Source organism: Miniopterus natalensis, chromosome 16, assembly GCF_054644295.1.
Source record: "Miniopterus natalensis isolate mMinNat1 chromosome 16, mMinNat1.hap1, whole genome shotgun sequence".
In the NCBI taxonomy this organism is placed as follows: Eukaryota; Metazoa; Chordata; class Mammalia; order Chiroptera; family Miniopteridae; genus Miniopterus; species Miniopterus natalensis.
This window is the reverse complement of record NC_142096.1, coordinates 1035836-1105842: the sequence shown is the minus strand read 5'-3', so window position 1 is coordinate 1105842 and position 70007 is coordinate 1035836. Positions and strand designations below refer to the sequence as shown.

At 53.8% G+C, this 70007-nt stretch overlaps 2 protein-coding genes across 2 annotated transcripts; both read left to right on the top strand.

Annotated features, from left to right (window-relative positions):
- Nucleotides 1-10916: 10916 nt before the first annotated feature.
- On the top strand, nt 10917-18141 carry CA3 (carbonic anhydrase 3). The gene is made up of 7 exons (XM_016198969.2): nt 10917-10994; nt 11593-11790; nt 13686-13804; nt 15339-15431; nt 16636-16698; nt 17709-17864; nt 17980-18141. The coding sequence occupies exons 1-7, from the start codon at nt 10961-10963 to the stop codon at nt 18097-18099; spliced, it is 783 nt and encodes a 260-aa protein (XP_016054455.1). The 5' UTR covers nt 10917-10960; the 3' UTR covers nt 18100-18141.
- Nucleotides 18142-26769: 8628 nt separating this feature from the next.
- On the top strand, nt 26770-41495 carry CA2 (carbonic anhydrase 2). Its single transcript, XM_087825248.1, has 7 exons — nt 26770-26834; nt 27843-28040; nt 36336-36454; nt 36905-36997; nt 38646-38708; nt 39431-39586; nt 40819-41495. The coding sequence occupies exons 1-7, from the start codon at nt 26801-26803 to the stop codon at nt 40936-40938; spliced, it is 783 nt and encodes a 260-aa protein (XP_087681374.1). The 5' UTR covers nt 26770-26800; the 3' UTR covers nt 40939-41495.
- Nucleotides 41496-70007: the final 28512 nt, after the last annotated feature.

Below are 70007 nucleotides of genomic sequence, written 5' to 3'. Positions count from 1 at the left end.
TCTCTCAGGGCAGCGCTGGTGGCTCTGCTGGAGATCAGGCCCCGGGGGACCCATTGCTGGGCACAGACCAGGAGGGACTGGGCCCCGGGGGCTGCTGGGTGTGGTGGCATTGCTCAGGGGGGGAGAGGCACTCCCTCCGCTCGCTCCCTCCCCTCATACCCTGTGCACCCCAACGGAGATCCACACGTCCGTCTCGAATGCTCCCGACAGTGTTATTCCACACTGCGTATTTGTTAAATATTTTTCATACCTCCTAAAAGACACTGAACATAAAAGTTTTGTGTGTTTTTTATGTTTTTATTGATTCCAGAGAGAGGAAGAGAGAGGGAGAGGGAGAGATAGAAACATCGATGATGAGAGTCATTGATCGGCTGCCTCCTGCGCGCCCCCGACTGGGGATGGAGCCTGTGACCCGGGCCTGTGCCCTGACCCGGAATCGAACCCGCATCTCCTGGATCCTAGGTCGACGCTCAACCGCTGAGCCACGCCAGCCGGGCTGAACATAAAAGTTGTAAAGAGAACTGTATAAGGTACTAGGATAAAAAACCTTTTGTTTTGTGTATGTGGGGCAGGGGCAGGGGTTTGGGGCTCTGTTCTCTTTTCCTATCACAAACCAAACATAGATTTTTCATATAAGGAACTTGTATTTAGAATACAAAATACTTCTTGCAACTCAGCAATAAAAAGACAAAAATATTGCAATTGAAAAAAATGGGCAAATACTTTGGACAGACATTTCTTTAAAGAACATCCCCAAATGGCCAATAAGCACATCCCCACGTGCTCAATAGCGTTAGTCACTATGGAAATACAAACCCAAACCACCGTGAGGCGCCCTGGCCAGTGGCTCATTTGGTTGGAGTGTCACCCTGTGCACCAAAAGGCTGTGGGTTCAATACCCGGTTGGGGCGCATACAGGAGGCAACCAATCGATGTTTCTCTCTCACATCAATGCCTCTCTCGCTCTCTCTCTCCCCCCACTTCTCTCTCTCTAAAAAATCAATTAAAAAAACAAGTTATCCTCAAGTGGGGATTAAAAAAAGAAACCATAGTGAGACACCACCACCCACCCACTAGGGTGGCTGTTGTCAAAAAGTCCAACAATGGTAATTGTTGGTGACCCTCCTGCACGGCTGGTGGGAATGTGAAATGGTGAGACGCCTCGTGAATGCAGCTCCTGAAAGGGTTAAACATAGAGAAACTGCGGCTGACCGGTTCCTCTCACAGGCGCGTCTCCAAGAGAAATGGAAGCACCGGTCGGTGCTCGCGGCCCAGGGCCGCGTCTCTGGGCGATGAGATGTCCTGACATAGATCCTGGTGAAGTCTGCACAGCTCTGCGCATAGAGCAAGAGCCGCTGGCTCGCACGCTTCATAAGGGCGACTTTTATGATACATGAATCCTATCTCAATAAAAAATGGAGAGATATAGTGACAGTTAGTAGCTGGCAATGGATCGTTTAATAAATGACACTTTATTAATCTCACTCACTACCATTTTTTCCTAAGCAGACTAGAAAAATGGATCAGAGAAATGATATGGACATAGACAATGTCTCTTGATTTAAACAAGGAATTTGGCCCGGTCATTGTTCATTCATTTATTAAGTAATTCTTTTTTTTTTTTTTTTTTTTTTTATTAAATCTGCTAAGTCTTAGGCTGGCTATTGGAGATACATAGATCAACAGGACACATTTCATGGAACTGGCCTACTAATCAAAAGCTATCTTGTAAATTAAGATAGAGGCGCTCAGAGGGGTTGAGTAACTGGTCTGATGTCACACAGGCAGTAAGTGACAAAGCACGGATTTGAACCCAGTTATGTTTGGCTCAAAGACCCGCGATGCTCCATCGCCCCCCACTTCCAGCAGCAGGATGTGTGCAGCTGGGTGTGGGAAGGAGGGGGCCGTGTCATTAGGGAGACTCACAGGTTGTTGAATAACTGCGGGCAGAGAATCTTAATTCAGGGACTCGGCTCAGCCCCGAGGGACAGCCCGGGAGCGGTCACAGGCCTCTGCCCAGGCCGGATCCTGTCTGACAGCTTCATCAACACCTTCGATGAAGACACAAAGGCAGCTGGCCACATCTGTTGTTGACACAAAGCTGGCCGTGATCTTCATACACTCAAAGAAAGAGTCGGGATTCAAAAGGATTTCATCAGCCTGGGGCTCGGGGCTGACAGTGCTGCGGGACGCGGGGAGCTGGCTTAACAGGCGTCCACATGAAAAGGACTCGGGTGTTTTAATTGAGGGCAAGCTCAGGGCGATCCGAAGGTGCGAGCCAGGGAGCCCAGGCCTCTTATCCCCTGTTAAAGAAACGCAGAGTCCGGGAAAGGGGGGTCATGCCCTCTGGTCTCTGCTCGGCACACGCTCTGAAGTCTCTCGCTCAGCTGTCGTCCAGAGGAGAGTGACCCGGAGAGGGAACCGAGTCAGGCCAAGACCTGGGGGCATTTAGCTCAATCTGAAGACAGAGACAGAGCTGGGAGAAGGGGAGGAACATGATCATTTGCAAAGATTTGGTGGGATAACTGATGGTTTACTCCAATTCGGGACCCCCATGAGACAGGAAGACAGGTTTGTGCTCACAAAATTATTTCCCAAAAATTGGAGCTGTGGAAAATGGAATCTTCTCCTTTGTGATCTGGGGGGCAGCTGTCCGTGGGGGTCGCTCAGGAATGGGAGTCTGGATGAGCCTTCATATGCGATGTAAAGGAGGCCTCTGGAACTTCGTGGGAGGTTCGATTCAGGGGCCTGTGAGATCCTTTGGAACTGAAAGAGCCAATAAAAGCTCCAGTGACGACCGTTGTGACTGTGTCAGCTACGAGGTATCGAGGAAGCGATGGTGGTAAATATTCTACCTGCAGCAGCATCTTCAGCTCTCACGGGAACCTGATGAAGTGTCTCATTCCCCCATCGTATAGACCAAGGACACGTGGTGCGTGAGTGCAGGACCAGCTCTCAACTCAGGGCCCTGTGGTTTAGGATCCTCAGCTCTTTTTTTTAGGTTATTTTATTTTTTTAAATATATCTTTATTGATTTCAGAGAGAGGAAAGGAGAGGGAGAGAGAGAGATAGAAACATCAATGATGAGAGAGTCATTGATCGGCTGCAGCCTGCAACCCGGGCATGTGCCCTGACCGGGAATCGAACCCTGATCGCCTGGATCCTAGGTGGATGCTTTAACCACTGAGCCACGCCCGGCTGGGCTGTTTTTTTTATTGATTTTAGAATTTTAGAGGGTGAAGGGGGGAGAGAGAGAAACATCGATGTGTTGCTCCACGTATTTATACATTCCTTGGTTGTGTCTTGCGTGTGCCCTGACCGGGGATCAAACCCACAGCCGTGGGGTATTGGGACTGTGCTCTAACCACTGAGCTCCCCGGCTGGGGCTCGGAGCCTCAGCTCTTAAACACTCTCCCTAAACGCTCTTCCAGCCTCGGGGTTATGTAATGAGTTATCACAGGCTGATGGGGCCGTGTGATACTTTGGCTCAAATTCCATCTGTTCAGAGCGAACATGTGTATTGGAGGCTGTTGTGTCTTAGCTACCTGGACGGGTCAAGGTCAACAGGAACTCTTATCTTTGCGGGGAGCCCAGGCCCGTGCCGTGGAATTTCAGGACTGACACGCTCGGTGTTTAAAAAAGCAAAGGGCTCAGCTCGCACCTTCATTCCTGGATTATTTTGAATGAGGCGTTGCCAGAGGACACAAAAGCAGAGAGGCCTGGTCTCGGGTTTTCATTCCTGAGCCGGGATCTGGGCAGCCAGGCCGGGGGAGCGGATGCCTCCCGGAGAGTCGTAGGACAGAGGGATGGAAACTGCCGTACGGACTCTTGTGCTGGGCGGATGACTTTCTGGCAACGTGTACGATGATTTTATTTCCCTATAAATAGGGGACTGGTGACTGACAGGCGCTCCGTGTGTGGGGCCCACCGCTCATCGGTGGAATCTAATGAACAAAATAAACTGATGAACAAAATAGATCCAGAGACACAGAAGCAGGGAACAGACGAGGGATCTCAGGGGGAGGCGGGGGTGGGTGGGTGTGTGGGGAGAGATTAACCTCAGAACTATATGCACATGTGCATAACCCTGGACACAGGCAATCGTGTGGCGAAGGCCAGGGGTGGGGGTACCGGGTGGAGGGGTCAATGGGGGGAAAACGGGGCATTTGTAATACTTTCAACGATAAAGATAAATTAAAACAAAAACAAAACAAAAGTTCTTGTCTAGTTCGGGGTGGCTCTGGGGCATCGAGCCACCTGCAGGGAGAGAGGCTGTGCCCTCCCTTTGCAGCCCCGGCAGCTTCTGTTCCTTTTCTTGACACCTGTGCTGGCGGAGTCTCCAGTACGGGGCTGAGCTGGGCACTGAAGGCTGCAGCGGGCACCGCAGACGCCCTCGCCCCGTTCCTGATGCCAGCACGTGCCCTGACCTGGGATGGCGCCTGCAACCTTCGGGCATCGGGATGACGCTCTGACCAACTGAGGTCCCCGCCAGGGCTCAGGCCACGCGCTTCACCGTGACCTACGGTGACCCTCCCTGGCCTGGCCTCCACCGTCCTTTCCAACAGCCCCCTCCCTGGGCTCCCGCCTCCAGCCCTGGTGTCCTTGGAGCTCCGTCCACCTCAAACGCTCGTCCTCGAACTCTGCCAGGGACGGACGCCTCCCCACGCCTCAGTTTCCTGAAGGACCGTCTATAAGACCCCTCTTTTCCAGCCTGCCCCGGGGACTCCCCCCTATCGGCCACGATGGACATTTTGTTGGATTCCCTTTAGTCAGTGCCGCCTGCCTGCAGCGTAAGCTCAGCGAGGGTCACTCTCTCCCTGGGTCCCAGACATCTCCCCGGGGCCCGGAACAGAGCCCGGACACAGGGGCATTAAGTCAAACACCAGCACCAAATGCATCACTCGGTGCGATTCTCTCACTTACAGTACATTAGGCAGATAGGTTTCTAAAACTATTGGGTTTTGCTAAAACAGAATCCCATTTAGAGTCCACTGAATTTGGACGTCGCACGTAGTGAAAGGAGCCTCAGGAGGAACAGTGACCAGGTCAGGGGTCCCCTGTGTCGCCGTCCGGGGAGCAGCGTCGGACAGTCGCTGAACTAAACCAGTTGTGCTTTCCCATGGTAACGGCTTAAAGATGTGGACCGGCCGGAACACCAGCCGCGGGAGTGTCGGTCTGTCCGTGCAAAGAAACCGCGTCTGAGAGAGGACACAGGTGCTAAAATCTGTGGCATGTCGTTTACTGACCTGTAGTGAAACCTAAATTGAAACATTCAGGGTGTCCCCCGAAGATGTATGTCCGCGCTCTGAGTGATTAGAAAGGCAGCTTTTATCAAAATACATTCCCCCTTCAAAACTGAGCTCTCAGCCGTTAAGGTGCGCTTGCATTTTGACACCCTGTCTGTGCTCAAGTCGAAATATGAAATACTTTAATGTCTGAAATAAATTATTAGTATTTATATTTTCCATGCAGTCAATTCTTTTATTTCTGAGTTTTTAAAGTTACTCTATCCTTACTAAAGGGACCATAACATTCTTTACAGGGTGAGGTAACAGTGAGCAGCTCTCTCGAGATGGTCACAGCCAAAGAGGGGTTCTCTTTTGTTTCCTTAAATAATGCCCCTTAAGAAATCAGGGTGGATTTACGTAGTGACGCAACTTGTCAGGGACTGAAGTGTGAAGAAACGGAATCATTCTGTTAATTCAGTGTGGGCCTCGGGCCACTTAGTCGCGGCCCGGGGACAGCTGGGCACTGGAGCCGAGGTGGCTGCCGCCCCGTCTCTCATCGGCCGCCCGGGCGAGGCAGGCCTGCTGGCCGCAGCCGGAGTGCTGAGCCCCAGCAATGCCCACGGCCCATCCTGTCGATCAAGGGCCGGCCTGGGGGTCTGACTCAGGCCAAAGGCGAGAGGATCGGACGCTCCCACCCCTGGGGAGGAAGGAACCCCGCGGAGAAGAAGCTGTGGGCCCAACACAGCGCTGCCCGGCGCCGCCCGGGGCGTTTGTCCTGGGAGGGCCGCGCCTCGGCCTGGCCGTGAGCAGGGTACTCGTGTGTCCTCTGTCCGGGGCACACGGCGAGGCTCAGCGTCCCCTCTGAGCGGGCGTTTCCCCGGGTGAACCGTCTGTCTGCTCTAAGCCTCCTTGACACCTTCGGAAATGAAGTACGTCTTTCAAGTCCCCCGTAAATGATCCCGACTGCGTGTGAGACTGAAAACCAAACACCGGGTCCTCCAGGACACCCCCGGGGACTCCGGCCCTGACAGGACAGGGGGATTGAATGTGGGCAGAACCGGCCATCTAAGGAGGGATTAGCCGGGGAGGCAGCCGGGCGGCTCTTGCCCTGGCCCCTGCCCTGCCGTTCCCCGTGGGACAGGAGGCCGCCCCCTCTCACCTGCCCTGTGTGTCCATCTCGACTGAAGCTTTGTTGGCCCCGGAATGCGATGTGCTTTCCAATGTTTCCCTGTTGTTGACATTCGTCAGTATTGGCTGACAATGCCTGCGCTCTCCGGTCTAGAGAGGGAGACGCGGGAGCTTTCATCGCCCCAGAGAGCGGCCCCGCGTCTCCCACAGGCCACAGTTCACTTTCCACGTCGTGAAGTGCGTCGCATCCACCTGCGCCCCACGGTCAGCGGGGCGTCTTAAAACTCAACCGAGAAACCTCAGGCGATGGAGACTCGCTCTGGCCTCTCTCCCGTAATGTTTTGTTTCAGGTTCAAATAGATTCGATCTTGTGACAGAATCTGCTTTCGTGCTGAATATAAATTCCTTAAAGCCTTTTTTTTTTTTTTTAATCCTCACTGAAGGATATTTTTTCCCCCATTGCTTTTCAGAGAGAGCAGAAGAGAGAGAGAGAAACATCGATGTGAGAGAGACACATCCATTGGTTGCCTCCCGCACGGACCCCGACCGGGCCCAGGGATCGAGGTACGTGCCCGTGGCTGGAATCGAACCCGGGACCCTTCGGTCCATGGGCTGACACTCTAACCGCTGAGCAGAACTGGCCAGGGCTAAATTTCACTTTTAATATCTCATTTATCAAATAACACACCAAAGAAGTGTTGAGCTCTGCTGGAACCATGGCCTTTTCAGTCCCTATCACAGCTTATTTTCTTAGGTCGGACGAATGTGTTTTTCTCAGAATCGGTCACACGGGATGGAAAGGTTTCCTCGGGCGTCCACGGTGGGAGGGGTCACCCGGCGGTTGCGGGGAGCAGCCCGGCGGTGGCAGGAAGGGGTGCGGGCTGTGCCGACTCCCGCGGCAGGAGGTGCCGTCTGCAGGTCAGCACCCTGCTCTGCCCCGTCACAGCTGAGGGGCGAGGATCCCTGAGGTAGGCGGCTTCCCGGGAGACACCGGGGAATATAAGCAAGGCCAGAGGAGGTGCCGAGTGTGCCCAAGGACGGACACACCTCCTGTGCCGTGCCCGGGCCCCTCCTCTTCCCGGTGTTGTCTCAGGTAAGCGCACAGACCCCTGGAGGGCAGGCGCCGGTCCCCCCACTTCTCAGAGGACGCGTCTGAGGCCCAAGCAAAATACAGGCAAATGGCCGTCTGTGGGCTATGAAACGTCGAAACGAGACACAACCCCCTCGTTCACTGCACAAGCGAGAACTTAAGTTACCGACAACGAGGCTGCCGTCAAATTTGGTCCTGAGCAAAGGTGTCCTAGTGTTTAATCCATGAGCCTTCCTCCGAGTGACGGGAGTCACCGCGTCTAAGAGACGAGTTCGTATTCGGAAGGAAGGAGTTTGAACTTACGAACCCTGAGGATCAAGTCCCTGCCGAGGTTGGGGTCTCGCCGTTACCCCCGGGCCCTGCCTCACCGCGGGGAGGTGGCTGACTCGGGTGGCGCATCTGTGAGGGACGGCCGCTGGGACAAGGCCTCGGGCGGCTCCCGAGGAGTCTGCCAGGAACAGGAGCCAAAGAAGAAGATCCCAGCTAAGCGGTCAGCTGTCCCGGCCAGACTCAGGCCCTGGGCCCGGCATGTTCAGGTAGATGGAGCCGAGCCCAGCTTCCCGACGATGCCTTTGGGGGGGAAAGAAAAGATAGGACATTTTCAAGGAAGAAGGTAAAAATGTGTTTTGTATGACAGTTCAATAGATTAACGTAAAATTTTGATTTTCATTAGATTTGATGTTTTGGATATAGGATTATTTGATTTTTAATCAATTTATTTCATTTTTATTATGTTTCTTGGATTTTAATTTTTTTACTTTATTATTAACTTTATTTTTTTTACTTTATTATGATTGAGTTTTGTTTTTATATTTGTTATTTTTATATTTCTATCACAGAACTTGTTCTGTAAAAAGTAAAATGTGGTAGAAAATATAGGCCCCTGTAGCACATAAAATATTTGAGCACAATTATGCAATTACTTCAAATCCTAATTTAGCTCTGATCAAGGGGAAAATAAAGGGGCCACTTCTCCCCTTTTTTTCCCGATGCACTAGAAGCACCAAATGCTATCAACTTGCAGAAGACTTCATTGAGTTTTATTGCCGGGAATCTTGCAAAATAAAATATGCATACTTACATTCTATCTCTTTACATCTTTCAAGTTCATAATTTTTACATACAACCTAGTTGAAACTTGCGCAATCTGACCCTCACCCCAAACTTCCGTTAACCCTCGTTACCCCCCGAGTTGCTCTTTCACATGCATATCCCTCCCTCCCTCTCCCTGGGTGAACATAGTCATTTTGGGGATGAAATCCTACAGAGAGCCCAACGCATCGGCTTTTCGGTCGCAGGGCCGGGAGAAGCACTGTCGGGATGCGAGGCGGCCCCTCGTGGTTAATCATTCCTGGCCCCTCGGCCGCTTTATTCAGCTCAGTGTGTACCTTTCTTTTATAAGCCATTCCAGAAATCTGAAGTCTTGGATATGATTTAGGGTGATCTCTTTGCTCTGTTGACAGAGGATTTTGAAATTCACAGACAAACATGCTGGAGTAAATCGATCACGATGCAGATGATTAATGTGTGGTCTCCGAAAAGTATACGGTGGCCTAAAATGACACGATTTGATCTAAACCATCGTGAAATCTCTAATTTTATTCCCTTTCTTATAAGAAAGTTCGGCGGAAACACCAATCATTGTTTGTCACCGAAAACTATTAAATATTTCACTTTGCAAATTTTGCCTAGTGCTTATTTGAAATTATGTGCAGCTGCGCAAGTCATGTGTTTGTTTGTTCATTGTGCAGTCTGTTTATTTTAATTAATGAAAACCTATTTTTAAAACTCCTTCTGACCCTAAATGGTAACACTATGAAAAATTCCTAGACTGTTGGCTTTGCCCAGTATAAAGAAGTTTATTCAACACTTTATCTGTATTGCAACTGTATCAAATACCATGAAATTCAGTTTCCCATCTTCTAACCTCGAATAGCAGAAAAAGAGAGGTTGCAACAATTTAATGAATTGGAACAAGGTCACCGTTTGCTAATAGAAATAATGCTGCCCCAATAAGAAATATAAAGCACCTTCACCCCCCACAGACGACACGCCACATGGCCCCGGCGAAAGCAGAAAACGGCCTGGTCAGCCCAGCACCCTAGACTCTCTCGTCCAACCTGACATTTGAGCTTGGAGCCTGAGGGCACTTGCTTTGCTGTGTTTGCTTGAATTTTCCGAACTATCTCAGTTCTTGATTCCACGGGGCCATTGTGTGGATCAAGTAATCCCCGGTCACAAAAATACCCCCGGAGTGACTCCCCTGGCGTCCAGGTTATTCGCAGCAGCTCAGTCTTTCCACATGCCTGGGGGATGAGCTAGCTCTGCCCCTGAGAGTTCCCTTCCAGCCCCGTAATCCCCGCACACAGAGCACCCGCCTCGGGCCCCGAGCGAACAGGACCCCTGGGCTGCGGCCCTGGGCAGGGGGGGCCGAAAGCGGGGCTGTCTCTCCTCGCTGTCTTTTTACAATCATCACCGGCCTGGAACTAAGAAGAAATTTAGAATATTAATATAGACCACACTGACTTCTCCAGCCTGCTAGCCAGCAGGCATTTGAAAATATTGTCTGGCACGTGGCCCTTCCTGGGCCGCTCTCCTCGCCTTTCGCCTGGTTCTTCCTCTTAAAAAACAGCCCGGGAGAGGGAGGAAAAATCAGAGCAATTCTGGAAACCTTCCTCTCTGCCTTTTCTCCCAGTTTTTCAGCCTGTCCCGGGGCGCGGGGTCGTGGTTTTCAACAACAGGCTCACTGTGGTCCATGCTTTCAGCATGCACGGCATTCTCGCTTCCCGGGAGGAGAGGCGCCGCAGCTCAGGGACCCGGGTCCCGGTCGCTGCTCCTGCTCTGCGCACCCGAGTCCCAGCCCAGCCCGCGTCCTGGCCCAGGGGACCCGGGTCTGCGCAGGGACGCCGCCTGCTGCTGCGCCAGGGCGGCCGCTGTCCTCAGGCTCCAAGGATAATGGAGCTGGGGACCTGCCCTCCCTCCTGGCCCTTCCTCCCATCCTGTGCTCCTAAAACTTTCCAAGTCGCCTGCAAGGCAGTCCAGGCAAACAGGCGCGCTCCCCGCCCGCGTCCCGGGGTCTCTGGGGCGCACTTTCAGCGAGGCTGCCAGGGCCACGGAGGGAAGGGGGGCGTCTTAGGTGACGGCTGAGCACGCCTGCAACACTCTGCTCCCCCCCAAAAAATAATGCATGGTGTAGGGGAAGGGGGCACCAGGCGAAAGGCGCCACATCTGTGCCCGGCGCGCGGGTGGGGCAGCCCTGCAGCTCCAGGGGACCGGACGAGAGAGGGGGTGGCGTGGGGGGCCTCCGCCCACCCCACCCGACAGCTGTCAGCGCTTGGCATTCATTGGTTCCCCCCACCCCGCCTCCCGAATACCACCCCAGCCCGCCGAGCCCCCCGCCCCCCTCCGCGCTGACCTAATAAGGCCGCGCAGGGTGTGGGGACCTGGATAAAAGGCGCGCTCGCGGGGACCCTGCGCAGAGAGCGAGCAGCAGACACCCTGGAAGAGCAGGACCATGGCCAAGGAGTGGGGCTACGCGAGCCACAACGGTGAGGCCCCGACCGACCGCCCGGGCGCCCTGCCGCGCTCACCGCCGGCGGCTCCGGAAAGCGGGCGGAGGGGCGGGCGATGGGGGCACTGCCGGTGCCAAAGCCTCTGGCCTCTTCCTGCACCTCGGTGGCTCTCCTCGGTGTCACTGCCTCCACGGGGAAGGCTCAGAGAGGCTGGGTGACGGGCCCAAGGCCACACTGCGTCTGAGTAGCCGGACCGCGGGAGTCCAGTTCTGAGTGCCCCTAACTCCCTGACGCTGGCAGCACTCACCTCCCCAGCCTGGCGCAGGGCCGGGCGGGCTCTGGGACCTCCTGGGGCCGGCGTTCCTCTTCCAGCTGGACGGCAGGAGATGGCTCCGTTTAGGGGCGATGGGGACACTGAGGAAAGCAGCCGCCGAGGCTGCATCCTGAGCAGGCGCAGGGAAGGCGCGAGTTACATAGTCAGCAGGTGCCCCAGGAGCGCGCGGGTCTCGCCTGCGCCCTGGATCACCCCGTGGGACGCCCAGGCCCTCCCACAGCCCCTGCTGGCTTAGTCTCCCAGAGAGGGGGTTTGCTTTGTGCCGCCAAGTTAATAAATCCCCTCGCCTTGCTTTCCCAGGTCCCGACCACTGGCATGAGCTCTACCCTATCGCCAAGGGAGACAACCAGTCGCCCATCGAGCTGCACACCAAGGACATCAAGTACGACTCGTCCCTGCAGCCCTGGTCCGCCTCCTACGACCCGGGCTCTTGCAAGAGCATCCTGAACAACGGGAAGACCTGCAGGGTCGTGTTTGATGACACCTACGATCGCTCGAGTAAGTGGGACCCTCGGGTAGGGCACCCGTGGGGGTTTCCACGCAGTGTTGGCAAAATGCAACTTAGGACTCAGGCGCAGACTTAGTGGGGAGGGGACACTGCAGCTCTGAGGGTGGGGCTGACATCCGGCCTCGCCCCGGCTGCGAGGACTGCAGGGCTGCCCGAGAGGAGCCTGCAGCTGGCCCCACCTGTGCCAGGGGCAGAAGCCGCAGCAGCCGGGAGAGGGGCAGGGAGGGAGGGGGGGAGGGAGGGAGGGGGGGCGCGGGCGCAGGTGAGAGGTGCGTGTTCTCGGGGCTCCCCCGGCCTTCACCCGAGAGCTCCCGCTTCTCCCCAAGTTTGGCAGAGATTCCATCTACAAGGAACAGAAGAGAGAACAAAGTGGGCGGCCCCTCCTGGGGGGGGGGGCCGGTCCTGGGGGGCCAGGGCCGCGGGATGAATCAAGAGCACGGGTCCTTCATGTCCCTCGGGGGCTCTCTGACGAGCCCTTTGGGTGAGTGGGTTTGAAGCACCTGACAGTTTCCTCTTGGGCGTTTGCGTAAAAATGAAAAATCACATGTTTCTTAAAAGCCTCTATTTTACCTACACTATGGGGCAAATCCGTGAAATAAAAAAGGCCCCTAAGAAATGCTCTGTTTCCCTGCACGTGAGGTAAGACTCTTCCCGTGAGTGTGTTGGTGCTGGATGTACATAATACATCTTCTCGTGACTGTTTGTAAAAAAGAAAAAGAGTTACCATTATTCTTACTGATGCACATGAGCGAATATCCCCCATGACGCTGTCGCAAGGGGGAACAGACCCAAAATCCCTACCTCCCAGCAGGTGCAAGTCGGGGGCATCACAGAAATTTATATTTCCTTTAGCAATAACCTCGCGTTGCGTGTCTGCTTCTTTCCTCTCTCTTCTCCGTTTTGGTCACGTTCCGTTTTGAAGGCTAAACAACAAAATTAAACAGTATCCGTGAGGTTGGACCCCATGAGCCCGCCGCCTTGGGGGGTGAGCGAGGGGTGAATCCCGTGACGGGCCGTCGGTCCGCCCCGATTACCTGGGTGTGGGTCCCGCCAGCAGCGGCTCCGGGGCCCAGCAGGATCACGCGGTCAGCGAGCCCCTCGTTTCCACGTGACGAAGCTCATCGGAGCCTCGCTCCGTTGCTTCAGGCGGCCGCTGTGGTTTTCGGGGCCGCTCAGCGCCCGCAGGTGGGCAGCTCTTTCCGGAGCTGAGTTCTGTTCTGACCTGGCTTCTGTGGCTCAGTCTTGGTTTTAGGGTTTCTGGAGAGTTTCCAATATTCTTTAGGAACCATGTCAACCTCTAAATCACTCCCCGGGCTGAGCAACGTGAAACCAGACTAAGTGACAGGGCTGAGGCATTTGGACATCGGGCTCAAAGTCCTGCTCCCGAGAACTATCGAGTTTCGCTGTCCACGTGGGTCGATTCCCTGGGGACTTCTGCCTTCGTTTCCTCCCGTTGGAACAGACAGGGTCTCAGTCAGATGTGGTGACAGCTCTTGTGTGGAGCCTTAAAGAAAGTGCAGTGGGGGCGAGATGCAGAGAAATCATCCCCTTTGCTCAGTGGCAGCCCCGCGGGGCCCGGAGACAGGCAGCTCCAGGCCTTCATCTCCTTCAGTCCTCACAGCAGCTCCGAAGGTTGGCGTTATGGTCACCTTCACAGAGGTGCAAAAACGGGGTCAGAGCAGTTTAGCAACCTGCCCGAGGACACACAGCAGGCGAGGGCAGGGACCAGGGGTCTGCGCAGCTCTTGGCTGCCAGTCACCTCTTCCCTGGGCACCACACGTGGACCCAGCGTGTGGCCCACCCGTGTTTGCCCACCGGGCCGTGGGCATCAGGGTGCCTGTTGGGGGGCGTGAGTCCACCGCTGACCCTCTTCTCTGAATCGCAGTGCTGAGGGGAGGCCCTCTCAGTGGACCCTACCGGCTGCGCCAGTTCCATCTGCACTGGGGCTCCGCCGACGACCATGGCTCCGAGCACACCGTGGACGGGGTCAAGTACTCAGCCGAGGTAGGAGGCCCCGCTGTCAGCCGCGCCCACCCCTTCTGCACCGAGCCTGTAGCTGCGCCAAGAGCTGTGGTCACCCCGGCTAGTGTGGCTCAGTGGTTAGAGCATCGGCCCGAGTACCAAAGGGTCTCAGGTTCGATTCCCAGTCAAGAGCAAGTACCTGGGTTGCGAGCTCGACCGCAGGCCCCATTGGGGCTCGTACAGGAGGCAACCCCAGTGCGTCTCTCACATCAATGCTTCTCTTTCTCTCTCTCCCTCCCTCCCTCCCTCCCTCCCTCCCCCCTCCTTCCCTCCCTCCCTCCCTCTTTCTTGAAAAAGCAATGGAAAAATATCCTTGAGTGGGGATTTAAACAAACAGACAAACAAAAACAACGAAAAAGCTGCCCGAGGAGCAGGGCCTGGGGCCCTGCCTTGTGCAGACTGGCATCCAAGTCCATCAGTTTGTCCAGTGCCCTGAGCTGCCTCCGTTTTTAAAGAAAATAGTACTTTAAGAATAGGCTGACACGCATGGTCCTGACTGTTAATGGAGGGTGTGCATACGTGTGTGTGACTACACATTTTCTACACACACGGATAGAGACACGCACGACATTTGACACAAGCCAGTGCTGCTTTCTCTCAGTGAGCCTATGAAAAGCACAACTTGTAGCTCTGACCCAGGCACCGAATTACAAGGAACTAAGACAAACCCCCTGCACGTTCCCTCCATAAAGCCGAGTCCGCGAGAGGTGACAGGTGCCCGGGGGGGCTCCGGTCAGCATGGGAACCGCGGGGCACCGTGAACGCCGTCTCAGGCAGCTGGCCTGTTGGTTAAGCTCACTCTGGAGGACCCGCAATACTTCCTGTGGCCAGTCCATCTCCCTGCAGCCCACCTGCAGGGCCAGGAGCCACAGAGAGTCACTGTCGTGACTGCCTCTGGCTGTCTACCCCCAAAGTCTAGCGTGTTCCTTACAAACACGGGTGAGCTTTGTAGCCCGACCTCCGTGCATGGGGTTATCGCACACGTTTGATTCTGAAAAAATTAGTTTTAACTGCTAGGAACGCATGTATTATCTGGCCCATCGATGTAGCTCAATATGGGCCTTGGACTAATTTAACTGGTGCCCATGTTCTAACTAGGATGAGATTACCACTGGCCACGAAAAGGAGATGGATTTGAAGGCGGTTGGGTCTCCCCCTTCTCTCCCCCGCCCCCCAGCTTGTTGTTGCCTTTGGGATGCGAGCAGATCCCTGCCTGTAGCTCCGTGTCTCCCGCGGTCAGAGAAAGTGAGATTATGCAAAACTGAAGCAAGTCTTTGAGTCCGTAGTTCAGTTTTTATTCATTGTTTATTGCAAAGTCCTAAATCTTTTCACCCTCATTTTATGTGCACTGGAGCCACTGGAAATGCCACCCAGACACTGCCCGTTGGTATTTAGAATCCCACCAGCGCCCGGGAGAGTGGCCGCAGGCAGGAGAGCGGCCGGGTTTCCCGCGAGCCGTTTGACACTGGCTTCCTCGCGCCAGGAATGTCGCTCACAACCTGTGTTCTGTTTCCAGCTGCATTTGGTTCACTGGAATCCGAAGTACAACACGTTCGGGGAGGCTCTGAAGCAGCCCGATGGCATAGCCGTGGTCGGCATTTTTCTGAAGGTGAGTCACAAACCGACCACGTGTTTTGTTTCCAAATTGACTTCCTTACCCAGGCTCAGGATGGCACGAGCGCCACTCCCTCCTTTTGTTTAAGCAGGGCCTCCGGGAGCCTTTCTTCTGCCAAGGGCCATGTGGATATTTATAATATCATCTGTGGGCCATCAAAAATTATCAACTTAAAAATTAGCTATGAAAAATGCTCCTAGGCTTATTAAATTTCGACTCCCACCTGCGGTTGCCTTGGCAGGGCCAGACCGAATAATTCCGGGGGCCATATACGGCCCGTGGGCCAGACGTTCCCCAGCCCTGGCTTAAAGGGGAGAGAGTGCATTTCAGTATCCATTCAACTAATGTAGATATTTCTGCTCAGATAGCTCAAAATGTTTGCTGTCCCCAAAAAGTGGACCTTTGGCCCTATTTCTCAAGAAGTGGATCTACGGATGAGTGTGCATGTGGAGGGTGGGCCGGGGGCAAGTCACGGGCGGTGGGGCCGCACAGCACGGCCCATTACCCTTTCCCGGCAATCATCCCGTCACCCTGGAAACCAGCAAAGCCGATGTCGGGGACGCTGTGATGCCCGGGGCCTGGCCACACATCCCCGAGGCTTAGGGCGGCCACCGCGCCCATGGCCCCGGCTAAGACAGCACCGGGAATGTGTGTGTTGTTGAGCCAGACTCGGTTTAAATTGGACTTAGCGTCATTAACACAAGAATTTCGTGGTAACACAATCTCAGTTCCAAGTCGGGTGAAAATCTCTCTCCCTTCTTTTCGAATGACCTGGTTCGTCTTAGGTTCTCCGTTCACCGGCTCGTGTCCCCACTTGGGCACAAAGCGGCAGGACGTGGGTGGGTCTGAGCGGAAAGGCTGAGTTTCGTTTTAGATGCATTGAGTCCATTCTGGCTCTGATTCTATTTTTAGAAAGAAAACCATGGAACGACCTTGCAAGGAAGGCCAAGGTCGCAGAAGCAGATCAACATGCAATTTTGTGGTTCTGTCCTACAGGGGCCTGGAGTCCAAGTTTAGCTCAGAAAATACACCCTCTAAAATTTGGGGGGAGAAGTAAACTCACTTTTTGCTTAGTACACAATTTCCTGGCAGATTTATAAGCTCTGGTTGCAGATGGATCGACCAAATGGGTTTTGAAGACAATCCTAAATTACGGAGAAGAGAAAACTGTAATGATTGGTTTTCTGTTTTCTTGCAGATAGGACGGGAGAAAGCCGAGTTCCAGCTGGTTCTTGACGCTCTGGACAAAGTGAAGACAAAGGTAAAAAATGCTCATTTTCCCTCCGAGAACAGCAAGTGAGGTTGGTCAGGTTTTCTTTTTACATCTCGAGTGTGTTTCTTTCACCTGTTACTAAGTTTGATGAACATGCTAAACACATGTATGCAGATAAATGCCATTACACTTGTATGTTTATAGCTTTTAAAGTGATTTCATGTGCATCAGCCTACTTAATGCTCACTGTTGGTCATAGTTACTTTCTCAACGAGGTGGACGAGAGTGGCCACCCCCTGACACATGTACACACGACATGCAACACATACCACATGCACACAACCACATGCACACACCATACACACACCACATGTACACACCATATGCACACACCACACGCACACAGCACATGCACACACCACACATACACCACATGCACAGGCCATATGCACACAGCACATGCACACAGCACATGCACACACCCCACATGCACACAGCACATGCACACACAGCATGTGCACTCACATGTGCAGAGGTCGCATGTTTGGCTCCTGGTGTTGCCCTTTCTCTCTTGGCGGCACTTACAAAGTCCCTAATTTTCAAGTTAACAATATGGACCCGTCTAACGAGCAGCCTCGTCTTAATTGTTTGGACTGTTCTAATCAAGTGCTAGTACCTTTCGCCTCCACGGAAAGTAAGTTTTCATTTTCAATAAAAACCGAGCCTGTTTCTCATCACTTAGGCCCGAGCATCATTGATACGAATGATTTCGGCTGCAGTTTAGATGTTTCTCTTTCTGGCTGAGAAGCGACAGAACTGCAGCTCTGCGGCAGCTGGCGGGGATAAAGCGGCCCAGCGACTGCCCCAGGGGCAGGCTGCCGGGCAGGCCCCGCTTCCCCCCCCCCGCCCCCTATTTCTCAAAGGGGCCACTTTGTCCAAAAGTTCCGTTTTCTCTGCTGCCTTTGAACTTATTCGGACCAACACAGCGGGGAGGGCCTTGGGGAGGCCGGGGCGTACTCAGCGCACCTGCCCCCCTCCTGCCCCCCCCCGCTCTGCAGGGCAAGGAGGTGCCCTTCACCCACTTCGACCCGTCCTGCCTGTTCCCCGCCTGCCGGGACTACTGGACCTACCACGGCTCCTTCACCACACCGCCCTGCGAGGAGTGCATCGTCTGGCTGCTGCTCAAGGAGCCCATGACCGTGAGCTCCGAGCAGGTGAGCCGCGCCGGTCCCCGCGTCTCGCGGGAAAGCCACCGGTTTCTAACCGTCACCCGCGCCTTGCGACCGCTCGGCCGGCGTGGAGCTGACCGCCCGCCCTTGCCCCCCGCAGATGGCCAAGCTGCGCAGCCTCCTGTCCAGCGCCGAGAACGAGCCCCCGGTGCCCCTGGTGGGAAACTGGCGCCCGCCGCAGCCCATCAAGGGCCGGGTGGTGAGAGCCTCCTTCAAATGAGCCCTCGCGGGAGGGGCCGCCGGGGGGCCTGTCCCGCCCCCGGCACCGCCTGGCCCCGCGTGTCTTTCAGTTTCCGCCCCGAGCAGCGAGGGAGAGGGATGCCGTCGCGAGAAACCAAAGCTACCGGGGGCAGGGCCGAACGGGGCACCTGGCCTTTGTAATAATCACCTTCCCTACACCAGTAGCGTTTGTAGTGTTTCAGAAAGAAGCAAGGTAGGCGAGTAAAGGGACAGAAACAAGGCAGCCGGCACCATTGCTCTGCCGTGACCCTCACAGAGCTTCGGCTTCACTGCTTTCACGTTACGTGTCCCTCCCAACGCCTCGCGAGCGACTCCGCGTAGGTGCACAGGGGTGCGGGTCTTGCAGCAAATGCACACGAGCAGGGGTGACACCAGGCACCGTGGGCACCAAGAACCGAGACCCTCATGTGTTTTCACCCTCAAATAAAACGACAAGAGGCCCACGAGGTGTTAAAATTCCAGCTCCTGTAAAGATGACCTGTTCTGATTATCGGTGAAAGGAAGACACGTTTGACAGGGAGGTTTTTTTTAAAGAAAAGCACGACCCAGTATTTTAATTTCTTCTTCCTAAAGGGGGTTGGCTGTAGCCTAATAATTTCCTTTGCCTGAAGGAGGCCCGTTTCTTTTTAATTTTGCTACTTTGGTTGTTTGCATGCTTGTTAAAATCAAACCGCCTCGGCTGCTTTCCCAGTTAAGAGCGGGGTTAACAGTCCCCGGCCCGCGCAGGGGTGGGCACCTGGGCGCTCGGCGAGGAGGGGGGCTGATCAGCAGACTAATAAAGACACGAACGCAAGGCGCTCGGTGTGGCCGCCGTGGTGTTTTTTAATGGAAAGGGTTGCACGGGGCAAAATGGATGAAAACCGAGAACAAAGAACGGGAAACTTCACAGGCCTGTGTGACGACTGAGGGGTGGCGACAACGCACCCAAGTCCTGAGGGCGATCGGACGCTGCATCCCGTCGAGGGGCGAAGGCAGTCGGGGGAGCCGCCCGAGGGGGCTGCAGACAAAGGGGACCGGTCGGCGTGCATTTGAGCGTGCGGGGTGGTCTCCAGGGGTCTGAGGCTGGTTTAGGATTTGGGGTTCATAGCGTAGGTGCTCCTGCGGGACATGGGTTGACCCGGGCCCAACACGTCAGGTCCATCCGCTTGGGCCTTCAGACCATTTACTGTCTTTCGACACAACCTTGGATGTGTTTCACCACCTCACTGGCGGCAGCAATCGGCCGCCTGCAGAGCGAAAGTGGTTATGGGGCCCCCCCGAGAGAGCCCCGGGAGGCGGGAAGTCAGGTGGCAGGGGCCTGGGAGGGGAAGGTAATTTAATAGATCGCCGCCTGGGTGAAGTGGAACCAGGCTGGTCAGCGCGAGCGGCATCTATTAATTAGATCCCTTGAAACTAGGAGGCGTGGGGCCTTCGTCAATTAGCGGCGATGCGCAGCCCAGTCTCTCGGGCGGTCACGCCGTGGTCACACGGGAGGGCTGGGAGATGCGTCCAGAGCACGCTGTGCGGGACCCACACGTAACAGTGCCGGCCGCGGGGGGTACGTGCCGTCCTAAGGGAAGGCGTCTGCTCAGGGGAGCTATCGCCCTGGGCCCCGGAGCCTGGAGCCTGGACCGTGAGCTCCATCGGGCACGGATAGGAGCCTGGACACTGACATTCATCCCCCTTGCCGCCTAGTACTGTGCCTGGTACTTAACAGGCATTCAGTGAATATTCAGTGACGAAGTGAAGAGCCCAGGACCAATACCTTCTTAAACGATACCTTGATCAGCGTGATTAAGGCTGGTGCTGGTGTTTGCTCGTCTTATTTAGTTTAGATCTCCTTGGAAAAGAATTTCTTTAGCTTCAGGTGGTAGCTCTGCAATAAAACAATCTCCCAGCCCCAGTCTGGGCCATTACCGGTGCCCACAATGATCATCCAACTCAAAGCTTCCTCCCAACCTCTCCCTGGGCTCAAAGTGCTGGGTTATTATAAACGTCCATTCGAGCGTTGAAACCACACCGTGTCCCTGCTCCGTGTGTGTGTGACGGGGGGTCATTCTAGTCGTGCACAGGCTTCCAGACAAATGCACTTCAGGCCCACACAGCCCGCGGCGGGGACAGGGCCAGAGCTGCCAGGATCACGATGTGTCGGCACCGGCCTCCTGCTCTGCGGAGTGGAATGGTTGCAGGTATTTTAAATTTCAACACAGGGCAGAAACTAACTTGAACTGTGTCGTAATATTCAGAGGATTATATCCTGAGCGGTCTGTGAATGGACGTCAGGACCAAGAATTTGCTGAATTTGAGCACTGGTGGGCCTCCAGGTGCAACTATATTATGGTCCCTTTTGATGGGGAGATGATACATTTCTGAAGCGATAAATGACTGCCCGGGACCACTGACCCGAAATCCCTGGCGTCGGTCAGCACAGGCGGGTGCAGGTGAGCGGACAAGTGTTGTGCACAGAACAGGTGAGGCTGCAGGTCCCAGAGTCTACCTGTGATCACTCATCTAACTAAATAAACAAGCTGAGATACATGTGAAAAATCGGTGCGTCTGTCATTCAAGTAAGAATTGGCAAAAATAAAATTTGTCCGGAAGAAATTTACAGGGATCAAAACCACACTGAACACCACACGTAAGTAAAATAAGAAGATGTCCGTGTCTCTTCTAACGTCTTCTTATTTGATATTAAAGAGGAATTCTGGGCATGAGCATGATCTATTATTGTAGCAGACGGAGCAGTGAGAAAGGTGAGAGAAAAAGGAATGACAACCGTGAATGTCAGGGTTAAATATTTTTTTTAAAGTTTAATATTTTTTAAAAACTACCCTTAAGGCAGCTCTCAGACTTAAAATGTGAGCCCGTAAAGCCTTGTTCCCATGTTATTTCCCACTCGGGCCACTAGATGGAAGCACAACAATTACAAAAATGACCAATAAAAAGCTCTGCTGTGTTTCATCCCCTTCGTTTCACTCCTGACGCCCTCTCTCCTCTTCGCAAATGTTGAATGAACCATTAATACCCGTCTGCAGAGAAAAGGCGGTGAGGCGTTGTTACATATTTTTGAGAATTCTAATAGCCGAAAGCGAGGCCTGGGAGATTGAAGGACAGGAGTTCCTGAGCTGAAGCGTAAATGCATCAGAAAGAAGCCTTTTGCAGCCCCGCCCAGAGGCCTGGGTTCCGGTGGCACAACAGTCGCTGGATGTGTGGCCTCGGGCACGTTTCATTTCTCCGTGCCTCGGTTTCCCCACCGGTGAAAAAGAGGGTTTTTTAAGTATTGGGTGGGTTTGGTGAGTTAATACAAACCTCTTGGATTAGTTACTCTGGCACGTAATAAACTAGTAGGGGTTAACAGCGGTCTTCTGTCCACGGATTGTACTTCAACCAAGAAAAGCCGTAACGGTTTATTCAGTATCGAGATTATGTTTCTCTCTCTATGTATCTATTAGTAACATCATGAACCCACATGTTATCAATTCAGACAATGCTGCAGGAGTTACTGTAACAAGCTCCCGTAACGAGCTCCCTCTGTGCTGGGCACTGGGGGAAATGGGATTTGAAGACAAGCAGTGACTCCTGTCCCACATGCTGTGGCCACACCACAGAGCAGCACAATGCTAGAGGGGTGACCGAGGGGTGACCAGGGGGAGACTGGAGGATTTTCCTGGGGGGCTGTCCTGCTCCAGAGCTCGGCACCTCACCTGAGGACACAGTGGACAAAACACCAGAAAGTAGCCCGAGGGTGAGAAGCGGGATGGCTGGACAGAGTTTAGGGCACTGCATGCAGTCGACAGCCATCTCCATCTGAGGACAGAAGGTCTCCTGCCGTGAGATTAATTGGGGGCTTGCCCGGGCACGTCGAGAGTCAGAGTCCTGGGTGAGTTGCCCGCATCAGCCTGGAGACGCGTTTATACATTTGGGGGTGACTTGATCCCATCGCACCAAAGGAAATAAAAGAGGCGAAGCATGAAATCAGGACTAAGGGGATGGTGGCTCCGCTGCTAACGAACTGCGGCCCATTAGAAGGTGCCCAGTGGCAGCCACCTGACAGCCTGACCAGGTGATAATCGCAGGTAATCAGCGCGGTGAGAGCGTCTGACAGTGTGGTCACAGGGGACCCGGTGCCCTGCCGCGGCTCGAAACCCAGCGATTCGAGAGCTCATTTTAGCCAGTGAGACTCACTCTGCGCGGTCAACAGTCAGATTGGCCCGCGTATTTGAATCACCCCCAGGTAGAGGAGCGGCCTGGGAGTTCAAGGGAAATAGTTTGGCCATTAAAATGTCCATTTCTTTGTTTCGACGTGTCCGTAAATTTGTCATACTCACTCCACTCATTTAAAATTCGAATGGTTCCTAACACACGCGTTCAAGGGACTTCTCCCCCCCCAAGGACACGTGACTCCCGTGAACGTGGATTAGAAATGTTTGAAAGTATCACACAGCCTGGCTCGTAGAATTCACACTTCTGCTCCCGGGTGTGATGGGCCAAACGGAGACCTGAGGCAGGCTCGAGGGCATCCGGGCGGGTGGGGACCCAGGGAGAGGGCTCGGCGAGGGAGGGAGACTGCGAGCCCAGAGGAGCAGGCGGAGAGCAGGGCCCGTCCTCGGGCGACGCGAGAACAAAGCAGGACAGGTGCAGGTAGACAGGCGGCCACGCAGAGGCTGCTGGTCAGGGCAGAGGCGGGGTCTGGTTCTTGTGCTGAAAACCACTTTTAGGAGTAACAAGAATACTTGTAAATCCCATCTGTGATGCAAGGGGTGTGTGTGTGTGTGGCAGGGAGGCTTTAGGAAGGTAAGGACTCTACCTGTCTTGTTATATTACCGAGGCCTCAGTACCTAACACAGCATCTGGAACCTAGTCAGTGCTCAAAAAGTACTTGTTGAGTGGAGAGAGGAATACGCAGATGGAAGGAAGGAAGGAAGGAAGGAAGGAAGGAAGGAAGGAAGGAAGGAAGGGAGGGAGGGAGGGAGGGAGGAAGGGAGGGAGGATGGGAGGATGGGAGGATGGGAGGTGAGGGGAGGTTAGATGGATGGGGCAATGAGACCCTGAAATACTGAATGACCCTGTTTGACTGCGCTGGTGTGAGCTCTGTCCCCACCCAAGAGATCCTAGCGGGCAGGAGCCCCTACTGATGCCGCCCAGGCTTCTCTGTAAAGAGCCTGCAGATGGCAGAACAGAAGCAAGTTTACATAGATCCAAACCTTATCATAGGCAAATTCAAATTTAAAAAACGCGTTTCCCTTCGTACAGAAGACACACGTTTTAGGAGCTATAACGGACGTCCTTTCCGCAGAAACTAATCTCCTTTAGCACCTGGGCGTCTAAGTGCAGACTGGAGAGGCTGGTTGGCAACGAGCCGGTGGTGGTAGCTGGCAGACTGATACCAGGGCTTGGACTTCTGCGTGTTTGCCTCCGTCTTCTCGTGCGTGACTTTCCCTCTCCGTGCGCTCGGTCTCATGTGACGATGCCCACGGTACCTGCTCACGGGTCGTAAGGACAAGTCTTCCTAATTCAGTCTCGTCATGGCCACAGGTGAGGGGAGGAGGGCGATTCTGAAAACTCAGTAAACGTTTTCCACGGACACGTTCCGCCCCACCCCCCCAACCACCCAGGGGTCTGTTCAGGTGAATTCCTGCCGTCCACAGACAGACAGACTACATGGCACATACACACTCGTGCACTTGCGGTTGCTACCTGGAGTTTGCTTATCAGCTGAGACTTCCTTAGGAAAAATCCCTTTAGTCAGTGAACTCAACAGACGTCAAACTCGGGTCTATTTTGGTGGTGGTGGTGGTGGGAATGGTACTTTGTGGCTCAGCTCATAACTTGATGATGTAAACTGCCCACCTATTATAATTTTCTTTAATTTAAACAAGTATTTTAATAATATTTCAGTAGAGAAGGTCTAACTCCTTCCTTTTAACTTGTTTTCTCTAACACAGGGCCCGTTGTCACAAGGTGAGATGCTTGCTGAGCCTCTGCCCTGAGCAGCGTAATTGGTGTGAAACATCGAGTGAGCCCCAAGGGGGCAGTGAGTCCTGGGGGACTTACGAAATGACCACAGGTGTCAAGAAGTACGCCTGCCACTCGCTAAAAGGGTAGAGCTCTCGGCTGGGCAAAGCATTCCGTGTTTGATATATAATTTTAGAGGTATACACAAATGAAAAACACTCTTTTTGAAAGGATTTCTTGTTTTTCTAAAGCATTTACGTCTAGAGTATGAAAGAAATAAAACGAAGTCAAGGAACTACCCAGAAATATCAATGAGAAGGAAAGAATGGCAAAAGGTGACCTCTAAACACTGCCCCAGAGAAGTCGTGGGAGGCAAGGCAGGAATAACTGAGGGAGGGCTTATCAGGCATGCCACGGTGCCCGGCACGCTGGGCATGAAGTACGTGGCAAACGGTGATACCAGTGCCACGGGAGCCAGGAACAGATAGCAGAGCCAAGGGCACAGGTGACCAGCGAGACATGGCTGGGGTCTCCCGCGCCCCGCGGGCAGCAAAGCATCCAGACCGCGGTGGTGCTGGCCGCTAGGCTCAGTGTCAGAGCGCGAACCAGGGTTTAGAAGGAAATGACAGACCCACAGCGTTATACAAGCATATATGCAGACATACTTTAACAGCTGAGAGCTCAATTTTGAAAATACAATGTATTTTAATAAACACTGCCTTTATAATTATTCAAATTGTGTGTATATATTTTTCGGGACACCCTATATCATAAAATATAAGCAAGTGGACATGTGTAGAGGGTAAAAAAAACTAAAAATAGAAGTGTGCCCACCCCACCTCCTCCCTGCCGGGGAGTGGCCACCACCTTCACCCCAAGGTGGGAGCCTTCCGCTAACGGGACCAGGCTACAGGCTTCCCTGGACTTGGTTCTGCTTTATGGTTCCTCACTCTCGGGGCCACTGTCTCGTTCACTGACCCACCACGCGGGGGTTCGCCGACAGTGGACTCAGAAGAGGGTCATTTGGGGAGAGCATGGCTGCTTTGCCTCTAGTGTGTGACGCCGGCGAACCCTGACTTGAGCCTGTGAGTGGAAGGAAGCACTCACTTGTAATGCCCACACTTCCCCTGCATGGAAAAAACAAGATCAGCTGACCTTGTTTCTAAAAGGAAGTAAAAATTCCCCGTGTCAGGTGGTGCTTTATAAGGGAAGTCTGACCACGTGAGGAGCTACTCCTAACCCAAGGAAGGGCCACGACTCGGGTGGGAAGCCACATGGGAGGCGTTGCTCGAGCAAAGTGCATGGACAGTAACCCTCAGTGTTAGAGAGCGAACCAGGGTTTAGAAAGAAATGCAGAGGTCCGGCTTCATTCCTCCCTACCCAATCCCGCCCACACCAGACGAGAGAGGGACCGTTCTGGGCAAAGCTCGTCCCAGGGCTCACGTGTGGGCCTCCCCCGCCGGCTTTCTCAGACCTTGCACAGAGCGTCTTATAGGTGCTTCCTGCAAGCCGGGTTCTGATCTTGGTGTCAGGATTTGGGGTTGAATACTTTCCGTTTGAGGGGCTGCCCTGTGCATTGTAGGGTGTGTAGCAGCATCTCTGGACGCCAGGAACACACACACACACCCAGTCGTCGCAACCAAAGTGTCTCCAGACATTGTCGACACCCTCTGTGGGGCAAAACTGCCCCCCGCCCCCAGTTGAGGACCAATGCTGTAAGACCAGGTGACCCATTCTTATTAAATGGTGTATTTCTTGGTGCCATGTGGCAGCTTCATGGAGCATAGAATATTGAAAATGCACAACTTGCATTTTATTAGTGTCATTGACCCCGCTGATCTTTTCATTCCTGTTCTGGTTGAACTTGAAACAGGGTAACAATGTTTCAATTCCTCGACTACTCTTGAAACCTCGGTGGATTTAATTGCTTACGGGAAAGTGTTACTAGTTAACGTGAAAACACAAAGATACCTTTAGGAACTACATTGTTAAAAGTCTAAGAAGCGGTTTCCTAAGGGCAGGGGGTCTCATCGGCTCGCGCGCTGTCTCCAGCGGCGTCAGCGGTCCGGGGGTTTGGGAGGAGACCCTGACACCGCGCAGAGCGTTGGGGGGCCCCCTCCGCAGCCCTGACGCCGGCTGGTCCGTCACCCCCGCGCCTTCCCGGGCTCCGTTCCGCAGCCGGCCAGCGGGGGGCGCGGGGCTCTCCGCATCCCGCCTCCCCGACCGCATCCGCGGTTTGCCCCAAGGTCACAGCTCCGGAACGAGCTCGCCGGCCGGGGCGGGACTCCGGGTGGCCCTCGGGCTGAGACCCCGGCGCGGGCGGAGCCCGGGCTCGCGGCCAGGGATGCGGTCACAATGGGCAGGGGAGGGAAGGCGCGGGGGCCCCGCGGCGGACTCCGCGCCCCGAGGGGAGGCTGCACGCAGCCGCCCCGCAGCCCCGCGCGCCCCGGAGCGCGGAGCCGGTGCCGCCCAGGGACCCGGGCGCGGCCGCGGGAGAGGCGCTGCGGGCACGGCGGGCGCAGCGGAGAGGGCACGGTCCCCGCCCGGCCCGCCCTGCGCGCGGGGACACCTCCGCCCTCACCTCCCCGCCGCCAGGTCCGCCGGGCCCCCTCCGCGGCCGCCCCCAGCACCAAGTTGGCGGGAGCCTATAAAAGCCCGTGACGGCGAGACCGCGGACACACCGTGCCCGCCCCGAGCCGCGCCGCTGGACCCGCGCCAACTCCTGCCCAGCCCGACCCGCCGCCACCATGTCCCACCACTGGGGATACGGCCCGAGCAACGGTGAGTGCCCGGGCCGCCGGCCCTCACCTGCCCTGGCCGCGGGAGCCCAGGTGCCCCGGCCCGGTGCCCATCGCCCCAGCGCCGCCCCGCGCGCGGGGTGCCCCCGTCCCAGCCCAGCCCCCATGCGCGGGGGGCCCAGCTCCCCGGCCCTGTCCCCCGCCCGGAACCCCCACGCCCGGCGCGCACAGGGCCCGAGTGGGGCGCAGCCTTAGCTCCAGACGGGAGGGCGGCTCCTCGGGGTCCCCCAGCTGAAAGCAGACCCTCCTACCTGGACCTGGGAGAGCCGAGAAAAGGTGGTAAAGGGAATTGTTAGGTGTCGGTGACAGAGAAATTAGGAGCCCTGGCGCCCCCGCACCCCATCCTCAGCGCCACCTGTAGCTAAGGCTCGGGCACCACCTGTCCCGGGGCATTTCTCAGGCCGGTTAGAGCCCTTTGCCTGACCTGAGTTCACCCTTCATCTCTGGACCCTCATGTCAGGAGGCGACCAGGCGCCCGGCTTTACTGCCCAGATCTGGGTTCCCAGAGCCTGCAGTCCAAACAGCAGGATGTGTCTTTGGGGGTTGGGGCTTCCTGGGCTGTGGGGACCCGGGCCATGGGGGGGGGGGGGGCCTGGCCTGAGCAGCGACTGCCCTCCCTCCAGCATCAGGACCCCGGGGTTCAGCCCCCACCTGCCAGGATGTCTGAGTGAGCTCGCAGGTCCCAGATCCCTGCCTCCAGCCTGCCCAGTGTCTGCCCACTGCCAGGCTGCCCGTCAGCAAGACCACATGGAAACGCGGAGTAGCTGTGTGGCGCTCACCACGTGCGGGTGCCAAGCCTCGCAAGTCTCTGCGGGTAGATGCCATTATTAGCCCATAATAGAAATGGGGAAACTCAGGCAGGAGTGCCCCCTCCCCCGTTATTCTGCTCAGTGGTGCCACCAAAATGGGAACCGAGCAAAACTGCCCTTCCCTGGGGATGTGGGGGCGCCCATCCCCACACTGGGGGCTCACACGTCCTTTCTCATCCTAGGACCTGAGCACTGGCACAAGGACTTTCCCATCGCCAAGGGCAACCGCCAGTCCCCCGTGGACATTGACACCAAAGCAGCGGCTTACGACCCCGCGCTGAAGCCCCTGAGCATCTCCTACGAGCAGGCGACGTCCAGGAGGATCCTCAACAACGGCCACGCTTTCAACGTGGAGTTCGACGACTCCCAGGACAAAGCAGGTCAGTGTCTGAAGCATGACCAGCTCCTTCTACCCAAAAGCTGTTCTCCCAGCCGAGTGGGGGGGACCCCTTCTCAGCCCTGAAGAGCCACCCTGGGGCAGGTGCCAGGCCCGGAGGGGCAGGCCGATGACCTTGAAGTGACCTAGGGCTGTTTCTCCCTGGACCAGTCCTGGTTTCCTTGCAGGGCACCGAGAAACTGGGGTATGGCTCTGAACAGTCACAAAAAGCAAGGCCCCCGGTAGGAAGGACCAGCAGTGATGAGTTTTGCAAAATTAGAACTTTAAGTTCTGCGCGTCCCTCTCACATCAGTGTTTCTCTCTCCCTTCCTCTCTCTCTAAAAATTAATGGAAACGTGCCCTTGGCTGAGGATTTAGAAAACCTCAAAACACACCAAAATTCTTGGAAACCGTGTTTCCTAGTATTTCCTGGGCATCGAGCTGGTGTGATAAAGGTGGCTTTGTACCTTGGTATGTGCCCAGAAATTCACCCCACAGACCACAATGGTTTAGAGCTGGTGGACGTACTTGGCCTGCTCCTGCCAAAACCAGTTACCATCAGTCGTGGGCAGGCCGCTGTTCACAGGACACCCGTGGACGTGGCGTTTTTCCTTGTTTAGAAGCAGAGTGAGCCATTCGGACGCGGTAGCCGCTTTCTCTGCCCTCTGATGCACGTTAGAGCCAGCGCCCTATTGTCCTGAGCGTCGTCCCCTGCAGATCATTGGAGGCTGCTGGACACGGGGGGGGGGGGGGGGCCGCTGGGGGAGGGGGGGCCGCTGGGACCAAGTGAGGAAGACCATTTGGTGGTGCCGTCGAAACTGCAGCAGCGACGTGAAATACTAGCAGAGCCTGTCAGTGTCCTCACGGCCGTTGGCATCAGGCTGGCTGCTCCTGTTCAGGACCTACCCCGAGGCACTTGCACGGTTTTGAAAAAAATCTTCTTTCCTGTCCCTTCTCCCTTTGAAAAGTTTTTGACACTTGGCTTTCTAAAATAGTGATTTTGGAAGACAATTATATGGACAATACAGAGAGGATATGAGAAGTGTTTTCAGCCTGTGTCCTGGATCACCTCACCCAGGACACACACACACGCACATGCACACGTGCACACCCAGGCACACACGCACACGTGCACACCCAGGCACACACGCACACGTGCACACCCAGGCACACACGCACGCACATGCACTCCGGCATAGCGCGTGATTTACTGGATGTTGAGTATTAGAATCAGCGGAGGTGCCCACTGGAGTCTCTCCTTCGGGGTTTCCTCTGTTTCTCCTTCCCAAGCACACCTCCAACCCCAAAGAAACAACGCACGGCTAAGTTAAATGTAAAGGAAATAATTCCTTTCCTTCATATGAAGAACACGGTCCGTTTAGATTATAACAGGACAAGGCCAAAGGTCTGGGTGGTATTGTACATATAGAAAGGATGCTATAAAACTTTATGTTTAGTTATTTAAAAACCAAAAGAAGTCAGCTACTTTAGTCTGTAGGTGTCAGCTTTTTTTTTTTTGCTTTTTTTTTTTTAAAGAGACACAATGTGCATTCAGTGTTGCCAGTGAGTCATTGTTCTCAGCGGGTGTACCAGTTACAGACCTCCCTGGATGCTACAAAGAATCCAGTGCAAAGTTAGAGGCCAACCCAATGCTTAAAGTCTTTTTTGGAGCAATGAGAAAACAAATGGAGCCGAGATAAACATTTAGTAATACGTATTTTGGGGGAAAGTGGATTTCGGCACTTAGTCTGGCGGCTGTGGGCCTAGACCGGGGTCAGACACAGCTCTACCACGGACTGGCCCAGCGGCCCCGGAATGGCAGTAACCTGACCTCGGGGTTTTCGTTTTCTCTCTTACCTGTGAAACTGGAGTCAGGGTAGCGTCCACCAGGCAGGAAAGAAGGTTTTTACTGAGCTCTAAGGTGACCTCCCCTCCCTGGGTGGTGGTGTAACGTTTTATTTTTCTATGTTTCTGAGCATCCCATGCATTATATTAACTTTAGCATGCGCTGGCTTCATCCCTGACGCTGTTATGTGGCCATACGTCCTACCGGCACCTGTCGCGTCCTGGTGGGTTCTGCCCGAGCGGGACCTGAGAGCCGGCCTGGTTCTCCTCTCTCCTGGGAGGGACATGCATTATTAAAGGGCACCGTGCTTAGACTGCGAAACGTGAAAACCAAGTGGTTTCGTCTAGGTTGGGGCTCAAACCACATCTCCAAAGACGCGTGTGCGCTTCACTTGGTTCTTACTTTAAAAATTCTCGCTAACACAGTGAAATGCAAGGTCAGCCAGGCGCCCCGAGGGCAGGCGGGGGGCCGGTCCCTGTCCTGCATCCAGCGCCCTCGCCAGGCGTGCCTCCCGTAGGACGAAGCCGTGGGAGTCACTTGCAACAAGGACGTCTTTCAGGGCTGTGGGAACGTGAGGAGGCCGGGAGCTGGCCTGGGGCAGCAGGGAAGCCTCCCGGGGCAGGTGGGCGGGGGGGGGGGGGGGTAGGTAGGACCCGGGACTTCGGGGAGAACAGCACCTGCTCGGCACAGGCAGGCAGGCGGCTGAAACAGGACACGCGGACGTGGAAGGACCTGCTCCCCTCACACGTGAAAGAGTCCTTTGTAACTCTGTCCAAACACTGCAACATCTTCGGTTGTTTCAGTTAAACAAAGAAGCTTTTTTTTTCTAGGATGCAGAATGTATTAAATATTGATGTTAAGGGAAAACACACCCACAGACTTACAAAAACAAAACCCAAGCGATCGTACCAGGCAGAGAAACATTCTTTAGACTTTTTTTTTTTTAAAGATCCTAGACTCTCAGGTTAGAGGAAATGGCAGAGATCCTCTTAAATAAACATGAAAAAACAGACACCAGATGTAAGGAACCTGCTGGGCGTCTCCTTCCCCGTTTGTGGCAGTGAGACTAAAGGGAGATCACTTAGACATAGAAATGGAATAAAAATATGCGAAAAATAATCATAGTTAACATTTCAGAACACTGATACGCTTTTCTGTACATTTAAGTCTCAAAATAATGTATTCTTTCGGTCACTCGTATTTTTTTTAAGTCAACAGTTTAACATTTCTTTTTGTCAGGAGTTATTGTTACGGTGTTAACATTTTTTTTTAATATTCTTTGCCACTTATTTTGTACTTTTAAATCCTTAAGTTCATTTCCTTCCCCCCCCCCAGTGAGATTTCAATCTTCTAAAACGTCTCATAGATTCATATTTTCAAAAATATCCTAAATGTTATACTCAAAGCTAAATACTTGGGAACCAGGAGCTGAGCCGGCAGAATTTACTGCTGTGTTTTAGCTCCAGGGAATTCTTTTTATTCAATAGGCTATAACAAGAAGCTTGGGTTAAAGCCCTCATTCATCTTCTAAATTCCTTTAAAAACAAACCACCTTAAATTAATGAAAAATCGTTAATCCTGTTAGGGCTGTTTTTTCATCATTAAAAAATAACTCTCCCTGCTTGAGATCCTTTATTACTAGTTTTATCTGAGAGGAAAGAACAACAGCCACAATTCCTAATTCCTGCTCATTTATTAACTTCTATTAATGAGCTTAAAACCCTCCAGCCTTATTGCAAAGTTAGAGCAACTCTCACTGAAATATCCACGCCTGGAATATTGGGCGAACCCATAGGACACGCTCAGCAGTTGTGTTGGTTTGTTTTTAGAAACTGGAACATTTTTATCTGTTGATATTAACTCAAGAAAGAAGCGGGAAGGCGCCGAGTCCTTCTGGGCTCGGGCGAGCAGCCGCGGTCTGGGGTGAACTGGGCCCTGCCTGCTTCTCAGGAACTTGCTGTGGGAGGTTTTAGACTTTCCTTCCGTGGACGGCCGCGGGCGGAAAGGAAACAGAACCACACGAAAGGGGCTGGTCGTGCACACTGGGCGCTGTGGGCAGGACCTTACCCCCGGGCCTGCAAAACAGAACCACGCCATTGAATTAGGTTCATGACTAGAGTTTCTGTGTGTATGTGACTCTGTGTGTGTGAGACTCTGTGTGCATGTGTGACTGTGTGTGCGTGTGTGTGTGTGACTGTGTGTGCATGTATGAGACTGTGTGTGCGTGTGTGTGACTGTGTGTGCGTGAGACTGTGTGTGTATGACTGTGTGTGTGTGTGACTGTGTGCATGTGTGACTGTGTGTGCGTGTGTGTGCGTGTGTGTGACTGTGTGTGTGTAGCTACTTTCGAGTTTACAGCACATATCTTTTTTCCCCCTTTTTTATTACTCCTCAGCTGAGGATATTTTTTCCATTGAATTTTCAGAGAGAGTGGACGTGGGAGAGACAGAGGAGAGAGAGAGACATCGATGTGAGAGACCATTGATTGGTTGCCTCCCGCATGTGCCCCGACCGGGGCCTGGGATCGAACCTGCAACCCAGGTAGGTGCCCTTGCCCGGGACTCGGTCCGAGGGCTGGTGCTCTAACCACTGAACATCCGGCCAGGGCTACAGTACATCGCTTTAGGTGGCCACAGTCTGCCTTCAGGCAACATACCTTTTCACGTCTCGAGTGTGTGTTGTAAACGTGTATTTCTATCCCTCCCCCACCTTAGCTCCTGTCCAGTGTCTGCCATGTACCTTATTTGTACGTGTTTCTTAAGAGTTTCTTTTTTTTCCTTCCTGTATAATTGCCATCTACCTGACTAAAAACTTCTGTTCTCTTGCATTTACATTGAATTTACTGTAGTCAGGGTGACAGGTTAACATTTCACTCCGTTAAAGGGAATGGAGCGTGGGCGTCTTTTCTCGGGTTGGTCTGCGCTGACCTTGGTTTCTTGACTTCGGTGGGCGGGCCGGCGGCCGGCGGCGAAGCCGAGAAAGCAGCAGGGGATGCGGGGCTTAGCAGTTTTCCAGGTATTCACGGGAAGCGTGACCGGAAATACTGTTTTTAGTGAATTTATTTCTCTACTTCATTCGTAGAAACCCCTTAAATTTTAATTTTAAGCCAAAGATGGTTAGGTTAGCTTATTTGTATTTTGGATCTGAGATTATTGACACCCACTGAGGCCTCTGTTACTCGGATGCATTTTATATTCAGTCAAAATAAAGTGATTTGGAAGAAAAAAATTAAAAAGTTAAATTTTCACTTGGCCTGATTTATCTCCGTGTGACTGTCATGAATGTCTTAATTTTCACAAATAACCTATACTTGACATGATTTTTCCACATCATCTGTATAGGAAGACAGATTAGTCTAGAAGATAATTGGTGCTGATTTTGTGTTTCATGTATTTAGTTGGTACAACTGATGGCAGGTCATGGAAAGTAAAACCAGCTGCAGCTCCTGGTGCTGAGATTTGGGTTTAAGTTTAAGGGAAAACCCTTGTCTGTTTGTCCATCCCTCGTGGAGCATGTTTTTCTTATGCAATAAATCGTGGCCTTGTCCGAGCCCCACTAGCATGGCCGCCTTTTACAGGAAAAAAAAAAAAATGTAGTCAGCAATTCTATTTTTAAAACCTATTTTTGCATCAGAGAAACAGGTTTCACTTTAAAGGGGTAGTTTCGACAGTGACCTGTGTCAATCAAAATAAGTGGACTCGGAGCACGGCCTCCGCTTCCTGTCTGTCAGCCAGGCGTCGTCTTTTCTGTTTCTCAAATAAAAAAACAAATGCTGCCTTTATTATAATTTATGGCAACTTGTTATTCTAACAGCGCTTCTGAGGGACTTCAATGACTAGACTTCATGCTAAGAATTTTTTAGAAATACTAGTTGAAAAAGACCAGAAATGCTGCTTTTGATAGCAATTAACTTTAAGAATATAATAATCTCTTCTAATGGCAACAGGCTTCCAATGTCCATAGCAACATAGTTTTATTTTAATAGGAGCCAAAACAGGTCTCTCTGGTAATAACAGATTAGCCCAGAATGTGTTTAATCATTGAACCCAGAGCATTTCCCTTTTTTTTTTTTTTTTTTTTTTTTTAGTTTTAGTAAGTCTTGTTTAATAAAAGCTCATATATACTCTTGCCTAATTCTAAATATTATTTGAAATAAGTAAATGAAAATGGAGTCTTAAGATCTACAAGGGAGTGAATAAGAAACGGCAGTAAGATTTATTATCTTTAAATTTTAAGATTCTGATACAATTCTTTGCAGGGAAGGAAGACACATTTAGAAAGACCAGTCATCTCACATTTTATTTAACTTATTTTGCCACGTGGAAGAATTAGTGATGCTACAGATGCTTTTTATGATCAGCCAGCCAGTTAGTTTGTAGCTTTAAAAAGTTGTAAAGGAATTGATTTCAACATCAGTTTATTTCATAAACAAGTATTTTGCCTTAAGGGTATGTTCTTATGAAAACTAGGAATTCTCTCATTTTTGAAAAAGCCTATTTGGGGTGGTAAAGCTAAATTCTTCCCTTATAGGATTATGAGGTTAAAAAAAAACTTTTGCAATTAATTGTTATTCAGTTTCAAGAGATATGATTTTATCAGAATACATGCAAATTCGTGTTTCTTAGCAGATCTGTCATTTAACACTGTTCATAATATTTCCATTCTCTTTCCTCCTGCCCATGGAAGGCAGAGCTGCAGCCAGAGGCCCTATCAGGAGCCGCAGGGGGCCCTTGGCCCAAGCGCCTCCGGCAGCCTTATCTTTCCTTTGAGTAGATGAGTGTGTGTTGCTACCTCATAAGCCCATTTAGGTAAAGAGAGGCCAGCAAACTTAGTTGTACATCCAGAGTAAGTTTGGGCTCATTGTTTTATGAATTATAAACCAAAGCTAATAAAATACCCTTATGGGAACAGATGTTTTTACCCCCACTTTTGGAAAAAATAAAATTGAAGTAGTAGAACTAAACTAATTTTAAAAGCTTTAAGGCATACTGGTTACATCCCATTAATACAGGGTGTCCCAAAAAATGTATACACACGCTTTGAATAATTATAAAAGCAGTGTTTATTAAAAGACATTTCATTTTCAAAACTGAGCTATCAGCTGTTAAAGTGTGTATACATTTTGGGGGGACACCTTGTACTTGTAAGTCAGATAAAAAGGTTTTGGAGGGGGTGGGGAAGCCACCGCCTCTTCTTACTATTTAATCTTCTCTTGAGACACTAGCTAATTATCTACAGATGGATTGTGGTCTGACAACGTGATTCCTAGGACTGATTTTACTGTAACAAAGTTCTCTTAATACCAGAATAGTGGGATCACGAGACAGCTGCTACGTTAGAATTTGAAATTCTCGGAGGTAATAGAGCACCTCGCCCCGCACACAGAAGGTGATCAGTACTTAGTAATCAACAATTGGATGCACCCATTTTACACATGAGGAAGGTGACGTCAGAGAGGTTAAATAAAAAATTTTAAGGGGACAAAGCTAGTCAGTAGCCTTTGAGTTTGGATGGTCCCAGCTACCAAAAGATTTGGAAAGCCTGTGTGAGGAAAACTGGATCTTACGGCGTTGAGATCAAGAATGCTGATATTTCAGAAATTCCAGCAGGCGCGTCTGGGCCGCCGTGAGGCAGACCTCGGGCGGCAGTGGGGAGAGGTTCCCAGGTTTGCGCAAGGGTGCGGCAGCCGGCTCCGGCCAGCGACCCTGGGAACTCACTTCCTCCATGACTCACAGGAGGAATTAATAGCTTCCTTAAAGTTTCCTCTCTCTGCCCTGGACCTGTGACCCCAAAGCAAACCCAGGAGAAAAGTGTCACTGTGCCTAGAAAACAGATGGAAAAGCATCCGCCTTTTAGGCAACACACGAGGAAAAGAACCGGTTGCAAAGACTTTTTAAACATTTATCTTTATTATGGGAAGTATTACAGATGCCCCTCTTTCCCCCCCATCGACCCCCGCAGGCCTTCCCCACCCTGTTGTCCGTGTCCATCGGTTATGCATTTACACCTATAAGTTCTCTGGTTAATCTCTTCCGCCCCCACCCCTTCCCTCTGAGGTCCCTCAGCCTGGTCCGTGCTTCCACGTCTCTGGATCTGTTTTGTTCATCAGTGTATCTTGTTCGTTACATCATCAGTGTATCTTGTTCGTTACATTCCAGTTATGAGCAGAGCTCAAGCGATACAGTTGCAAGGAGAGTGAGCTCAAGCAATACAGTTGCAAGGAGAGTGAGCTCAAACGATACAGTTGCAAGGACTGCGTTCCGCACTGTGGACCAGGCCTGAGCCCAGGCTTCATTTTCAGAGTGAAAACGTTGCTACGGCATAAAAGCCGCATTGCATATAAAACAGGATTCAGATGCAATGTGTACAGTGCGTGTTTCATGAGCCCAGCATGAGTGTCATGTGTACACACGTGTGTACATACACATGCGTGTGTATATTTTTACATTTCAGTGCTGAAGGGAGGGCCCCTGGAGGGCACCTACCGCCTGGTCCAGTTCCACTTTCACTGGGGTTCGGACGACGGGCATGGCTCTGAGCACACTGTGGATAAAAAGAAATACGCCGCAGAGGTAACGTATGCTCCAGTCCTTCCTGGGGAAAAACGCACGGTGATATTGAGCGTTCATTTCGAAAGCTTAACTTTGTAAATTGGACTCAACCCGGGGGCACCGCCTCTTTCACAAAGGACCTGCAGGCTCGCCCGTGGATGCTCCACGGCCTCAGGGACAGCCTAGGCCCAGAGTGAATGAGTTCAGGTGGGAGGGCCCTGTTTTCATAGAAATCTAGACGCGGAATGTGCGTCTTCCCGCAGAATAGGCAGCTCCTGTTGATGAGGTCGCTTGCTAGTGGGCCAGAAGTTCATCAGGCTTAACGTGAGGGAAAGGTTGATGTTTAAACGTGCCCCTGTTCTGGAACCCTCTGGCTGTGCAGAGCCGGGGGAGGTCGGGGGGGGCGCGGAGTCTGGGTCGTCCGTCCTGGTTCTGTCCGTCCTCACTGTGTGAAGTCTGTCTCCGCCGCAGCTGCACCTGGTTCACTGGAACACCAAGTACAAGAGTTTCGGGGACGCCGTGAAGCAACCCGACGGGCTGGCTGTGCTGGGAGTTTTTCTGGAGGTCAGTGGACGGCCCCGTTCTTCTCCGTTTTCAGGAAAGATGAACCAGACAGGACGTTTCTAGCCAACTGGACAGTCTGCAGAGAGCCTGGGAAATGCCTCTGGCTCTGGAATATTCTCAGGCTCTTTCCCCTCCAGTGGGGGTGGAGATGGGACCAAAGACGACCCGGGAGGCGTCGATTAGGTGACTGTGGGGACGCACACCTGTGGGAGGGGAAATGGGCGCTAAACTGCCCACGGCGACTTGTTTTCTTTTTAACCCCACCTTAAGCTGGACGGGGCCGTTTCATGCTGGACGACGGTGGGGGAGGAACAGAATTTCCTCTATTCCCCCCCCAAGGGTCCTTCTGGCTGGTCTGATAATCAGATAGACACAAGACAGAGAAAGTAACCAAATTGAATACATACGTATGTGTGGGAACCCCAAAAACATGAGAGTAGGAGATGCCGTGCAGGAGAGGCTCTGAGGCGGGAAGGGAACATGGGCCGATAAGACACCTGGGCTGGGGATGGGGCGCGAGGCCCTGGGGGCTGCAGGAGGTCGTCCAGGCCCAGAGCAGCCCTTCGGTAGCCAGAAGTTTGTCCTGCCCGGTAGCTGTGTCAGAGGAAGTTTTCTCAGATACTCTCTCGGGGAAAGGCCTCTTCTGGGTAGAATTCAAATTCTTCTAGGTACTTAAAGTGGGGGTGGGGGGGTCAGAAGTTTCTCTTGAGCCTGTGGCTAAAGTTGCCTTTAGCACGAAACGATCCGCACAGCACAGGGGCGCATCCGGGGGCGACGCGCTTGGAACCCCCCTCTTAATGCTAAACGGAGAGCAGGCTCTGCAGGGTGAAGGACGGTGCCCCGTGTTGGGGAGTTTCAGGCAACAGTGGCCGAGCGGCCGGGCTGCCCTCCGGACGGTTGTAGATCCAGCGGAGAAGCCTCGGGCTGCTGAGTCACGGGCCCTGAGCTGCGTTAAGGTGGAAGCTACGGGCACATGAGACCATCCGACGGAGGCAGGAAGAGGGAGCAGAGGAGGCAGTTAGGGCCCCGGAAAGACGCCGATTAAACGGCCAGAGGAACATGAGGGGCAACGGGGAGGCAGGCGGGCAGAAGGCAGGCCAAAGGCGGGGGATGTTGAAAGCGAGGGAGGCCCGGCCGTGTGGCTCTTGGCTGAGCGGCGACCTGCGAACCAGGTCAGGGTTCGATTCCCGGTGGGGCACAGGCCCGGGTTTTGGGCTCGATCCCGAGGGGGGGGCGTGCAGCAGGCAGCCGATCAACGACTCTCATCGTTGATGTTTCTGTCTCTCTCTCCCTCTCCCTCGCTCTCTCTGAAGTCAATAAAAACATATTTAAAAAAAAAAAAGGCGAGGGAGGACCAGAGGTAAAGTCCCACCGGAAGATTCGGGCGAGCGCTTGGCCAGCGTTCTCTCTTCTGCGGCTGGAGGGCACTGTTGACAAAGGTCGAGAGGTCGAGGGTCGTTTCAGGGGACCCCTAAGGGCGGAAGCCGAGGGCGGTCGTCAGCCTCAGGGGACGTCCTGGCGACATCGGGGCCAGGGAGCAGGCGCAGGGTTTAGTCACTAGTTGGAGAAGTTCTGTAACAGAGCCACCCAAATCCAAACGGGCGGGCACCACCCGGAACGCGGTCGTGCCCCTTGTGTCTTTCTGCAGATCGGCGATGACAAACCCGGCCTGCAGAAGGTGGTCGACGCGCTGGGCGCCATCAAGACAAAGGTATGGCCCCGTTTCCTGCCCCCTCCTCAGGTTTCCGGGTCCCCGGCCCCACTGGTTGTGGAAAACTCCTTTGTTCCAAGGGAACGGTTCTGGTTTGACAAGTGGCGTTTGACAGAGCAACGAACCAGGGTAACGTGCTGGTTACATAGTGAACCCGCTCGTGTTCATCCGAACGCCGATCCTTGTGCTGGTCTGATTTTAGGCTCGTGTTTAGTGCTCTTGCTGCTCATGTGCAAGAGTCAGAGGCTCGGTACTGAAGGGAGGCTGAGCCCTGGCCGGCGTGGTGCAGTGGTTAGCGCGTCGGCCTACGCACCGAAGGGTTGAGGGTTCGAGTGCCAGTTAAGGGCATGTACCTGGGTTGCGGGTTTGATCTCCGGCCCTGGTTGGGGCACTTGTGGGCGGCAATGAATTGATGTGTCTCCCTCACACCCATGTTTCTCTCTCCGCCCCCCCCCTTCCGCTCTCTCTAAAAATCTGTGGAAAAAATATCCTCGGGTGAAGATTAGCAACAACGATGATAGATACATAGATACATAGACACATAGATACATAGATAGATGATAGATAGATACATAGATACATAGATAGATGATAGATAGATACATAGATACATAGATACATAGATACATAGATAGATATGGATACTTTAGTGGCTATTATCTATGCCTGCCTCCTACTCCAGTCCCCTGACGCTTCTGACCCGAGTGTTTGCCTTCTGCCAGGGTAAGAGCGCCGCCTTCACCGACTTTGACCCCCACGGGCTCCTTCCCAACAGCTTGGACTACTGGACCTACCCCGGCTCCCTGACCACGCCGCCGCTCCTGGAGTGCGTGACCTGGATCGTGCTCAGGGAGCCCATCAGCGTGAGCAGTGAGCAGGTGGGTTTTCCTCGGGGGGCAGGCGGCCCAGGGGGCAGCTGTGGGGTCAGGCGGGCCTGGTGGTGCTCCCGGTGCTCGGGCGGGGGAATGAGTGTGCACGGAGCTGAGAGAGAAACGTGCAGTAAACACCGCTTGCTAGTGACCATAACCTTAGGCTATAAGATTGGACAAAACAGAGGATCAGGTGAGCGAAGGCGTCTGTCACCTAATAAGTGATTTTTTTGTGAACACTGAGAACACGGAGGCTCCGAGCAATGAGATCTCGTGCCCGAGGTTACATGGGGTGAGGAGACCCCTCAGCCCCCCTCTCGCTCATATCCAGCGTCCTGCCTTTTTGTTCGTGTCCAGATGTCCCTGAGTTCTGACCAAGGCGAGAGTCGGGCCTTGGAGAAAAGGCGCCTATTAAAACTCGTCTAGGTAGCCGGAGCGGGCAAGACGAATGCCTGGCCTCCCAGAGGGTGCGCGTGGTCTGCGCCGGGCAGGTCATCAAGGCCTCGCAGTCACAGCGGGGCGGGTGCAGGTCACTGTGGCCGACTGTGAGTGAAGTTGACTTTGTGGGGGTGACCGTGGGAATGTTACTGAACCAAAGAGCTCAGGTGAAAGGCTGTTGACTGGTGGCCGCTGACGACCTTCATTTAGATCAAGTCTCGTGTAGGGAAGGGGAGGAACCGCTTTGCCCAACAACCCCCGAGAAGCGGGCGACGGGTGAGGCTGCCTGTGTCCATCGCGGGGCCAGGGGGACAAATGAAAAAGACCAGGACTTAGCTCCCAGCTCAGGCACGTTCCTCCCCGTGTCTGTGTATTGAAGCAGAGACGCTGCCGGTCTCTCGGCCGCCGGGCTTGCGGACGCCGGACCATTCACCTAATTGTGGGCCGGCTGGAGCTTATCTTCCCCGGGGCAGAAGAGGAGACTTCAATTTGCATTTAGAATTGTTATTGTTTTACATCTCAGAGGCATCTTGTAGGCTTTTGATTATAAAATCAAAAGGGAAACGGAAAGTTAACTGGAAATGTCCTCCCAAGTCGCAATTTCATGCATATTTTATAGAAATGGATTCGTTCTTAAAAGCACACGTGTGTGATCTGTACGCGATTCTGTCTCTGTTGGGGATCCAGTTAAACATGCACACAAGGAATATTGGGGTGTATTTTGAGATGTGACAGGGCCCCGACGTCAGTACTGCCGGGAACCTTTTCTTCCTAATCCTTTCATCTTTTACGGTGTCTTTTAGATGATGACGTTCCGACAGCTTAGCTTCCACGGGGAGGGGGAAGCCGAGGAGCCCATGGTGGACAACTGGCGCCCGGCACAGCCCCTGCACGACCGGAAGGTCAGGGCTTCCTTCAAATGAGCGGGTCCCGGGTCCAGCGTCCCCGGGGACCGCGAGTCTGTGGTCTCCCTGCGGCCGAGCTCGGACCCTGGCTGCGCGGAGCCCCCAGACCCAGACCCTTCACCTCTCGCCCGAGGAGAGTCCTGCGAACGTGGGAAGAGCCGGGGCAGCTGTCGCTCTTAGCCTCGCCGTGGCGGGCGCTTCGCTTGGGTGGTGGCCTTTCTGTGGGGAATATAACTAAAGGGGTGGGAAGAGGAGCCTGACTTGCTCGCGGTGCTCGCACTGAGATGCCGCCGCCAATAAACGGGAAAGCGCACTGAGCTCGGATCCGTTCCCTGAGCTGCGGGGCGAAAACCAGGGAGGCCAGCGTCCCGACCCCGAGATGCCGTCCGGCAGGGAAACGTGAGCCTCCGCGTACCTCCGAAGCCAGGGGCCTCCAGTGTGAATCCTGTAGTTCAGCGGCTCTGGAACCACAGGGGTGCGAGCCGGGCGCCTCCTGTGCAGATCGGTACAACTACAGTTGTGACACAGAGTAAACGTCCACCCAGATACTATATCCTAAATAGATGCTGTATTTTAGATATATTCTCTAATAAAACCTGGAATAGTTCTCTCTTGGGCGACTGTATTTTATGCCGGGCGGTGGGTAGCGAGGGAGGGGCCACTGTGTACGTTCATAATTCACATTAATTCATGGGCAGGGATAAGCCGTCCTCATGGGCCTGCTCAGGATCCAAGGCGGCTGCACAGAAGAAAAACCCCCAAGGTCATTTCCCGTCTGCACCCGGGGGGGGGGGGGGGATGGACTGAATTAACAGGTGCCCCCCGGAAATAAAATCAGTGTCATCTGGGTCTATGCTGGTTTAAGCAGGGTGGGTTTTCTTTTTAAAGATATCCTGTCTCTGTGCCCACCCGGGCCCACCCAGAGGGTGCCTGGGTGCGCCTGGCGGACCTGGACTTGCGGGCCGTCCCCCGGTCCTTGCTGACCTCTGACGTGGCCTGGCTGGCCTGGGCTGGCCCCGGCCTCCATCTGTGTGTGCTGACATCTGTCACCTGGTCTGGGAGGGACCATAGCTGCACGTGTCACCATCACAGCCACCGCCTCCGGTCACAAAGTCCTGTCCGCTCCTATCACGACGTAGGGATCAGAGCGTAAGGGGAAGGGCCCCGCAGGCACAGCTGCCTCTTCTGAGCAGGTCATGGGTCCTTGGTCCCCTCGCCACCCAGATTTGTTTCTGGAAGGGGGTGGGACACAGGGACACGGGCGCTGGCATCTTCCTGTCCCCTCCCCCCTTCACGCTGGGTCAGAAAGCCGGCCGTCCCTCTTCCCGGGGCAGGAGCGTCCCCTGCACAGCAGCGTTGACCTGGACCTTTCCCCGGGCCATCCGAGCGGCCGAGACGCTTGGAAAGAACATGGGTTTTGCAACAGGGGGTGTTGGGGAAGGTTACACAACCGTGTGAAGGTGCTTAATACTGCAAACTACGCTTACGGGGGGTAAAATGGGCAATTTTATCACAATATTTTAAAAGCCTAATGGAAGTTATGTTTATATTACCTGGTGTGTCATTCCTCGCCTCTTGAAAACCGGCATCTTTTACACAAAACAAATGGGCATTTATAAGCCTCAGTTAAAAGGTGGGAAGGGACCTAGCCAAGCCCGTGGCCCTCAGGAGGGGGGTGTTCGGGGGACAAAGGCCACGAGGCCACACCGGGTGCCGTCGCCCAGTGGTCTGGGCTCAAAGCCGGGCCTTTCGTGTCTGAGCCGCGTGAACCCGGGCACATCCCTGCATCTCTTTAAATCTCCTGTTCTCACCTGTACGTGAGGATTACAGCACCAGCGAGCACATCACAGTCCTTGAGCCAACCCGCGGGAAGCACGCCCGGCCGCTTAGAAAGCGCGGAGCAGGACCAGCTGCGGCGGCAGGGAGCCTGGGGCCCAGAGGCGGCGGAAAGAGCCACGTCGCCAGCTTGAGCCCATCGCAGGCCAGGCCGCAGCTCGCAAGCGGCCGACAGCGACTTCCCGTGTCACCCCCTCGGCTCCTGCGGGCCCTCGGGACACCCCGTCTCGTCTCGGGCGGTGCCTCCAGGATCCACGCGTGTCCTGACTGTTCTGAGGAGTCTTTTTATTTACAGGAACCAAAATGGCAGACGGGTGAAAAACAAGCATTTTCCCCATGGGCTTCCGAGTCCAGAAAGCACGGAGGCGACCGGGAAGTGAAACCCGATGGCTTCCTCACTGCGCTGCCTCCCGAAACACGTTCACCGACGGTTTGCGTTTACGCCTTCACTGGGCAGGAGACCACCCCGGGTGCCCCCATCGGGCGGCAGGGCCTGGGCGGCGTCCCCGACGTGCTCCCACGGCCAGGGTTTCCTCCCCTTGGCTCTCACTTCAACTTTTTTTTATAAAGGGAGACAATGACTCTATTTCACATTGACATTTTTTTAAAATTGATTTTTAGAGAGAGAGGAAGGGAGAGGAAGCGATAGAAACATTAAGGACCAGCTGCCTCCTGCGCGCCCCCGGCTGGGGATCGAGCCCGAAACCGGGGCCTGTGCCCCGACCGGGAATCGAACCGCAATCTCCTGGATCCTAGGTCGCTGCTCAACCGCTGAGCCACAGCAGCCGGGCTGGGTTGACGGTTTTTACTTGTTTTATTACCGACCACCCTGGGGGAAATTAATGACTCCGGAGAACTTACGTGACGCGAGCGTCCAGACGTCAGCCTGGAGGAAAACGGTTTCCCAGGCGCATTGTCACCAACGGGTTAACAGGTAAGGGGTTGGAAACACATGAAAATGAGAACGTTGTGAATAAAAGAAGGAAAGTTAGAGCCGGAAGTACAGTCGTTAGGGTCCTACTGAGGGGCGGACACTCCAACTGTGACCTCCGAGCCACACCTGTGCGGTGGGGACCGTGACGCACAGCAGCGGCTGGCGAGAAACGGGGGCTACGGGCACAGGGCAGCGCCGTCTGGCTCCGCGGAAGCGCTCAGTAGGTGGTTTTCTCATGGGCACACCCCACATAAGACCCGTTTCCCCGTCAAGCCCGGCCCAGGCCACGTCCCCGCCTGAGGACCACGGCGGCCGCCACCTGGCTGGCTCAGGCGCGTGAGGAGGAGCCCAGAGCGCCAGGCGGGCCCGGCTGCCAGGTCTGAACGCCGGCTCCGCCGTCCCTCCCTCTGAGACGGCAGGTGAGACGCGTGACCGCCCGGCCTCAGTTTCCTCACTGTTCACGGGAGGTAATTACGGTACCTGCTTGTTGGGGTCGTTTCGAGGACTCAAAGGGGTGTCCCAGGTAAAACCCTTGACACCGTCCCTTGCTCGTGGCAGGGGCCCAATAACGTGAGCTCAGATGATTACGAATTTATGGACTCGACCTGGCGTGGAGCCGGGCGGCGGGTGCCTGAAGCGAGGGCGGAAGCCCTGTGGCCTCCGAGCCGGCCACCCACACCGCCCGGCAACGCGTCGGGGACGTTTCTTCTCTCCAAGGACTGTTCCGAGTGGACCGATGTGCGAGCCACTCGGACTCCGACCGTGTGGCCAGTGTCCACGGCCGCTCACCTCAGGGGCTGGCCAGTCATTCCAACGAGAAAGACTTTTTTTCTTTTTGTAACTATTTTATTTTATCTTTTAAAATATGCTTGTATTGTTTTGAGAGAGAGAGGGAGGGAGAGGGAGCGAGAGAGAAACATTGATGAGGGAGAAATGTCGCCGATCGGCTGCCTCCCGCACGGCCCCTGCTGGCGATCGCGCCTGCACCCCGGGCACGTGCCCCAACCGGGAATCGAACCCCGACCTCCTGGTTCGTGGGCAGACGCTCAACCATGAGCCACACTGGCCGGGCTGAGGACAGAGACTGTCTCCCGAAAAGTAAGGTCGCCCTGAACGTTGTGAGAAGTGGGTAATACATTAGACAAAACTCGTCTTTACTGTGTTTTTCGCTGCGTAAGAGAGAAACACCCCCTCTTGGTCTAGTGAAGGGGACACCGCTGTGGACGTGGACTTGGAGGCTGGACGTGAACCTGAGCTCGGCCTTTAACCGGCCGGGATCTTGTGCATCTGACTCAGTGGCTCCAGCCAACGTCTATATTCCACCCAACAGGACGGGACTATGACGCCACCTCACGGGGTCGGCGCGATGAGCGAGGGATGCTCACAAGGAAGTCAATAGGCTGGCGTCCGAGGCGGACTCAGCAATGTCAGTGTCTCCGGTACTTAGTGGGAATCAATAATGCACCTGCTCCGATTGCTTAAAAAGCTACAGTGTTTACCAAAACTTTTTTTTTTTTGAGTAAATAACCTCAACCGCATTATCAGCAATGCAATTAAATATTAATACTTATTAATCCCCACCGAAGGGGCCGAGTGCGGTTGGTGGGACGCCCTTGGGCTGCGGGGAGCAGCGTTGACGTGGAGCCCAGGGCAGAGCCGGTGCCAGGGCGGCCTCCCAGCTGAGCCTCAGCTTTCCCTGATATTCCTCAGAAAACAGGGACCAGGGAGGGACAGGGGAGTGAAGTCGCTGCTGACACAGAACTGTTTTATTTACGTACGTATGTAGTTGTTAATCCTTACGGAAGGATATTTTTCCCATTGATTTTTAGAGAGAGTGGAAGGGAGGGAGGGAGAGAGAAACGTCGGTTGGTTGCGCCCTGCGTGCGCCCGGGGCGGGGGTCTGGGGAGCCCCAGGCCTTTCTGACTGGTTACCTGCAGTTCCCACGATTGAACCTTTAGCTCAAAGGGAAACAATTGTGATTCAAATAAAACTGGCCTGTTTTAAGACCTGTCCCAGTTCGGTATGACATGCAAAAAAGAGGGGGTGGGCGGGGAGAAATAAACCCAATTCCTGCTCCAAAAGTCACCAGAACGTAGGGTAGACCTTTACGGAAAGGGCCCTGGAGGCACCCGGGTGGGAATCCCGCAGTGGGGTTTACCCAGCACATTATACATTCAGCTCCCTACGGCCCCTCATTAGACACCCCGCCTGCCCCACGTTCTCTGTGGTTACTCAGACCTCTGCACACTTCACTCCCACCCTGTGCCTGTCTTTTCAGGGGACTTTCCTTTTACGCAGCGCGATCCTCGCTCCCTAAAGGCTGGCAGCAGGAGGGGGGGGGGGTGTTGTAATTACTTATTTTTGTTTTTGTCATACGGAGATTGACCTTTTATTTCTCTTTAGGAACAAAAGTTAAATATGGAAATACAGATTTGTCTCTGTGGAATTACAGATTTCTTTCCCAAGTGATAAAGTACGTGCCCCACGGGGTGTCTTCTGAGAAGGGCCATCTCCTTGGCAAGGAGAGAGGAAGCGGAAGGAAGCTGGGGCTCGTCCTGGCTGCGGAGGAAGCGCCGGAAACACCCCCACCCGGGATCCAGCCTGGAGACCTGGCTTCAGGCCTGGCCGGCCTGCTTCCTGCTGGGCGGGCTCTGGGCAGGTCACCCCCCTCCCCAGGTGCCTCACCCTCCCCATCGGCAACGTGGGGTCCTGAGGACCCGTCTCATCAGACCTCGCTGCTGCCCACAGGCGAAGCCGCTTTGAAAATCATCAGCACAATCCGAATACAAGAGGCTTCACGGATCCAAGAGCGAGCGTTACGGGGCTCCCTCCCTTGTGTGGACCCCGGGGATGGCTTTTGGTGTGGGGACTGTATCAGTCTCCAGGGCTCTCGTAACAGATCTCAGACCAAGTGACTCAAACAGCAGAAATGCATTTCTTCACGGCTCTGGAGGCTGGATGTCCAAGGTCAAGGTGCCAGCAGGTTGGCTGCATTCTGAGCATCTCCGTGGCTTACAGATGCCACCTTCCTCCCGTGTCCTCATGTGGTCTTCCCTCCGCATGTGTCTCTGTCGTAATCTCTTCGTATTAGGACCCCGGTCACAGTGGATCTGCGCCCACCCCAATGAAGGATGCGTTTACCTTAGTCACTCCTCTCAAGGCCCCGTCTCCAAATACAGCCATGTTCTGAGATATGGGTGCGAGGATCCAACCTATAAATCTGCGAGTGGGGCGGGGGACACCATCCAGCTCATACCAGGGATTATCCCGTTTCTCTGTCGAGATGTTAATTTTGCTTTCGAGGTTTTGGTGTCTTACTGACTTGTAACTGTCTGAAGCTGTTTTGTGAACGGACAGACTAGGGTCCTGGTTTCCTGCCCCCCCCCACTCCCCCCATCTTCCCACGACCTGAAGAAACACTGGGATCCTGAATTTGTCTTCCAGGCCTGGCGTTGCTTCGGGTTTGAGGCAGGAGCGGTAATGTCCCCGAGCCCTGATCCGCCATCTCCTCTGCGGCTATTTATGGCTTTCCTGCCAGTTCACGAGGAAGTCAGCAGTGCTAGTGACGCATCCTCGCTGATAACCGGCTTCCCAAAAAAGAGAGGACGTTCCCGCCACTCAGGATCCGCTTCAAAGCAGTAATTCCCTGTTCCCTGCAATTGCCCAAACTGTCCTCTGGTCCCAGCGGAACCCGGTACTTTTCTGTCCTTTTGTAGATCAAAGATAAAGAGATGGAAACTGTAATTTTCATTAGTCTCACCAAAAATTGTATAAAGTCAGGAAGTACACAGGATAATTTCTCAGGAAATGTTTACCTTCTGTATTTGTTAGGCCGGCAAATGTAGAATATATTTAATATGTATTTCAAATATATATTATGGACATATTATATCCATACGTTATATTACGTGTTAATCACATATTACACATGGATATAATATGGATATTACATATATGGACATATGTAATTAATTTTCCCAGGTCTCTTTACCAGAAACAATTCAAATTCTATTAGCTTATTTTTTAAAGTATGTTTTTATTGATTTTAGAGGAAGGGAGAGGGAGAGAGAGAGGCACCCATGTGAGACTGAAACATCGGTCGCTGCCTCCTGCACACCCCTGCTGGGGATGAAGCCAGCAACCGGGGCCTGTGCTTTACAGCAGCTGAAGAACCACCTGTGAGAGCTCGAGCCTTGTCCACCCTCAGGATCCACCACGAATTCGTGCTGATTAATGAGAGAGAAAATGACAGGAGGCAAATTATAAGAAGGAAATTTAGGGCCCCCCGAAACATCCCCAGAAAGAGAAGGAGCCACGCGCCCGGCGATGGGCTGTCTCTGGAAGCCTCCGTCACACCAGACGGTTTGTGTTGAATCGTCGTGAGCTCTCCTGCGTGGTCTGGGGACACTCGGGGACAGTGAGGCCACAGTGAGCCACGAGCACACAGACATAATCCGTGGGGACGCTCGCGGTGAGAGACAGGAGAGGGCCCCCGGGATCTGGCTGAATGGTGTCCTTGAGCCGAGCGCTGAGTCTAAACAAGCAGGGGCCTCACCTGAGTCTGCAGGCCGGTGGTGTCGGGAGACGGGGGGTGGCTGTAGCCTTAGGAGTCACGGGCACGGTCTGTGCTGGTGATGGTTCCAGGGATGAGGCGAGGACAGGCCTGCTTTTCTAAATACGCGTGTCGTTGGTCCCAGGTCTCAGCCTGGCTGACCGACTCTGTAACCACACGCGTACGTTTTCTCTATTTAGTTCCCCCGGGGCTGGGGCCGGGCTGGGGCCTGGTCTAGCAGCGAAGCAATGTCCTCACTTCAGATGGTGCTGTGTCTGAAGCACACACTGGTGCATTTTTATTTTCAGAATCCGAAATGCCCATTTGAGAGGCACTGACATTTGCTTATTAAAGGTTTAGGGATGGAGGATTTTAAGATTTTTTTCCCCTTTATAAATTATTCAGTATTGACGGAGGCCCCAAGAGCGCCTGGGCCCAGGCTCCGGGGCTTCCACCGTGTGAGGTGTCGCCTTCCCGGCGGCTGCTTCCAGGGGGCAGGTTTTCTAGGTCCACACGGAGCTCCAGGCCCAGGGACCCTGAGCAAACCCGTTTCTTTGATGGGGAAGAGGTGAAAGAATCTCTTTGCCTGTGGTCTGTCCCCGTAGAGTCCCGGCTCTGGGAGCAGTTGGCTTCCAAGAGGAATGCTCCTCTTGGAAGCCCGGCTGTGAAATAGTTCTGTTTTCCTTCCTTGTTATCTTCAGGAGAAATAAAAGTTACGCTCCAACGGCCATTTATCCTGTGGGCCTTTTTCCTTATAGCAAAACCTCACTGCAGGGTGTCTGACTTCACCTGCTTTCCTCTTTGGAAAGGGAAATTCAAGTTCCAGCTTAACCAGCCCCACCTCTGCTCCTCTTAATTACCGAAGTGAAGGGTAGAACCTGGAAAAAAATCTGTGCGTGTACAGAGCTCTCTTTGGGTTCTGAAAAGGTTTTCATTAAATTTTCAAATGCTTTAAATTAAGAAAACGCTTCATAAAAAAAAAAAAAAATACATATTTCCTTCATAGATAAAGTTGTGGGAAGGAAAATAAGATCGTGGATTTTTTAAAAGTCAAAATTTGAACCCTGGTCAGTGCTCTCAGTGGTTAGAGCATCGGTCCGCACGCCGAAGGGTTGAGGGTTCAATTTCTGGGTTGCAGGGTCGATTCCCAGCCCTGGTCCAGGCATGTGCTGGACGCAACTCATCAATGTCTCTCTCTCTCTCCCCCTCCCTCCCTTCTACTCTCTCTGAAAAATCAATGGAAAAATGTTTCTATTTCCCTCTCCCTCTGAAATCAATAAAAATATTAAAAAAAATAAAATTGTGAATTAGAGTCTAAGGGCTGGGAAGCTAATGAATGCTAAATACGTGTGAAATAATTCAACCGTGAGAACAATGTCGATCACCTGCTTTAAAATATGAAATGAAGCCAATACCTCCGCGGCTGACGAGAGTGACTTCTTGAAAACAAGCAACAGGCAACTCAGCACTTCTGTCTCCCTTTCTGCGCTCCATTTGCATGGGTGATTGAAACACGGTGACTCCGGGCTGTTCTCAAAGGTAAATTTGCCTTTTCTAGTGGAGACACCTGTGGCTTGGGAATGAGGTTACTGCTGACTCAGCCGATAGAGGGATCCTGGGGAGCAAAGGGACCCGAGGGAGCTCGTGAGTCGGATGAGTCAGAGCTCACGGGAGCGGCTACCTCGAAGCACGCTAACCCCGAACAGAGACGGGACGCGAGTCAGCAAGCGGATGGTCACTGTCAGGGGGCCAGGGCTTGTTTCTGCAAAGGAACCGTTAAAAATAATAACTGATGCACCAAAGACCAGTGCTGGGGAGGAAAAGAGATGGTGTCGGAGAAAGAAAGTACGTACGTGGTGATTATCGGTAAATATTCTTAGTCAAATGCATAGAAAATATTAGAAAATAAAAAATATTTGAATGAAAAAGGTGAGTCCAAGAGCCGGCGATGGGTGCAGAAGACAAACTTATCAGAGTAGCTGCTGATGACGGGAGGGGAAGCGAGAGGAAAGCCTTGAAAACTATAAAAACAGCCCGGCCGGAGCGGCTCAGTCGGCCGAGCGTCACCCTGTGCACCGAGGGGTCGCCGGTTCGGCTCCCAGTCCGGCCGCGTGCCTGGGTCGCAGGCTTGATGCCCGGCCGCTGGTCGACGTTTCTCTCACATCCATGTTTTTTGGTCTCTCTAAGCCTGGGGACGCGGGGACGCCCGTGTGCTGTGCAGTCCCCCCACCTCTGCGTTCTCCGCCCCCCAACTCTCCCTCCGTCTTGTTATTTGAGACTCTCCTATAAGGGGAAACTGAAAAGGGAAAGAATGTTAATTAAGGGTTCTGGCGAGCGGGGCTGCGTTGCTCTGTACTTAATTCTTAAGTCATGTTGAGGGGGCACCTGTCTCTCCCAAATTAGACAGTCTACCATCGAAATCACAAAACAGTCTTTCTTTCCCTCCCCTGGTCCCCCGGAGCTCCCCGCTCCAAGACGACCTCAGAGTCCATGGCTAACAGGACGGGTCAACCTCGAGACAATAACCCCTGAGAGCCGTGTCCTGCGCAGCCTCGTGTTCCCCGAGAACCTCGCCCCCTGCTCGCCAGGCCTCGAGCCCGTCCCTGCCCCGCTCGGCTGGCCCGAGGTTGCCGAGAGGCGGGAGCCACAGGTGGCGTAAGGGAGTCAGCGAAATCGAGAGGTGTGGGGGGAAAATTAACATTTTATCTCTCAAGATTATACGTAAGGAGCACCTGTTTGTCTCAGCTTGTTCTCTATCTATTGTTTCACGTTTCACAATCGCTTTTTCCATTTCTTTGGAAATGAGGAAATGTTTCATTTTTACCTGTTAAAACGTACGATGCTTTTATTTTATGAAGTCTGAGTTGGGTTCACACACAGAAAGGGCGTTCTTTAGAGCTAGAAAACCGTGCATTTATTTATTCGCATTAAGATAGTAGAAATATCAAAATCTTGTTTTGATGTGAGACATAAAGTAAGAATTTTATTTTTTCCAGGGGTCTCCACAGGGTCAGAACCATTCATTGATCCGCCCACCCCACCCCACCCCCAGCAGATTTTCAGGAGGCCAAAGTGCCAAGTAGTCAGCCAAAGTTGACTTAGTCACGTTGCCATTTATTTACCCAGATTGAAAGCATTTTGGGCTTTTGATGAAATGTTTTCTTTCCTCTCCCTGGAACAGTCCACCCCCGGCATGCTGGCAATTGACCAGCGCAGGGGCTCTGGGGAATGGAAGTCGCGTCCATCTGCGGTTGTTGCAGCCCGGCAGCACCTGCTCGGTCTCCACACGTATTGCACGTCTCCAGACCTATTTCAAACGTGCTCACATGTATGTTGTCCTGACTTTGTTTTTTTTACCATAAAGAATATTAGGCAAGCGGGATGTTTACCTTCCTTTCCCACCGTAACCTGATCTAGAACCAGTTTGGCCTTGAGCTCGGTTTGCTCGTCTCGGTCTCCCAGCCGCGCAGAGCCGGGCGGCTATTGCTCCAGGCTGCCTCTGAGATGACCCCAGTGGTCCTCCCGATGGGGCTCACTCCTGGTCACCCCTCCCCTCCTGGGGGGCAGGCCCAGCCACTGGTTTCTAATGAACAGGATGTGGCAGGAGGGATGAGATTCACGTATGTGATGGAAGCCTAAAAACTCAGACGCCCGTCCTCCCGGCGCTCTCCTCTCGCCGTCTGGCCTCGCTCACCTCGTGAAGGACGCCAGCGGCCGTGCTGGAAGCGTCCACGTGACAAGAAATAAGGGCTCCTTCAGCCACGGCCTATAGGAAACTGGATGGGGCGACAACCACGTGGGGGGAACCTTGAGAGAGACCCTGAGGGAGAGCAGCTGCTACGCCAGGGCCCCGACCTACGGAAGCTGAGACGGTCAATGCCCTTGTTTCTGTCCACGAGGTTTGGGGGTCAGTTGTCACGCAGTGATGGATAGCTAACAACGCATAAGGAGTTGGGTAATTACATTAAATTATAGCATCGCCAACGCGTTGTTAGTAATATTGTTAACACGTTCGAATTGCAGGACCAGTGGTATGAAAGCGTGAGATGTTCATTACAATAATAATATAATATTAGAAAGCTAACATGGCTCGTGAGTTTCATAGGTAGAAGTCACTTTTCCAAGACTTCTGTTTAATCTTTACCACAACCCATGAGAAAGTTCATGTAACTTCAGAAACTCCATTTCTTTAAGCTGAGCCTCTCTCCTTTCCATCCATCCACACACTTCCTTAACCATGAAGCCCTCAGGACCTTGGTCGGCATCAGTCTTAGGAACAAAGCCTCAGGCCTTTTGACCACAGAAACAGGGTTTGGGGTCAAACCAGAGATAACAGCTAGACCTCGGTTGTGTTTCGGCCCCAGGCCCATGAAAGGGAAGGACATTACTGACCACACCCTCCCGGAACCAGACAGAAGGACGCCTCTGCTGACACCAGTACCTGATAGAGCGATCGACTGCCCCCCACCTGGCCCCAACCAATCCGTAGAGCCCAGGACCCCAGCTCCCTTCGTCCCCTATGCAACCCATCCTCTAGAAGCCCTTGGGGTGCCAGGTCTTTGAGCACGAGCTCACCTAGGACTCTGGTCTTGGCGCCATTTCCTTAAAAATAAACCTTTACTTGCTTGGCTGGCGATTCCTGCTGGTGCCTGATGCACACGCCCAAGGGGACCCCTTTATTCCGATGCCATTAACACATTTCTTTGCATTTGCAGGGGAGGAAACAGAACTATTGAGATGTACAGAAGCTAGACTTGAGCCCCAAGCCACTCTCTGACTGTGCTGTGAGATCACAAAGACAGAAAGCTGCCTCCGCCCTGCCCGGTTTGACTCTGGTTAGAGCCTCGGCCCTAGGACTGAAGGGTCCCGGATTCAGTTCCAGCCAAGGGCAGGTACCTGGGTTGCAGGCTTGCCCCTGGCCCTGGTTGGGGCTCGTGCAGGAGGCAGACAATCAGTGTGTCTCTCTCACATCGATGTTTCTCTCTCTCTCTCTCTGAAAAGCAATGGAAAAAAATATCCTTAGGTAAGGAAAGAGAGAGAGAGAGAGAAAGCTGCCTCCATCTGCCAGAATCACTGGGTTTCTGAGATCTGTGATGTCTTCCCTTTCCCCGCAGGGTCCTGCTTCTGTCGTCCAGGCTGGGGGTGACCTCACGTTGGCCCTGGTCTGTCGATACAGTGACCTCACTCTCACCAGGCAAAAGGAAGTCAGGGTGGTTCCTGGACCACTGTTCTGTGGCCGCCTGCTGGTGACTGCCCTTGTCTGGCAGGCTCGGCTCCATGGAGCAATTTGGGGGAACATCTTTCTACCTGTTTCAGCTGGGGTTCAGCAGGCCCACCTCACTGGCTTTGTTCACTCATCTGAAAAGCAGGGGCGGGGGGGGGAATCAGAGCTACATGGTCACTAACATCCCCTACAGTTTTAACAATTTATGAACACAGATCTATTTTTTTTTTAGGTTTTATGATATGCACAAACATGATTTCGAAGTCGGAATGGCATTTTGGGAGAGACTCATCAAACAAGACACACGAGATTTAAATATCTTAATTATGGCTCCGTGGCCAATATTTTAAACCACAAAGATTGGCCTGTCTCTCTCCTCTAAATAAAGATTGTTCCTAGTGAAATGCTGACTGTGTTGGCTTTTATGAAAAACCACAGCCCATAATACCTTCTATTTTGAAATCCCCCTGCAGGGGCGAAAGTTCTGGGAAAGAAGGAGGGGTGGCTGATGATCGGGGAGGTGCCTGGCAGCTCTGCATTCACCTGGACAGGCTCTGAGTCCGCCAGGAGGTCCCAGCGTGTCCCTGAGGGTGAAGTCTGATGGATGTCACGCACTTATTTTAATCAGGGCTCAGAAGCTGGTCAGGGACAAGCTGAGTCAGGACACAGGCCTGCACCTTCCCCCAGGGCCGCGGGAACCTAGGAGGGAGCAGGTGGGCAGGCCTGTGCAGTCACCAGCTCCCAGCTCCCAGCTCCCGGGTGAGAACGGGAGGGCAGGGCGGGAGGTGGAGGAGGGGACGGCCGCAGTTTCCTGCTTAGTCATAAGAACAAATAAATGCAATGACCTCCAGTCCCATTCAAATGCCTCAGCCCCTGGACAGGTTTCGCCTTGTCTGACCAGGTTCTGCACCTGTGGCTTCACCTTCCGCGCCTCCTGCTGCTTTTCTAAGTAGAGCAAGTGCTCTGCTGGGATAAACACTAACTTTAGCCGATAAATAAGTCTGTCTTAGGAATCACTAGCTTATTTTTATAGGCACCTGTTTACAAGTGGGTGTCACCCACTGGACAGGGAAATTCCTGAGGTCACACCTAGTCCAAGGCCAGGCCTTTGGGGGCATCCACAAGCCTTGCTGAGAGGCCTCATGAAGAAGCGGTGCCTGGCTGGTCTGAACTTGAACCGTGAAAGAATAAACCTGTGCCCTGGCCGGTGTGGCTCAGCGGGCTGAATGTTGTCCTAGGAACCAAGAGGTGATGGGTTGGATTCCCAGTCAGGGTGCGTACAGGAGGGAGCCAATCGATGTTTCTCTCCCTCTCCCTTCCTCTCTCTCTAAAATCAATAAAAAACATTAAAATAAATAAATAAACCGGCCTCAGCCAGTTTGGCTCAATGGTTAGAGCGCTGGCCCGAGGACTGAAGGGTCCAGGGTTCGATTCCAGTCAAGGGCATGTACCTGGGTTATAGGCTTGATCCCCAGCCCTGGTCAGGGCTCATGTGGGAGGCAACCAGTCCGCGTGTCTCTCTCACATCGATGTTTCTCTCTCCCCCCCTTTCACTTTCTCTGAAAAGCAATGGAAAAAATATCCTTAAGTGAGGATTAGAAATAAATAAATTAATTAATTTTTAAAAATAATAAACCAGTGGCTGGCATGTGATTTAAACTATTCATGTTCGTCCTCAAGCTGGATGTGATTGAAATTTCTGGAATGGGGACTCCACACCACATGCAAGGATTTCTGTGGTTCTGTCCACTGGTGGATCCCAGGCCCCACACCCAGCTTCCTGACGACGCGAAGGTGACGGTCCTGTCCCGCTGGCCTCATGAGAGTAAAGCTCTCTCGCATTCCAGGAACTCGAGGTCACCTGGGTGTTCATTAAATTAACTGCCAGAAAGACCTGTGCACCCTTTCATGGAAAACACAGAAAATTAGCTCAGGAAGACTCTTTGAGTCCACCGCCTCAAATCCTCGCCTTGCTCTTTCCACCGATTCTAAACCTGTACAGGGTGGTCCTCTCCCAGTCCCTGCCAAACCTCCCTGCACTGAAATACCCGCCTGGAGCCAAACTCCCGTCCTCCAGGCCCCACCCTGCCTGTCTCACTAGACACACCGGGCTGGGATGGGCTGGCCACACCCTTCTCCTGTAAACCCAGTAAACCCCCGTGGTCTCACCTAGAGCTTGGGTTGGTGATATTTGGGAGCCAGTATTCAGCACACCTAAAACAGCCTTGGGGAGAGCTATGTGTTGGGTGAATGCTATCTCCTAGAGAATCGTACATGAGGGGATTTTCAAAGCCTCACTGAGCCTAAATCAGAGTCACAGTAGGGTCAGCCCCAGTCAATCGTCAGTGTGGGTGGGACTGGATCTGGGAGCAGAGACACGTTCCCCTATGAGCTCCGACATGTTCCTGGCGACTCCAGAGCTGGAATTGGCTCGCTCTCCTGGCTTTTTCATCCTAAATGACTTTTTGATCCTAAGTGACTTTTCTGGAGTCTGAGCCAAATGGTACGAGTCCCAAGAGAGCCACAGAGGCCTGCATCCGACCAGCCTTCCCCTCAGGGCCCAGGTGGCAGGAGGGGTCCTGGTTTGTTCCTCCCTGGAAAACGCCTGCTGATTCACTGCAGGTTCCCACATTTTCAGTCCTTGGCTATTCTGTTCCAGGAGCAGCCGGTTCCCCGCAGGGTTTCTAAGCTCAGATAAGCCTTTCTCGTTGATGGGTTTGAGCCTTAAGGCACCCGTTGATAGCAGAGGCCAGTTTATCAGATTCTGCGCAGCTGTAGCCTGGATTGTGATTCAGCCCCGAGCTCGCAGACAGAGAACTCCTGGCCCAGGGCTCAGTTCACGGAGGGGAAGGGAAATGAGGCTCCGGCCACTTCACAGGGAGGAATTTAAACACGGAGGGACCATCCCCTGCCACTCAGCTGGGTTTCCCTGGGGAGCAGAGCGTAAGAACAACTCCAGGAAGGGCACCCATGTGCCCTACATTCCCACCGCAGGGTGACCCTCCTTCCCTTGCCCAGCACCCCAGGGTAAGATAGGCGGGCAGATTTACCCACGTTTGTGGTTTATTTCTTTTAGATCTTCCCTGCAGCAGGTACAAAACCCCAGGAGTTAATCCCAAGTACAACACAGACGTCTGCACTGCACTCTCCCTCCCCGGCTGTCGAGACTGAAGCACCAAACCCCACAGGATTTCTCCCCCCCTTTCTCCTATGTGCAGTGACTGCCCTGGTATTTATCTGAAGAACATCCTAGCTCTGGAGTTGGGGAGGCAGTGACAGAAGGAACGTGACTTAGATGGAGACTGTTTTGCCAAGGCTCCTGGAAATTATGTTTTCTCTGGGCAGGGAGCAGGGGGAGGGGTCGGTCACGACCACGACTTCATCGGCATAACTGTGAAGTCGATCCCTCCTCCCCGGAGGAGTCTGGGGCTCGGGCTGGGGCTGGGACAGCTCCGGGCTGGACGGAGGAATTCCCGAGAGCCAGGCCTCCCGGCGGATTCCAGGGGCCTCAGGCCTCCAGCCTCCGGAGAGACCCAGCTCTCCAGAAGCCATAGAAGCTTCTAGACCACATAGAAAACCAGAGGTCTCAATAGTCTCTCTGCGCGAGCCCAAACCTCACAGTCTCCACAAGAAGCCTCTGACTCGGATTCTGAGCCCAGTCAGTATACGGTTTGGCAACTGATTTGTCTTTTTTATTAATTTTTCTACCCTCAGTTGTCACAGTCAAACATCCCTCTGTTCTATTCTCGTGTTTATCAAACTATCTCTTAAAAATATGTCCAACTTTCTCTTTTTTTCTCTTTGACGTTTTCCCAGCCTTTTCCCTCTGGGCCCTCAGCCCCTCATCCCATAAAAGAATAAACGTGGCTAAGCTGGGTGTCGTGCGCAGGAGCTGCTCAGGGCCTGGCCTGCCTCGGCGCCGGGAAGCAGGCAGGCTGTCTCAGCAGCACTTACAGTCTGCGGCGGGCGGCGGGCTGGGGCTGGGCTGACACTGCCCGTCTGACCACCGAGCCTGCCCGGGGCCACCCTGCCGGGCGCACAGGGCGGGTCCTGCCTCGTCCCAAATGTGCAAAAGGAGTCTTTTCAGTTGATTTTTTTTTTAAGACACTGCAGACACAGAAGCTCTGAAATATGAGTAAAAGTTACCCTTTGGTGAGGACAATCTATATTTATTAAAGAAATTTACCTTAGAAAGGGGGCCTGACCAGGAAGAGCTATTTTCAGAGATAACTTTTGCAGGGAGAGACCTGTCTGCCAGGTAGGACAAGCTCCGTTCCCCAAACCCGACTCTTCTCGCCCCCCAGGTGAGCTGCCCCCCTCTGTCCCAGACCCCACCCCGCCTTAGTCTTTAGCTCCGGAGGGTGTGTGAGCCTCGGTTGCCTGGCTGCCTTTTGAGTCTCAGATCTTTGTGGGCCTCCGAACGTAATTAAAATGGATTTTTTTCCCCTTCCTGTTAATCTATCTTTTTTGACAATCGGGTCTCAGCCAAGGACTCAGAAGACGAGAGGGGACATTTTTTTCCACCCTTACAGCAGACGACCCTTGTGTCTGAGACTTTCTGTAAAGAACACAGCACATGGGAACTACCTCTTGAAACCGTGGCAGAGATAACAACCTGGAAGGAAACTTCGGGACAAGCAAAGACAGTCAGCTACCTTCTCAGCTGCCAGCCGGCGAGGCCTGCAGACCGAGTTTGCAAGACAAAAGCGGCTTTATCGGATTGCGAGCTGCCTGGGAATGGGCAGGATTAGGCGGCCTCAAAATTCCCTGGGCTGCTCTGAAGCTGTTGTTACTTAAACATCCTTAGAATTTGTGCGGGCTACCTGGGGAGACAGCGGAGAATGGAGCTTGCTTTCTGCTGTTTTTAGAGAAAAGCTACCCAAATAGACCAGCGATCCGACCCCATCCGCCACCAGCTGGAAGTCAAATGAGGTCACAAGTCACCTCGAAAAGTTGGTTTCACGCAGAACCGGGTGACTAGCTCCCAGCGGGCATTTTATTATTATTTCCCCAGCGTGCGTTTTAAACACCCGGGGGTTGCAGTCAGGACGAAGACGTTGGCCGTTCATTTCAGCTAGTCGACCAGGCACCGCCGGCTTCGGTGATTTGAGGAAAGAAGGAGAGAAACACGCCATTGTGACTGTCGCCGCGAGACGCGTCCAGACCTCGAGAGAATTTTTATGAGTGTGTCTGAGCCAAACGGACGACAACCGCCGGGAGGCAACGTCTCGGGGGACTGAGAAAACGCTCCAGAGAATGGCAGCTCGGCACCTTGTTTTACACGTTTAAAGTCCAAGTGGACGGTGTCGGGGGGTTACATGAAATCCACTGGTGACAGGCTGAGGCGGCCGGAGAGAGCCCAGCGGGCAAGCCTGCGGGGCCAGGTACAGAGTAAAATGGAGAGGCCCTGCTTCCCTTACGCTGGTGGGGACGGGGCAGTTACCGTTTAAATAACATTTACGGCACACGGAGACGGTATTCCGGAGACACGGCAACAGGAGGGTCCTGGGGTCACTGCTCTGGCCGGAGGCTGCGCCCCGAGGGGTCTGGAGGGGAGATGACCCTGTTATCACCGACGCCGAAGGACAGCAGGCAGGCCAGTTAAAGTAAAGACTGACCGTGGTCAGGGAAGCTGCAGGCCTAGGACGTCACTGCCCGCCGTGACCTGCCCCTAGCGAGGGATTTTTACGTTCCGACCGTCGCTGGTGGTCCCTTTCGGTCTCTGAGTTTGCAGGGCCCCCCAGCAGGCCTCCCCTGGGCCTGTCGGGTTCGGCGCGTGGCCCCTTTGTTGCCCGCAAGACCCTGACGTGTACTCAGCAACCTCGAGGGGAAAAAGAAGAGCTGGGAGGCCAACGGCCGCCCCGGGCAAGGACTTCCCCTAAAACGGAAGCAGGCGCATGGAGCGAAGGCTCTCACACACGCGCCCTCAGAATACGGACCTGAGCGCGGAGGCGCTGATTCCGAGTGAGTGTCTGGCCTGCGGAGACCCCCGCGTGGACCGGCCGCTCTGGCTCTGGCTCTGGCGGCTTCGGTCTGGGTGTTCCGGACTCACTCCCGACGACGCGCGCAGACGGCGTGGCTCTCCGCGCTCCGCCCTCTCTGGAAAAAAGCCAAGATGGGGAGGACCGAAGGAGCAGGACAGGCAGGCGGGGTGCCGGGCGTGCGGTTTGCAGGCCTAACGGAGCCTCTCCGCCCTGCCGGGGAGCCAGGGCACTGCCGTCAGCACAGCCGAGCCATCTGCCAGGAAAAGGACGCACGAGATGCACCTAAGGGCGCCGATGATCCGAACAAGCCCGTCCCGTTAAGAGGATCCCGCTCATTTCCCCGGGAGGTCTCCTCCTCTTTGTCAGCATGTGTCCCGTCCGGTAATTCAGCGACTGTAACACGCCCGAGTAAACAGGCTCTGCTGACGCTCTCAGCGGGGCTGTAATTTAGTTAACAGTCCACATAAACAAGTCTGTCACCTGGTCCCATCGCCCAGCGTCCTCACGTCTACCACGCTCGCCGTTTGTTTTTGTTAATATGTTTTTGTTGATTTTAGAGAGGAAGGGAGAGGGAGAGATAGAAACATCGATGACGACAGAGAAACACGGATCGCCTGCCTCCTGCACGCCCCCCGCGGGGGATCAAAGCCAGCAACCCAGGCATGCGCCCCGACTGGGAATTGAAACGGGGACCCCTTGGTGCACCGGTTGGCACTCAACCACGGGGCCACACTGGCCAGGCACCGTACGTTTGGATTTTGTGTCAGATCTCCCGTCCCCAATCTCCTCCTGGACACGAGCACTGTGAGCCGCGCACTTTTTCATAATAAGGCCCAGTACTTACCGAGCGTTCGATTGTGTGCCAGCTCTAACTGTCAGGTTATTTAATTTAAACATCACGAAGCCTTGTCACGTGGGTGCTGTTAGCAGCCTCATGTCAGCGGTAAGGACACTGACTCTCAGAGACGTTCATTCGCTTGAGTTCGAGAAGGGGCTCGACTGGTGTCTGTGAGGAAGCGAGTGGCTGGGTAGGGAGGAGAGGGGGTCAGAAGAGAGGGAGGGAGGGAGGGAGGGAGGGAAAGTTAGACGGAGGGAAAGACTGAAGAAGGCTACGGGATGGGAAGGCCTCGGGCATCCTGGGCAGGTGAAAACCGGAGGGTCAGCTTCTCCCAGTTTGACAGGAGAGGAAAGTGAAAAACAGGAGAAAACCATAGAAAGATCCCTTGAGTTGGACTGTGGAGTCTTAATGAAAGATTGGGGAGTTCGTTTGTTTGGCTATCAAATATTTTATTTTTTAATGTTATTTTTCAATTACAGTTTACATTCGACAATATTTTGTATTCGTTTCAGGTGTGCAGCATAGTGGTTGGATGGTCGTGTACTTTACAAAGTGTTCCCCCGACGTTTCCTGTCCCCACCTGGCCCCCGCGTAGTTATCGCGCTATCACTGACTACACTCGCTGCGTTGCCCTTTACGTCCCCGTGACTGTTCTGTAACTACCAGCCTGCACACCTTAACCCCTTCCCCTTGTTCACCCAGCCCCCAGCTCCCCAAATCCCACTCTGGCAACCAGCAGTCTGTTCTCTGTATCTATGAGTCTGTTTCTATTGTGTTTATTTGTTTATTTTGGTTTTTTAAGTCCATGTAGAAGTGAAATCATATGGTATTTGTCTTTCTTTGGTTTATTTCACTTAGCTCGACACCCTCTAGGTCCATTTATATGGTGGCAAATGGCAGGACTCTATTCTTTTTTATGGCCGAGTAATATTCCATTTGTAGGAGTTTGTTTTTAACTTAGACGCTGGGGGAGTATTGGAAGTTTTTAAACAGAGTTATCCAACCATTGGAATTCTGCTTTGGGGAAAATGAATCTTAAACGCCACAAGGAGAGAGATCTGTTTTGCCAGTGACGCATCCCAAGCACCTGAAACAAGGCCTGGCACACGTGGGCACTGCCTGGACTGGCTGTTGAATGGAGAGAAGGTGCATTTTCTCTGGAAAGTCCCCACGGAGTGAAGAGGGTTGGCCGTTTCTTCTGATAATAAATGCTACCAAATTCTTGTCCAGACATGAGGCTCATTTTCCGTCCATACTTCAGCATCGGGCAGCTAAAATCATCGTGGTCTTTCCTCGATCAGGGAAAGGACCTAGAAATACATGCGGGATGGTCAGGAGTGAAGCAGAGGAGATACTAGCTTGAGAGACATAATTCTGTTTGCTCTATATCACCCTGGAGGATTTTGACGCTGCTGGTAAATTTGGCTCTGTGCAGTTTTCAGAAAGATTCACGCAGAACACAAAGCATTTCTCTCAACACTGAGGCTGGTTATTTTTATAAAGAACTCGAGTACAAGTCCGGGCCTGGGACCTAATGGGTTCTCACACGGGAAGCCTGCGAAAACCAACAGACCTTCGCTCCTGGTTTCCTCTAATCCTCTGATCACATTCTGTGATTTTGTTCCAAGTAATTTTCGCGTTGACAACTTCTTTGTGTTCGAACAGAGGGACTTGCTCAGCTGGGCTTAACTGTTTTTCTCTTCTGCCTCGGCGAGCAGGACGAGCGATGTTCAGATTTGAAACACGTTTGCGTGGAGGGAGCCATGGTGATGGACGATCCTCAGAGTAAAACCCAAGACACCACCCTCTTTTCTCCCTTCAGGAAAGCACATATGCCCTGATTGTGTGTGCTCCCCAAAACTCATATGTGAAAGCCCTGATCCCCCGGATTGGGAAGGTTAAGCGATGGGCCTTTGGAAAATAACTGGGTCATGAGCGTAGATGGTGAACAGGGTTAGGGCCCTTCTAGGCAAAGCCATGGGAGAGGTGACCTTCTCGGCCGTGCGAGGACACAGCTAGAAGGCGGCTGTGCACAAGCCGGGACACGGGCCTTCACCCCGCACTGAACCTGCTGGCTCCTTGCTCTTGGACGCCCCGCCTCCGGACAGCGAGAGGGACTGTCTGTTGGTTAAGCCGCCCAGCCTACGATATTTGTTACAGCAGCTGGAGCTGACGAGACACACCTACTAGTGGGAATGACATCATAGGAGTACACTTGAGTAATTTCTAATTATTGATCGCTTATTACGGGCGTGCACTGCCTAATGACACTGTTAGGCGCTTCCGCTGCGCGAACGTCATGGAGTGTCCCCCACACCCTGGGCACAGCCTGCTTGCCCGCCTCGGCTGCCCACCTACGGCTCCTGGGCTACGCACCTGGACAGCAGGTGACATGTGTGCCGAATACTGCAGGCAATAGCACATGGCTAAGTATTTACGCATGTAAACAGATCTAAACATGGATCACAGCACCACAAAAATACAGCGCTGTTTTCTTACCCCCTATTTCGTTAGGTATATAAATGTTGGCTTTGGTTGTTACCACTGTGGAAATTAAATTCCAAACAGAACCACGGGCTAAGGTGGATCCATAGACTGGAAAGGACATCAACACCTTGAGGGCAAGACTCTGCTCACCTCGTATCCACTCGCACGTCCCCCCCCCCTTCATGGGGCATTGAACCTGCTTATTTATAAAGTGCTCTCTGAGGACCGGCCTGAAGCCGTTCCCCGGCTGCTCGTTATAAAAAGCAAGGTAAGGCCGGAATAACTTTCTGTATCTTCGAAACTACTTGAAATGTCAAGCCGAGTGGGCCTGGTTACTCATTTCACGGGGAGACAATCTGGTGGAAAATGTATCCATCAAGGAAGGACGACTCGATTATACTAAAATATTGGGCAACCCTCGCATTCAACAGAAACGCTAAACCACCTATTAATGCATCCCCGGCTCTGCGGCACCTACGCTCGCTTTCAACATCGCTATGGAAACCATGCAAACTGTCCTTAGCGAGACACGATGTGGCTTTTAAAAAATACATCGTCTAATCACCTGGAAACAGTCGCCTCCCATCCGAAAGCTCTAGAAACGAGTGGTCTCTGTTCAGGGTCCTGAGCATAATTAACGCCGTTTGGTTCCCTAATAACCAGCAGTGAGCTGCTTTTGCATAAAGAAATTCAGCCTCAGCCCTTCTTTAGGGCGGAACAGATGAGAAGAGGCTCCCGGCCTTTCATTCCGCTTGTCTCCGGGTCGTCCTGATCTAAGGCACAATGAAAACCTCTGGCTTTGCCTCCGCACTGCTGCGTGTCACTCGTCTGAAGTCTTTCTTGCGAGACCCACAGGAGCCGGGGAGGGGGGAGCCCCGCCCTCCCACTCAGGGGGCTGACCCCTAACAGCTGGGATTAGGGGGGAAGAGGGGAGACTTTGACGTTAACCAGATAGTCATGTCCTTTAGGACGAGCGAGAATCTCGGGCCCGGGGCACGGGGAGGATGCCGGAGGTGATGCAAAGGCCGTGAGTAAGCTGCTTTCAGACCATAGCAGGTCCAAGTTTTAAGGACAATCACTTGCGACGTCTCTTTCATCTCTGACTAGGAGACCTACTTGGTTTACCAGCTATTGCCCAATTCGTTTGAGAACTATGGACGTAATAAAAATAGAAAGCAAGACTCGGCCCTTTTTTGATGGCACTTACATTTTACTCGGGCAGCAATAAAACTCCGCAGTCGTCAGAGAGCCTTTCAAGAGCACTTGGCAAGATGCAGACCCTCCGCCTCAAGCTCTCGGGGAACAAGGCCCAGCCCACGAGCCAGCGCGAGGCCCCGCATTTCCACCTGCATGTAGCTGCACAGGTTTCGGGAGGGGAGAGAGTAAGTAAAAGCCAAATGAGAGGCACTTTGAAACAGACCAAATGAAAAATTCATACCGCTCTCTAAAACAGTGCTGCCCCGTGGGCCGGGTCGGCTGCAGATGCGAGGCACACACGTCACTTCCAATGCCTTCGTTCCAGGGTGTGGACCCGGCTGGGCTCCGGAAAGAATCCGGGCTAAGCACTGCGCCGTATTATACCTTAAAAATCTTCTAAGATTTTAGGAAATAAATAAAGAACGCTCTCTTTGTTGTTGTTAACCCTACCCAAGGATATTTTTCCAGTGATTTTTAGGGAGAGTGGGAGGGAGGGAGGGAGGGGGGAGGGAGGGGGGAGGGGGGAGGGAGGGGGGAGGGAGGGAGGGAGGGAGGGAGGGGGGAGGGGGGGAGGGAGGGGGGAGGGGGGGAGGGAGGGGGGAGGGAGGGGGGAGGGGGGAGGGGGGGAGGGAGGGGGGAGGGAGGGAGGGAGGGAGGGGAGGGAGGGAGGGAGGGGGAGGGAGGGAGGGGGGAGGGGGGAGGGAGGGGGGAGGGGGGAGGGGGGAGGGAGGGGGGAGGGAGGGAGGGAGGGAGGGGGAGGGAGGGAGGGAGGGAGGGAGGGAGTCGGGAAAGTGCTGTGTGTCTCAGTTGCCCTTGGCCGCCTTTGACAAGGTCCATCGGACAGAGGAGCGGCTCAGAAAGTACTGGCCAGACTGCAAGAAGGAATGAAAGGATATAGGAAAGGTCAAGACATCCAGGAGCTTGCAGGGTGGGAAGAAGACCCCCCCATCCTCGACTACACCCCAAGAAGGATAAAACCGCGATGGCCCTTGGATGATAAAGGGAACCAGACGCGATCCAGCCAAGTCCAAGGTAAGCATATGGGCCCCCATCCTCCGTTAAAACCCTTGAGCTGGTCAGCGTGACACCTGGTGCGTCTTACACTGAACGAATGGCTCGGGGGAAGGAGGGCTCAGCCGCCGAGCCCTGGCCGTGGGGGGTGGACAGCTCGTTCCTGGGTCTCCAGCCCGGCGAGCCCCTGAACGGTCAGCCTGACGCCACGACTAGAGGGGTCATCGAGAACGAGACGTACGCTCTGGGGGTTACTGGCCACCGCAGCGCGTCCGAGGCTCTCCCGATGGAGACAACACACAGTCGTTGGTTCGTTTATTTGACGTTTATTAAGTAATTTCCACGTGCCAGGCACTTGGGGTGCAAACGGTCCTGAGAGCAGAGGAATTGCTTTAGGGCGAAGGGGCGGCTCGTTACATCCGATCCGAGCGCAGAACCCACGCTCGGGGCTCAGGATCGGGACGGGAGACGTGCACTTGTGCTGCTTGGGGTCCACCGAGCGTGTGGGGACCAGAGTCGGGGGGCACTTTGGCACGTGGAGTGTGACTCTCAGATGTGTATTTCCCATCAAAATCCACTTTCTAGACCCGCCATGAGGCTTCCTTGCAACCATTTAAAAAACCAAAAGACAAGAAGAGCATCCTCGGAGCAGCAGGGAGCCCTGGCCGCCTGTCCTGCTGCTGTTTTTAACTCCCCTGCTCCTGTGGACGGGTCAGCGCTGAACCCCAGGGCAGGGTGGCATCCGGGGTGCGAGCGAGACTCACAGCAGGGGCTCAGGGGCTCAGAGTGTCTGTAATGAACCGGTTAGAAGGCATTTCGCTCCGAACTCTTACATGTCAAGAGCCTCTGAACTGAGGACAGACCTCACCTGCCCTTGACCGAGTGAAAGAAGCGGCCTGGCCCCTCTTTCCGAGCATCTCGGGCCGGGCGCTGCCTCGCGGACGGTCCGCATGCCGGGAAGGTCTGCGCTCCCGGGTCTTTATTTGGGAAGATTACCTGAGCGTCCAATGTCCTGGAGTCCGTCCGACGTAAGTGACGGGGTCAGAAGCACATCCTGAGCTGCAGATCCAAGGACTCGGTCAGGAGAACGAGAGGGAATCGCCTTGGTTCCTGGGGTCTCAGAGTCATTACACGGGCTCGTCTCGTGACTGCTAAGGAATCAAGATGACTATCGTACAGCTTCTAGAATGCAGAAGGGTGACTCCTCTCAAAAGTTTCCCGTTGTCAGCGCCGGCCAGGGGGACCTGCAGCGAACGCCCCGAGGTCCGTTCCAGATGGAGGGAGTTAGGCTCGGTCACCGCCCCGTCTTCCTCGCCTCTGCCCTGAGCCTCCAGGACTGGCCACCAGCACCTCATGTACCTGCCCCATCAGGCTTTTCTAGGTGACAATTACCCTCCGCCCCAGAGGACGTCTCCAGGTCGTGGCTCAGGCCAGCTGGCAGGGCCCCACGCATACGCCTGAAATTTGCAAGTCCAAACGGTACAACTGCCGGGCAATTTCTTCACCCAGGTTCCAAAAATGTCAAGTCTTTTTTTTTTTTTTTTACTACTCACAATTATAGTTTATTACAGCGAACAGATAAAGATTAAAATCAGCCAAGGTCGCCCGGCTGGCGTGGCTCAGCGGTTGAGCGTCGACCTATGAACCAGGAGATTGCAGTTTGATTCCCGGTCGGGGCACATGCCCGGGTTGTGGGCTCGATGCCCAGTCGGGGGGCCTGCAGGAGGCAGCCGGCCAATGACTCTCATCATTGATGTTTCTCTCTCTCTCTCCCTTTCCCTTCCTCTCTCTGAAATCAATAAAGACATATTTTTTAAAAAATCAGCCAAGGTAAAGGCACACAGGACAGGGTCCAGGAGAGGCCATCCCCTCCCCGTTGAGTCCGTGCATAGAGCTTAACTCTCCCAGCAGCGACGTGTCACCACGTGGAGGAAGCATCGCCAATCAGGGAATTCACCCCGGTCTTGGTATCGGGGTTTCCCTGGGGGTCAGCCTCATAGGCACGGCCGAGCACCCATGTGGCTGACCTGGTTCCAGCCCCTCCAGAGGTCAAGCTGAGGCTGTATATGGACCAAGACCCCAGCCCCAAACCACACTGTTAACATAAAGCCTCGGCCGCCGCCCAACAAAGAAGATAAATTTTTTTATAAAAGAAATTCTCCCACATTGTTCTGATATTTTTCAGGATTTCTCCTTTTGTGACTTCCGCAGTTTCGATCCCTGTGGAATTCACCCTGTCAGCTGAATGTGGGTCATGGATCCAGCTCGGTGTCCGGTGGCACCCGGGTGTCCCCCCCACACAGAAAGAGGCCTCTTCCCGCACTGGCCTGAGAGGCCGCCTGCCTCGGGCCCTAGAGCCCCCAGACCCGGCGTCCTGTGCGCGTCTGGACTTCCCACCCCGTCCTCTTACTCTGTCTGTTCACGCAAAGCTGCCTCACTATTTCTCACACACACACACACACGAAGGTGGGACGCAGGGAAGCCCCTGGCCCACGGCGGGCCACGCACACGCACACGCACGCACACGCACACACACGTTAATATTTGCTCAGGCTGCTGTTTCCTTGCTGCTCTTCTCTTTTTCCTCCAGAGCTCACCGGTCCTGCTGTTTACTTTTCTGTGCCCTTGTCTGAAACGGCAGCGAGTGCCCGGAGCTGAGGGGTTTCCAGGCTCCAGCGGTGCCTCCAGGAGGGGGCTGGGCTGGAGGTCGGGACGGGGCCTTGCATCCTGGGCCCCCCACTCCGCCCAAGATCACTTCCTTTCTTTTCACAAACCCTCCCGCGCTCATCCGGAGGATCATGGGGGGTCCGTCGGGGAGGGGCGCGCACAGTAGGGACAGACCCCTACTCTGTTCCTTTATGGAAACAGCCGGTTTGTCAAGAATGCCAGACAGTCCAAGCGACAGGAGTCAGGAGGCTCCTTCTTGGGTCCCTGAGTCCTGCTCAAATACCTCAAGTGTTTGGCTTTCAAATGTTTGCCTTCGCGTGAAAGTCCTCAGCCCTCGCCGGCCGCTCTGCTCGGTGTTTTCCCTGCGCCGCTGGAGCCGGCCGGGCCACTTAGCTCCTTGGGCACCTGCCTGAGCAAACGGAAGCCGATTTCCTCCCTTGCTAACGGCGAAGGTCAGAGACCAGGCTGTCTCAGCTTCACATCCTCTGACCCCAGCCCCGTGCCTGGCAGAGGGGAGGCTGGCCGCACACTCGGCATCTCCCCGGGGCCTCGGTTTCCCCGCCCAGTGCTGGCCGGCCTGAGTGTGTGGCTCCAGCCTCAGTCACTGTGTGTCTCAGATTTCTCTCTGAAAAAGGGGGCTCAGGGTACCGGCAGCATTTTAAGCTGTTCTCACTGTGCTCTGACCGTCATTGCTTTTCTTAGAGTCTAAGCTGTGAATGGAAGAAATTCGGACGTGCCGGGCAGAGAGAGAGGGGCGCGCAATGCACCTGGCGGGTCGGAAGCCGGTCAGAAGCCCGGAGCCGCGCGGGATGCTGGCGACCACGGCGTCCAGCCCCTCCCGCCGCAGAAGGAGAAACACACAGGACGGGACGGGCCTGGGGAGACAGGCCAGCGCCTTAGAGGCAGAGCCGCCCCAACGCCCGGGCCTCCCGTTCTGCAGGATCCTGGAGTCTGAGGCTGGGGAAGGGAAGTTGGGTTTTTGTGCCGGGATTAAAGACACTTCACGGGGGGGGGGGGGGGCGAATCATTGCTCCCCTCTGTCATTTCTTAGACTCAGTTCTTTCGCTGCTGTGGTTGTCTCGGTTCCCGGGCAGGAATCTATGATGATCCAGCGGCGGTGGTGACAACGAGGGTGTCACGTGCCAGGGCTGATGAGTGTCTGACGATACCTTCTCCTTGGCTGGATCATGCTGATGGGAATCAAGTTGTTTTGTGTTCCAGACGACTCCTCCAGGAAGCCCTCCCGGACCACATCCACCCGCATCTCTCACACGCTCTCCTGCCTTCCTGGGTCTGTCCCTGCATCTGCTCGGAGGCCCCTGGTGCTGGCCTGCCGGCTGTCTGCTCCCAGGACAGGGGCCTTTGAGGATTGCGTGTGTGTGTAACCTCACTATCAGCACTGTCAGTGGAAGATGGACACTCTAAAAAGGCTCGCCGATTGGGTTATTGGTTAGTGAGATGGGTGGATGGTACCAAACCAGAAAGATGTAGCTGACCACAAGAGGCTGGTGCTGGCCTGAGGAAACTGGAGGGGCCTCTAATGTGGCCAGAAAAAAACAGGACCTGTGAGGTCACTGTTGGCGTGATGGACCACAGCAGCTCGTCTCAGAGGTCAGCGTGCCAGCAAATCGCGCAGGATTCTGCATTTCTAACCACCTCAGGGGGTGCAGCTGGTCCCCAAAAGAGCAGCAAGTCCTGCAGGACCCCCTCAGGGAAGTGTCCTGACAATTGGGCGGCCTGGAGGGGGGCTGGCGGGGGCACAAAGTGGGCGGGGCCTGCGTGGAGGCGGGGCCGCAGTGGCTCCTGTGACAGGTGCGGGTTTGTTCCATAAGGTCGATGATCCCTGACTCGGGAAACACTGAGTCCCTGCCCTGGGGAACAGAGCTGGGCTCCTGGGAGCCTCTGGTCACAACCAATCCATCCATAACCTGCTTTATGTGTTTCTGTGTAAAGGCCCCGAATTTAACCCACATTGTGGTTCATCGGCATGAACCACAGGGCTCTCCGCACTGGCTCAACCCGATGAAGCTCATCCGACGCGGTGTCTTCCCCGGAAGGCGCCTAGCAGCCCTCCTGCCCCTGGGGTAGCAGACAGCACCTCGGCTCTGTCGGGGGCCTTACAAACAGCAAACCACCAACAAAAAGCAAAGATTCGAGAAACGCGGCACTAAATCCGCTGCACAAAGAGCCGCGTGACCGACCGGGAGCTGGATCAGGGGGAAGAGTGACCCTTGGGTGACCTCGGCGGGGAACTTGGGAACAGGCCACCCAGTGTCTGCGCTGGCTCAGGGCTGCTCCTGGGCGCGGAAACGTCACGGGGTCACGAGTGTTGCTGTGGGCAGGGGAAATCGCAACC

Coding starts and splice junctions, on each gene's coding strand:
- CA2 (XM_087825248.1), top strand. CDS start 26,801: ATGTCCCACCACTGGGGATACGGCCCGAGCAACG. Junction 38,709..39,430: donor TGGGCGCCATCAAGACAAAG/GTATGGCCCCGT, acceptor GCCTTCTGCCAG/GGTAAGAGCGCCGCCTTCAC. Junction 39,587..40,818: donor TCAGCGTGAGCAGTGAGCAG/GTGGGTTTTCCT, acceptor GGTGTCTTTTAG/ATGATGACGTTCCGACAGCT.
- CA3 (XM_016198969.2), top strand. CDS start 10,961: ATGGCCAAGGAGTGGGGCTACGCGAGCCACAACG. Junction 13,805..15,338: donor GGGTCAAGTACTCAGCCGAG/GTAGGAGGCCCC, acceptor TTCTGTTTCCAG/CTGCATTTGGTTCACTGGAA. Junction 16,699..17,708: donor TGGACAAAGTGAAGACAAAG/GTAAAAAATGCT, acceptor CCCGCTCTGCAG/GGCAAGGAGGTGCCCTTCAC.